The sequence below is a fragment of the Phocoena sinus genome, chromosome 2 (genome assembly GCF_008692025.1).
Source record: "Phocoena sinus isolate mPhoSin1 chromosome 2, mPhoSin1.pri, whole genome shotgun sequence".
NCBI classification, from domain to species: Eukaryota; Metazoa; Chordata; class Mammalia; order Artiodactyla; family Phocoenidae; genus Phocoena; species Phocoena sinus.
In genome coordinates, this window is record NC_045764.1 from 121,099,047 (window position 1) to 121,171,135 (window position 72,089).

The 72,089-nt window shown below is 35.0% G+C and overlaps 1 pseudogene; it reads left to right on the forward strand.

Moving 5' to 3' along the window:
* The first annotated feature begins 13,754 nt into the window (after positions 1-13,754).
* LOC116748617 lies at positions 13,755-22,815 on the forward strand (annotated as a pseudogene).
* Positions 22,816-72,089: the final 49,274 nt, after the last annotated feature.

Below are 72,089 nucleotides of genomic sequence, written 5' to 3' on the forward strand. Positions count from 1 at the left end.
TGCAAGGAATTTCAGGTCATACATATTATTAGGTTTTTAAAAGTGATCAATGATTATGAAAAACACAGGACTACTTACTAAAATAAAATGATACAGAATTTACTGACTGCCCACATGTTTCAGTTGCTTTGACTTATTATAGATATTTTATTAAAAATAAGATATTTTTATCCATCAGGAAATTGATATATTCTTAATCTTCTAAATAAAATAATATAATTTCTAATTAATTAAAAAAAATAATACAACTGTGGATGTAACATTATTCCAGTCTTAATCCACACTGGAGGTTACTGTCTCAATATTTTATATGTAGTTTCTACAGTTAGTCTAAATTTTTCAATAAGTGGCTTATTACATAGGATCATTCCCCTAATTTTATATAGCACACAATTTAGCATTTATTCTATTATTCTTTAATATTTTTCATTTAAGCAATCTATTAGATGTCTAATAAAATATATATAGCCAAAGGCTGTCATTATTTTTAAGATATAAGCAAATTTTCAAAAACAGAATTATAGTCAATATGTTAATCAAATAAATAATTCTCATAGGAGATGATAATCATCATTACCAACACAACCTACTAGAAAATATCATTAATTAAAACCAAAGCAGGAATTTCACTGTTAATTAATATTTAATTAATTGTACTATAGCTATTAATTATTAATTAATATACATTCCTTTTGGGCTACATTCCTTCTCATCATATACATTTAGACATCGCATATGTATTTGCTATAGGAAATTGGAAAATACCTACTGTTGAATATATGTATGAAAAGAATATGTGTAATTCTTGACATAATATTTCTCTCTCAAAGAGGAGTATTTTCTCTTCAGACTGGATTTCTCTTAAACTGCTAAAGCAATTTATTTTGTCCATTACGTTTTTTTCCCCTGTTTTCTGGGGTTTTTTTATGGAAGGAGATATATAGTTATTCTGCTTTAAGATTCATATAGAATTCTGACAGAAATTGTATGTGTCTCTGAGAAATCTAATTAAAATCCCCTAAAAAGAAAAAAAACATAAGTTTAGTTTTAACGTGATAATACTCTGTTAGATATTCCATTTTAGGGATAACTGGTATATAATCTATGTAGGTAACTTTATCATGTTATAGAATGTTTTATTTCTTGGGTGTTGTGGCTACTTTAAGCTCAGCTAAAATAGTGATTGTCTCATTAACATGGCTGTTTTCATTGAGAAACCTGGCTCACAATGTGCTCTACTTGATTTAGCACACTGTATGAATTGCTGTGCTCACCTGCTCTGTTATTACTTATCTGCAAAGCACCTAATATTTGTCCTTAGCAGAATTTTGCACTAAATATTTATTCTATTAATTACTCATAATTAACTATATAATATTGCTCTGATTTAATTCATTAAACACTTGATAAAAGCAGATGCTCTTTCTGTATTGGTGATGACTTGATAGTCAATGCCAGACACTATTTTAGCTAACTCTTAATTGACTGATTTTTGGCCAGCATAATTAGAGAATCATACATTTTAGAATACACCACTCCCCCAAATTCTCTATAGCCTACCACATAACCAAGCTCAACCCACTTGAGCCCGAGCATTAGGTGGGATTCCACTGTGAGAAGAGTCCAGTTACTTAGATGTGGGCTTTATCTTTTTTATTAAGGGAATCAGTAGATAGATTTACCTTCCTTTCTAACTCTTGTGTGTGCATTATACCAAAAGAAACCTTGAAGTTATTGGAATGAGGATAATTTCTTAATATCTCATTGTTATATTATTCCTTTCTTATTTATATTCTCTATTACATTTACTACACACATGAATAAAACACATCTGATTAGATAAACTTAATTTTCTAGAAGCCCATTTAACTAGTATTATATTACACTCTTCTTTAATAATAAAGAATAAAGACCCTTACTGTAGTTGAGCTAAGTATTAGCTGAAATAATAATCTCTGAAATCTGTGTCAATACAAAGCAGATTTTTTTTAGAGCATGAGTTTAGTTAATGGTGGTCATATAAATCAGAAGATACTGTTTCATCTAGTTATTCATGGATGAAGAAAATGGAGGCTCTTCAATTTTTGACAAGTGACTTCCAAGGTCACTTTGGAGATGTCCACACTCTGCCTACAGATGCAAGAAGAAATACACTGAATTCCTTCAGCCAGAATTCAATGTCATAAGCTTTCCTAGATGCATAGGAGATAGGGAATTCTGAGTGGTGTGACCTGAGCAAATCATTTGACTTCTGTATGTCTCAGTCTACAACCTGAATTCATATATTCCTACCAAATAAGATTGTTTGGATTATCAAATTCAATGAGGCAATTCACTCATTCTGGCTTCTGCTCTCTTCAAGGCTTTAACTCTGTTTCCTTCCTACCCTTGGGGAACATAACAGTTTCCCACAGTTGTTTTGCCTGATATTTAACTACCATATATTTTCCCTTTTATCCTGCTAACACCATTAGGAATATTTCCTTCATCACAGTTTCTGAAGTTAAAGCCTTTAAATTATGCTGTCAGTATCCCTCCTGATGATTAACAGACAATTCTTTAGCTTTTAAATGCTCCACTTGAGATAAATATATGTCTTGGGAAATATAAACTAATAAACCAATTTTGATTGGATATATTTTATGAGAAATCAATGATTTATTTCATAAGTACATTGATAATATGTACATCATAATTCCACTGAATACTACCTGATTTTTCTACCTAATATTCTCTTTTATTAAAGATGTATTTTTCCCTTAAGATGTTTGACTTTTTATATGTAACTACCAAAAAATGAAAGTGAGCACATTGTGTGTTTTTGATTAGAAATCCAGTATTTTTATCATAAAATATGAATGGAAAATTCAAACGAAAATACATCTTATGAATTTGTGTCTATAACAAGTAATATCAATATGCATTTTGTGAGAAAACTAATGCTTTAAGCAGTTATTCAAATAAAATATAACATCAAGGAGCTGCAACATATACTTACAAAGATATTGAGAGTTATAAAAGATTTTCATTGTACATATAAAAGCAGGAAGTACAAATTTTCCAACTGATACTAATTTTGAAGATCTTTATGTATATTTTAGAGTTTTTTTTAAAGGTTTGGCATTTTATAGTCACGTATTATATAATAAAGTGTTAATGTTTGCTTTATCAATGTGATGTCAAAAAACTATAATTATTGCCAGCTCAATTCATGAATGACTAATTATAAAAATAAATAATTAACAGTAAACCAGGATTAACAAGTTGTGATACAACACAACTGATAATCTTCTAGTTTGTCAAATAAATGAATGGGTTATGAGATAGAGACAATGATAATAAATGTCAATCTGTAGTGTCATTTATGAGTAAAGATATTCATCTTTTGACATTATAAAATGCATAGTGATTTTTGCATACAACTGTAATTCATTTCCTGTTTGTCCTATTGCAGCATCACATTTGTAACACTGCAGTTAAGACCCTGTTAACATTTCCCTTATAAAAATCCATATTTTCAACTATTTATAATTATGTGATTAAAATTCTTTTCAGAATGAAACTTGGATTACAAAATCTCTTTCTAGGAGATATTTTAAATAAAATTTTAAAAGCCGAGTCTTACAGGAAGGATATATCTCATTATGAGAAGTGTGTACTGACAAGTGATGATGGGCTATTGGTGGTTCTTAATTACTTCACGTGTTTCTGCTCCTTAATATTTCTGTTAGATGAGTAAAATAATAGATGGTGTTAAGTAATTCATTTTTCATTAAAGACAAACAGGTATTATATTAGTTCTATAAATACATATTTAAAGTAAGGCTGGGACTTCCCTGGTGGCGCAGTGGTTAAGAACCCGCCTGCCAATGCAGGGGACACGGGTTCAAGCCCTGGTCCGGGAAGATCTCACATGCTGCGGAGCAACTAAGCCCGTGCACCACAACTACTGAGCCTGCGCTCTACAGCCCATAAGCCACAACTACTGAAGTCCATGCCCCTAGAGCCCGTGCTCCACAACAAAAGACGCCACCGTAATGAGAAGCCCACGCACCGCAACGAAGAGGATCCCCTGCTCACCGCAACAAGAGAAAGCCCACCTGTAGCAACGAAGAGCCAACACAGACAAAAATTAAATAAATTTAATTAATTAATGTGTCATATTCATGAATCACATGACTCACTTAAAAATTTTTTTTAATTTTATTTATTTTTATATAGCAGGTTTTTTTAATTTGAATTTTATTTTTTTATACAGCAGGTTCTTATTAGTTATCTATTTTATACATGTTAGGGTATATCAATCCCAATCTCCCAATTCATCCCACCACCACCAGCCCCCAACCCCTCTTTCCCCCCTTGGTGTCCATACGTTTGTTCTCTACATCTGTGTCTCTATTTCTGCCTTGCAAACTGTTCACATGACCTACTTATAATGGGATACTTCATGCTCTCTTCTAATCCCATTAGTTTAGAGTGAATTTTCTAAATGTCTGCTCTCAAATCTGTTTGTTAGTTTTACTTGAGTTATTTACTTGATAGTTATTTCATTAAATATTATAAACTATGTCATGAAATATTACATAAATTAGGATTTGGAAAAGAAATAGGGTGTTTCTATAAAATCACTGTTGAGGGACTTCCTTGGTGGTGCAGTGGTTAAGACTCCATGCTCCCAATGCAGGGGGCCCAGGTTCAATCCCTGCTCAGGGAACTAGATCCCACATGCATGTCACAACTAAGGAGACCACATGCCGCAACTAAGGAGACTGCCTCCCGCAACTAAGGACCCTGCTTGCTGCAACTAAGAGACCCAGTGCAACCAAATAATTAAATAAATAAATAAATAAATTTAAAAGAGAGACCCCTAGTTCTCCTAAAAGCACAGTTGAAATATTTAGAAAATACTTGAAAAAGCCTTTCAAACTAGCAATGTATGCCAGGTATTTAATGGATGGACATAACTAAAAATGTAAGAATTCTATACACAGATTATTTCATAAATGTCTAATTTCTTGATCATTTCTAAAGAAAAAAGATGAAAATAGCAGAGGATACATTGTATATGTGTTTTCTGCAAAAATTTTGCCAGAGCTTTATTACTATTATTCATGTTAAAAGGAATTATTTGCCTATAAAAAGCTTGGTGGAAAATGTGCATTTATACATTTTTTAGTTAAAATATTATATTTAAGTTAAATATACATCTTTAAATCTGTTTATTAGCTTACCAACTTCAATGTCATCAGAATCCAAGATATTTATAAAATTGCAAAGAAATCCAGTTTGGTAGAGTTGTTTCCATTATTTATTGTGTTCATCATATAAGAAACTTTTGTGATTCTGTTTTACTGATATTATTATAAACTTGTTTATTGTAATTGTGCATATAATACTTATCTTCCTATCTGTCTTTATCCTATAAAAATGCAAGGGTTTTCATGTAATTTTTTGTTTGAATAAGATTTTGTATCACTCTTCTTAAGCTACATTACTGGAGAATGGATTTTTCAGCAACGTGAATTAGGCATTCATTTATGCAAATCCTCCATACTCCGTACTATCTTCATAAGTCAACCAAATAGAGTACTCAATACTAGGCCCTCAAAGAAGATAGGCTAGTGTGTAGGGGATATTATAGCCTAATAAGTAAATAAATATGCAAATGGAAACAAACAATCAAACAAGAGTATAGGAAAAAGGCATGACAATGTTAATACACTCCCTATTCTCCTAGACGAAGTCCCAGTGGAAGAAACTCTAAAGGCCTGTATATCATGCAAGACTGGATGGAACGGCTATGTATTTCTTTAGGACAAGAAATTTGACTACTTAAAAGCATTGATTTTTCAGGTAGTTTGCTTACTTTTCTTGCTGCAAATCAATGGTCTTAAAATGTTATGTGAACAAGCTAGACATATACTACAGAGATCCTACTGTTTGAAGTCATGCCACAAATTCTTGTTCTTGTTCATTAACACTGGCCTCCTCATACATCTGTCTAGACTAGTCTTCTACAACTTTCAGAAGAGAGCTCTACAAGTGCAGAGGTCTCTTTAGTATTTGCTCAAATATATTAACTTGATTAAGCTATGGAGTTTACTTATATTTAGAAAATAAAACACTCTCAGAAAATAATTGCACATACTAGTGAAAAGTTTTCTTTGATTCATTCTGTATTTTAAATATAGACATGGTTATTTATTATTTAGTGTTGTTTCACTTGAAGAACCGTTCCTCTTCTTAGGCACATGATCATATTTTCTCTGACCCTCTAATGGCTTGTATATTATTGACTCTACCTCTTCTGTCTTCAACCTCACCTTGGCATTTTATCCTTCACATAAAGAATTTAAATGAAGCAAGTTTTTATTAAATTTAAAAAAATCAAGCATGCCTCCATGTTCCTCATATTCTGTATCCGTTTCTTTATCTGACACTCACTTCTCGATTTACCTTGCCTGTATTTCCATCGATACACTGAAAGAGCTATCATTAAGGTCAGAAATTATGTCTATTGCTTGAAATTTAAAGATATATTTTATTTCTCATATAATTTGACTTTATAGTTTTATTCTACACATTTGATAATTCTTCCAGTTGAATCATTCTCAGCTGTAATTTCCTGAGCTTTTCCCACAACTATAGCCACTTTTTCTTAAACATACAGCTCTACTTTTAATCTCGGAAGTTCTAAAAATGTAGGCCTAGTTTCACTTCTGTGGATATTCTTGTCTTTAAGGAAGTCACACCTTTGTGACTGGCTACCCTTCCCAACAACTGCTATCAATACTTAGGACCCCCAAGCACTTAGGAACTCCTTTGTCACAGGTCTTACCTCTGACTCACATGCGACAGCACCTTGAACATCTCAAAACCATCCACAGACATCATGTCCAATGCTGAAACTTTTATCTCCTCTGCAAGATTAATTCTTCTTCCCCAACTCAGTGAGTATCACCAACCATACCTAGTTGCATAAATAAGAACCTAGGAGTTAATTCTACATTTCTCCCCACTCCACCACTCTGACCTTCCCCAAATCAATCTGTCACTAAGTCTGGCATACCACACCTCCTAGATAGCACTCAAGTAATTCTTTCTGTTTTCACTGGCAAGACACTGGCCCAAGATGCTTTAAGGGAGACAAAATTTCACGCTCTCTAAATTTACATTTGGTAAGTTACACAAAATCTTAGCTTCATTTTCCTCACCTATAAAAATGGAAGTAATGATGAGGGTGATTTGAGGACTAGATAGACGCATATTTAATAAATGCATAACAATGTCAGTAAAGTTTTGCTAAACTTAGCTATTATATAGTAGAGGAGAGAATAGATATAAATATATGCTGAATATTCCAGATCAGTTCTCCACACAGGAGCAAGGACAGTCCTTTTGAAATACCAATTTCACCATGCCATCCCTTGACCAAAACTTTATCAATTCTCTTCTGTTTTTCTTAGAAGGAAGCACAAAACAATTAACACTGCCTCTGAGGCCTTTAGTGATGTAATTTCAGGATTCTCTCCAAGTTCATTTCCAGACTCTGTTTAGTTACTCTTCCTTCTTCCTGACTTAGGACCTTCCCTGATTTCACAGCCTAGGGTGGGCTCCCTATATATACATGGTTTGTCAATTATGCATATTTCCCCTTCAGAACATTGTCAGGGTTTAGAATTACATGTATATCTTCTTATTTTACTTATGTTTATTTGCATCCCTAGTCTACTAAGTTTCATGAGGGAAAGACTATGCTTTATAACTCATTCTTATAAAGCATAACATGTCCAAGGTCTAACATGTTATCTGGCTTAAAATGTTATCTGGCTTAAAAATGTTCAATTAACATTTTTGAATAGATTTATGCATTAAGAGGTGGGTGAATGAACTTTAAACACATGTAATTTTACTTCTTTTTCAGGGGGAGATCATCAAGTGCATAATTCCACAGACTATTCCTCTACACAAGATGTTGTTTTGATATTCTTTTCCTTGCCCTCTAGTTCAGATAACTAGCAAGAAAAACAGAACAGAAAACTCAAACATACATTTAAGGGAAGATAATGCATTTGTGATGGCAAAATGCTAGTAGAGCACATAGAATCAGTAGAGAAATTTTGACAATAAAAATACCCGAAGATACAAGACTTATTTTTCATATAGTTTTCATTCGTAAATATTGATAGTAGAGTGATTATTTTTCAAGCAATATCTACTGAGTGCATATTATGTCTCAGACATTCATGCTGTGACTTAGGGCTAAAATAATGATACAAAATATTATGATGGTTAAGATCAAAGTCTCTGGTACCAGCTTTTCTGTGTAAGAATCCTGTCTTAATCGCTGCTCCGGGCAAATTCTCTAACCTCTATTTGTTTCCCTCTCTTTAATGATGAATAAAAGATAATAATATCACCTAACTTCCAGGGTCATTGTGAGGATTAAATGAATGTAAAGAATTTAAGACTATAATTTGTGTAAAGAACTGTGCTTGGCATAAAGGAAGTTTTATATATTATAAAACACATCACTACCATTATTTTATAGCCTTAGTGCTTAGCTTACAATTAAATGGGAGAAAAAGCAAGTTAATAGATATCAGCAATATACAATGATAAATGATATCACAGGTAAGTACAATGTTTTATGGAGTCATAAAGTGGGACGCGCTACCTGAATTTGTGGGTGCAGAGAAAGCTTAATGCACAGTGCAGCATCAAACAGGACCTGAAGGGTGAGACCAAGTTAGTCAGCAATGAATATGAACAGCCTTCTGAATGGTAGCATACACAGAATTAGCGTACGCAGTTTTCTTGACTTGTTAGTGTGGTGAAAGCCTAAAGCCCATCTTGTCAAACCATGTGGAGACAAAACGTTTACATAAAAAAGGAAAGATATCTCACAGTCTGCTGAAACCTGTGACTTACAATGGGAGCAATTCTTCACCTTTCCCTTAAACATCTGTTTACTTACAAGTATGTTTTGTCTCCAAGAGAAAGACTCTGGCTTAGGCAAACAGTCACTTAAACAACTCAAAGTATTTAAAAATATAAATTCTGTCTTTTTTTTTTTTTTTTTTTTTTTGCGGTACGCGGGCCTCTCACTGTTGTGGCCTCTCCCGTTGCAGAGCACAGGCTCCGAACGCACAGGCTCAGCGGCCATGGCTCACGGGCCCAGCCGCTCCGCGGCATGTGGGATCCTCCCGGACCGGGGCACGAACACGTGTCCCCTGCATCGGCAGGCGGACTCAACCACTGCGCCACCAGGGAAGCCCAAATTCTGTCTTTTGATAGGAATCATGATATCCTTTTTCTCCTTTTCTCTCTCCCACTTCCTTCCTATCTTCATTTTCTCTCTGCTTCCTTTCTTTCCTTTTTTCTTTCTAAGTTTAAATTTTTTTTTCTTCTTTATCATGCCTATGCTACTTTACTTCATTAAGTAAGGTTTTTTTTTGGGGTTTTGTTTTCCCCTAGCACTGTAGGAATTCTAGATTGTTGAACCCAGTCTGGGTCTTCTGGTTGAAGTAATTTTTTATTCCTCATTAAAGCATACAGACACATATACACATAAGATGTTAGCTATGAAACATAAATGAGCCAGAATATAAAAGTGATTTGAAGTATAAGGAAAGGAGATGAAGGAATAGAGGTCAATCCAGCCCTGCTTTAATACCAGTTCTTCAGAGTGTTAATACTAGGGTTTTACAATTTAAGAGAATCTGTTAGACCCAAACGGTCTACGAGGGATTCCAACTCGCCCAAGAACCGCCAAGAGTCGAGAGCCGCTGCAACACGCAAGAGGTTTATTAGGAGCCGATGCACCGGGGTTCCCTGAACCTCACGCAGGAGGCCGATGGGGAACCCCTAAAAGCGGAATCACATACTTTTTATAGGTTTATTTACTCATAGGGCGGGTATATTCTCACAATGATTGGGTAAATGTGGTGACTTTTGAATTCATTGGCTTAGGAACTTTTGTCCCACCTTCTGGCCGTTATAGTTGTCTGTTCATTGTGGCGGTTAGGGCGTATACCTGTTACGGGCAACTGGAAAATTACCCGCTGTCTGGCAAGTCCCCGTCAACTGAAAAACTCCAAGAATTGGTTTCGATAGGGAGAAGGAGTGGCGCACGATAGGGAGAAGAATTGGTTTCGATAGGGAGAAGGAGTGGCGCACGATAGGGAGAAGAATTGGTTTACGGGAACAAGTGAGGGGGTGGAAAGTCCCTAAAGGCCCCACAAATCCACTCATGAATGGTGGCATGGGTTTATTCAGAAGGTATTATTACATAAATATGTTAAATAGAAATTCATATGTGCAGATTATCTTGAAAATATATATATCTGAACTGCCTTAGTATTACTTGTGCAGTTCCATCAGAACAAGGAATTGGGGGGAATACTTTGTTGCTTTTTTTTTTTAATGGGTAAATAAATTGTTTTAACTTTAATAGATTAGATTATAGCAATAAAAATGACTGAACTACTTCGTGCAATATTACTGATCTCACAAATACAACGTTATGATTGAAGCCATACATAAGAGTATAGTTTGTATAACTGCATCTATGTAAACTTTAAAAAGAGGTGAAAGCAAATCTATGATGTTCAAAGTTAGGAAAATACAAGGGCAATATTAGGGTTTTCCTCCAAATCTATATGGTATCAAACAAAATAAACACTGTTGAGCAGTAATACAATGTAATATTTTTTCTTAAGTACACTCTCTGTCTTATTCCCTCAGGATCTTTGCTTTCAGGTCCACTTTACTTAAAAATAATGTAAGAACAAGGAATCTAACCAAAGATAATATCCATAGCAATATATAGGAAAAGGGCATGTAAAGAAACTGGAACTTTTTGTTGCTTTTATCTAACAGATTGTTTTTGCTTTAATTTGATAATATATATATTTTTTAATTGTAGATTTTGTTTGTTTTGGATCCTTGAGTACATTAAAGAAAATGTGTCTGTAACAATTTTATGAAGGCCATAGCTGTCCAAATCAAAATTCAACTTGATGTTTTAAGCCACATTCATATCTAAAATTATAAATCTCACAAATTGCTTACACAGAAATAGGTAAATGAAAGTGAAAAGTGTCAATGAGCTGGTCTGCTGAAGTGATTAATCTATTTGCCATATATACATATAAGTCTACTGTTCAACCAAATATTGCATGTTCATTATTATTTGATTAAATGTTTCTACAGGCCCTTAAATAGTAATACAATTCTTGTATCCTGATTTGAAATAATCATCAAGATCTGTCAACTATTTTTTTTTGTAGTACTGGGTTTGGAGTGAATCCAGAAGTCCTTTGTCATGTGTGTTGCTTAGAGATGTTTTATTCCTAGTGAGTGGAATGTGAGCTGACAAACTTGCTATTACACTTTGCCAGTATTGAAACTGTTGCAAAGGGATTATGAGATTTATCCAGGGCCAGAGTGCTAATCATTGACTAGTTGGCTGAAAATTATGCTGTAGATGCCTGATTCTTAACCCAATTGGCTGTGTAACATCCCTTGAGAATATTGGTGCTAAAAGATTCAGGCTGTTTCAATTTACTCTTTTAATTAAAACATAGAACTAGAGAAGAAACAAATAAAAGAGATGAGAGCAGGGCTTAAAATATCCTCTAGCTCGCCCTCAGTATTCTTTGTCACAATTCTGCTGTAAGGCTCCACCAACACATCTCTGAACAACTGCCACTTTTTCTTTTTCATTATGCAACATGCCACATTTATGGGCTCAAAATGATACTTTACATTCCATTTCCTCAACATAGCATCATTAGAAGGAACACATAATTCCAAGCACCGACACCTAGAAAATGCAATGCATTGTATTACTTCATTATACTTCCTTGTTTAGAGTTAAAAATGTAGATTAAAGAATCCATCAACAAATTTTACTGAGTGCAAACTGTTCAGAAACTATCAAATATAGACAGTAGTTTAATAGTAAAATAATAGAAATTCCTTCAAGAGAATGGTGTTAACATACCTTGTGAAGAGAGAAGAACTAAAAGTGTAGTGCAGTATAATGATTCATACATGTAAAAACAGATTTTTCTCCCCCAAAGAAAAATTTACTCCAGATTAAAGGTATGAATTATAAAAATAAAATTGGGGAGAATTATTTATTTTCCATTATGCATTTATTCATAAAACACAAGCAGGCACTGTGCTAAGCTTTAAAGAAGAATGAGATGGACATGACTCTTTCCACAAGCAGCTTATATTCTACAAAGTGAGGCAGAAAACACATACTTAGTTACACAAAAACCAAATACTGATAAGTGGTGGGTGGGTCTCAGGAAGGAAAATCCAGGACAGTAAGAATTTGTTAGTCAATTAGCTGAGTATGTGACTTGTGAAATTTGGATACACTGCATTTTTTTCCAGTTAGTTTTTAACTATAATGAAAATAAACATGTTACTGAGTCCAAGCTTGCTCTGCTCACCATACAACAGGCCAATAAATCGGAGATGGGGTGTTGAAGAAGGAATATTACTTTATTTGGAAAGCCGTCAAACTGAGAAGATGGCAGACTAACGTCTCAAAATAATCATCTTATCAGGGTTTGGATGCCAGCTTCTTTTATAGCACAGAGGGGGAGGAGACGAGGAAGTAAAAAGGCCATAAATTTGGAAATATCAGATGGAATGGCCAGCCTTGGGGAAGGGATGTGTTAATTTCTTCTTCTTCTTGCAACCATCCACAGATGGACAGGGTCCGGATGTTTCCCTGAACAAAGGCACTTTGGTTTAACATTCAGACAGAGGGGCAGGGTTCCCTGAGGCAGGCCATTATGTATAGATAGTATCCTTTTAGTGAACAAAAGCAGTGTAAAGCAAAGGTTAAAGTAAAAGAAACAGATCCAACGTGTAGTCAGATTTGGCTCTTCCCTGTTACAAACACAAATTTAAAAGGAAAAATAATTGAATTACACATAGTGTTGATACATAGACTCTGGAGCCAGACATACTGTATGTGATTCTCAGCTTTGTCACTTAACTGAGATACATAATCTTGAACAAAGTTATTTAACCTACCTACTATCAGTTAATCCATCTGTTAAAGAAAAGAAAACAATATTATCTTTCTTACATGTTTTTTGTAAAGATTAATTGACTTGATAACCATATGAATGTATTAAAACAGTGCAAGGTTCATGTTATATATGCAATACAAAATATGGTGATGATTATTAGGTTTACAACCATAATGATGCTAAAATATTGAGAGAGTCAAATTTAAACTTATGGTATAAGATCAGTAAATGGAATTGTGGACTCTGAATTTTGTATTGTCCTGCATACATACTTAGTTAATGTTCAATCAGGAGAGAGAAACAACACAATAATTTGAACAGGGAACTTTAATATCAAGAATTATTAATTATTATAGTATTAGAGTAAGGAGGGATTGACTATTAAGAAAGAGAACTCTAATTATAGAAAAAGCAGTCACTAACCCTAGGGCCGAGACAGAATGCCTATGGAAGACTCCTGCTTCCCCTAGACCAACATCCAGTTCTTGCAGAAAGCACCCCCGTGACTCACTGAATGGCAGAGAAGTACCTGTGTTGTTCCACTTGTGGTGGAACCTGCCAGAAATCTACCCTCTGGGGTGCCAGAGAAAGCTGTTCCCTGTTGGGTGCTGCTGGCTGTCATGCAGTGCAGAAGCAGGGCACTGGGGAAGCCGGATGTGACGCAAGGGTCCGAAGGACTCTGCTATAAACTGCCTGATGGTCCGGAAAAGTGGTGGGAGAGGGTGCCCGCAGCTGAGTGCTCACAGCTGTGCACTGCAGGAGCTGGGAACTGGAGAATTTACAAGCACCGAAGGAGCTGAGGGACTGCTACCAGAGAGCCTGGTGAAGGCCTACGCACTGGGAGAAGCTTCTGGCTGCTTAGTGCTGCTCTCCCGTGTCCCACAGGAAAGGGCAGTGAAGAGGGGAAGGTGCTTGTAGGAGTCGCTTGCTATGAGTGAGCAGACCTGTGCTAGGAAGAAAAAAACCCTTCTTCCTGGAATGTCTCTTCAGCCCCTTCTACTGACAGAGCTTCCTGCCACCTGGAATGGAAAAAAAAGTATTTAAAATGTCAAGTACCATTTTCACAGAGCAATCTGACAGGGTGAATTTGGAGCCGAAAGGCGATAAATCAGTAACTGGCACAATACAACAAAAAATTCAATATGAAAACATAATTCTGTTCCTTGTGCTAACTTATTGGATACGATTCATTCCAGTGTGGAGTCTAGAAATACTTATGAATTGGAAAATCCACAAATATCATTTGCATTTATAATATTTAAGACAAATATTGGTAACCAATCCTTAAAAAAATTAGGGTACCCTTGAGTTGAGCATCTGCAATATTGACCAGAGTGACACCAGATTTTAAAACTTTTATGGAGGTGTTTTACTATTTTAACATAAAACCAATCCCATCTTGTATTCGTTTTTATCTTACTTCACCTATCAGCAGCATACCCTCGTTGAAACATCTCAAATTTTGGTTTCCAAAATGCCAACTCTTTGACTTCCTACACTGCTGTCTTCTACTCTGTCCTTTCCACTTTCCAATTCGTATAGGTAACAGTTTCTTGGGGACCTCTTATCTGTGTTTACTTTCTAGGCTGCATCATCCAATTTCATGCCTTTTAATACCACTGAAGATTCCCATTGACAAAAATATAGTACAAACATTGTTGTTTTTTACTATAGTCAACAGACACACTGGACTGTAGAGTAAAAGGAAAAAAAAATCCATATATGGCATCTTCAACAACACTAGGTAAGAAGGAACTGCATCAACTCTTGAACATAGGCATATGTGACCAGGATCAGCAACTTCTCTGTAGAAGTGATAGAGGGAAAGTACGATACTGAAAGATCTAACAAGTCTCAGAATGAAGGTATGGCCAATAAAATTTATACCCCAAAAGAGAGGTACTTGGCTGAGTAGCTACCAGATGAACAAATCTGAGAAAACTGACAAGATTCAAAATCCATACCAGCTTCAAGCTGTTGAAAAGTGCAGATAAAACTACCTCCTTTCCAGCTGATAGAAATTTACCACAAACTGCAGGCAGAAGAAGTGGTGGGCACAAATGCTGGGCCTCCCAGATATACAGAAGTAATATGAAGGAAGAGAGGTTCAGAGGATGATAAATTCAGAATGTAGTATAGCAGCAAAATACATTCTTCAGAAACGAGAGACCCATTTAAAAGAAAGGTTTGTAGAGCTCTGGAAGATAAAAATGGTACAAGGAAAGTACCTTTGAATTGATTTATCTGTGAGGGATAGAGACGTGACTTCACAAAGAGACATTTTTTCAATGCCTCATGGTAAAAGTACAAAGGGAGGAATCTGTACATTAGTTATTAGACTGGGAAAGCTAATCTGTTTTATCACTTTAAGTACCTCCTGATAACCTAGGAAAACACAATTCATTTAAGCATGAAAAATCAGTAAGAATTATTACCCATTCATATATATATATATATATATAGTAACAAAAGGTGAAAATTAACCAAGTAACAGTACAAAAGTTGATTTTAAAACACAGAAAATTTTTGAAGAAAATCAAAAGTTAATTTTAGATGTCCATATCAATTGATTTATACGGGAAAAAGAATCAGTTCTTTAAAGCAACATTTTATTCCAAAACAGAATGGTGTAACATTTTTAGGATAGCTGGTTTTTCTATCAAGTAGTAGTGTCTTTCAAGAATAAATGAAAGAGGGCCTTCCCTGGTGGCGCAGTGGTTGAGAGTCCGCCTGCCGATGCAGGGGACACGGGTTCGTGCCCCAGTCTGGGAAGATCCCACATGCCACGGAGCGGCTGGACCCGTGAGTCATGGCCGCTGAGCCTGCGCGTTCGGAGCCTGTGCTCTGCAACGGGAGAGGCCACAACAGTGAGAGGCCCGCTGTACCACAAAAAAAAAAAAAAAAAGAAGAAATGAAACAAACAGACAATAAAAATGCAAAAACTCAGGGAATACCGATCTTGTACATCCTTTTATAGAATAAGATATAGATAAATAAGAAAAATTTGAAGACGATTTATTATGTGCTCTGGAAGTGAGCATTTAATGTTTTTAAGAATCTAGGAATGAGTGATGGCAAGGGATGCAAATATTACAGTCTCCAATAGATAAAAATAAAACTAGGAAAAACAAATAATTGCTAGAGTAAATAAATAGTAGAATTGGCTGCCTTACAGATATTAACTTGGAATGAAAAAAAATTTAAATCAGATATTTAGGAAAAAAATAAGGTAGAAGAAGATATTTCTATGTAAATATGTTAATGTCCATTAAGCCAATATACAATACCTTATACAACAAGGAAGTATGTGTATTTATAAGACATTAATATAAATGTAGTTACTAGACCAAAGAATTTTGCATACCAAAAGCAGAGACTATAAAGTAAATATATGCAATATTATAAAATTATATATCATATATAACATGTAAAACAAATATTTTAATAAGTGAGATAGTCTATTTCTATTTTTTGATATTGCAAACATATTTGATCTAGTTCTGTAATTGCATGTGTGTGTGTGTTGTAATACATATTGCATATAATTATACAATATATATTATTAATTCCACATTAACCTCCTGACTTCATCACCTTCCATTCTCCCCCTTGCTCACATGGAGTTGTTTTTCTTAAGTACCTCAAGTATTTCCATTGTGTCTGTTATATAAAGAGGTAAAAAATAAAAGGAAGGGAGTACAAAACACAATCCTAAACAGAAATTGAGAAAACATATTTTGAAGGGAATAGTCCTTGTTTTTTTTCATTAGTCAGGGTAGTATCAGACAAACAGAACTGTTCTTGTTCTAAGTAACTCAGATTTCCCCATAGATAGTTTCTATATTACTGTCAGAGTCAAATATCTTCAAAATCAATGTGATTTTGTCACATCTTACTTATAAGTGCCCAAATAATAAAGTCTAACACAATAATAGCATGCAATGTCAGTTCTCCAATAACTGGACCCATCCTAAACTAATACCCAGAGAACCACGCCAATTTCTCACCTATCACATAACCTGTATTCCAAACACACCCAACTTATGATTTCAATAAAACACACCCTGTTCTTAAACTACTCTCTTTTTCTCCCTTCTGCTTCCTCTGTCTTGAATTTATTTCCTGTTTTATCTATTAGCTATATCTTATTATTTTCAAGTACAAGCTTATTCATCACCTTTTTGTGCTCCTTTGCACATGGCTAACAATCTACTTTAAGTCATTAAACGAAAAGAAACTAATGAGTTGAAATACCGATGTTCACTTCTAAATCTCAAGTTCATGGAGAGGATGGGTTGGTGTCTTATTTAATCTGCCTTTTAAGTACATTGTAGAGTGTTTGGCACATAGTTGATGTGTAACAAATATTGGTTAAATGAAAAAAAATGAATGAATGAAAGATGGAAGATTATTATAAAAGTTCATATGGGCTAGGTTTGCATTAAGATAATCAAGGAGAATTTTTGCTGAGTTGTTTTGTGAACTGAATCATGAAGGTGGAGGATAATTCAAGTAAAAGAAACAGGGTATGCCAAATTGTCAAAAAAAAAAAAGGTGAAGTGATATCAGAAAACATTAAGCTCACTTGTATTTTTTTGCAATATTAGTGCTAAGGACAAGTTAGAGATTTAAAAATTATATATAGAGAGAGCCTGCAACTAAATCCAGAAAGAGCACAAAGATATTCAGAAGAACAAAAACTTAAATATAAGGCCCAATTAGATATAAATTTATTTTCCAAGAAATCAGATGAAAAAGGAAAATAACCTTTAAAATTGTTCTGAGGAGACAGTAATAAAATAAATGTTAGAATCATCTGCTCTTATTTCACTAAATTGCTAGAATAAAGCAATGATATACAGCATAGTAAAGTTTTAGAATGAGTATTCGGTATAACGGTAAGTCTAAGTTAAATGGTTTAAAAAAATAAAGCAATGACATTATCTCATTGTAATTTCTGTTCAATCTCCAAAATACCATAGTACAAAATATAGTTTTTGTGTCTTTGTGAAATATGAAATACTTGTTTTTTCAGGCTAAATTAAAATATCATTCAATATTTTCTTAAAAATATATAAATTATATTTCTCTTTACCTATATAGCATAGAAAGTTGTGAATCTTCTTAATAAAAATACAGTACTTTCTATATATCTTTACCATATGTAAAAAGATAAAAATAACTTTTGGTGACTGTTTCTCTCATCCAATAACCATCATCTTCCTAGGAACAAGGATTGTGTCTTATATATCTTGGCATTTTCAATGTTTGCTTCAGTGACTTGCATACTGAATTCACTCATACAATAAAGAAGAAATAACAATAAGTAGCATTTATTTTGTTCTACACTATATACATTACGTGAACTACCACTTATAATTTTAGCAACAGCTGGTGTATGAGTACTGGTATCTTCTCTCTTTTACAGAAAAAACTGAAGTTGAACAATGAATAGCTAAAGAAAGAAAACTCTTCTAATGTCATATCACTGTTAAGTAGCTAACCCAGAATCTGAATCCAGACAGGCTAGCTCCCAATTCTGATTCTGTAAACGCCACAGGATATTCTTTTTCTAGAAGTGGAAAAAAGGCAGGTAATTAAAAGCACAATTACTTGTGTTTTAAAATTTGGGGCATTTATTTATTTTATATAGGTTTTATATATCTTGGTCCTGATGATAAAATCAGTACATGTCAGTCAAATGTGATTTCAAATTGTTTCAGCATTTATTTAGCAATAATTAAATTCAAGTTTATGTTTCATGTAATCTATCTATATGCAGTACCTGTTGGGAAACAATTCTTCCTGTGTCTCTTATATGTTTTGTATATTTGTAAGCAAAGAACTGACTGCCTTTTCTTCCAGATTTCTTTTTTAAAGGACATTTTTATAGCAAACAGGATTGAAAATAGAGATATTGTCACCCTCTAGATCAAAGGGCAGGCATACTAATTCCCCATTAGAAGAGATTTGAATTCTCTAAACTCAGCATTCCTTTCCTACAATACAATCTACCCCACCTGTGCAGTTATCCTCTGACTCTTTGGGTCTCCCTGTAGGAATTGGAACTCAGAAATCTAACACAAATAAAACTGATTCTCTGGCTACTGCTATTGCTTTAGCAATAAACTGCCCATCTTAGATTAAGGAATCTCATGTCATCTACCAGCATACATAAAACCAAGGCAAGTTAATTAATTAGCTTGTAAATAATATAAAATTGTAGATGATTTAAAGTTCCTAACTTATATATTATGTGTTTTCCTTACTACATATTATTAAAAGACTTGTTTATAGGAAATAAAATTTGCTTATTTATCTAATATTTTAAAATATTTTAAAGACCGAAGATTTGAATGACTGGAAGAGTCCATGAAAATTCATCAAAGATGTATGTGGATTTTTCAAATAGTTCAAATGCTTAAATATTTAATCTATTGCTGATAATCTTTAATATATATTTGGCTGGTATGGAATATTTTTAAAACATTAGACCAGCTTTTCACAACAGGGGCCAATTTGTCTCCAAGGAAACATTTGGCAATATCTGGAGACATCTTTGGTATACACTGCTTGAATTATATACGTTCATTGCTTCTTGAAATTGGGAGTGGTGGGGGATCCACTGATAGCATCCACTAATGCTACTGGCATTTACCGAATAGAGACCAGGGATGCAGTTAGACATCCTAGGGTGCATAGGACAGCCTCCCCTAATAAAGGGGACAAATTTACTTGGTCCCAAATGTCAATTATGGACAGCCTCCCCTAATAAAGGGGACCAATTTACTTGGTCCCAAATGTCAATTATGTTAATGTTTAGAACATATCTATATCTATATTTATATCTATATATATACATCTGAAATTGAGATATATAGTTCTATTCTCTCAATGATAAGAATTAACCTGCATACAAAATTACAAAAATATAAATCTCTATATCTATCATGTGTCTATATAACAGTTATTCATGAAAATCAAACCATAACATAAACAAGAGCAAATAATCAGCAGAAAACCAAAGTCTCAATTTTTAAAAAGTTTTTAGAATGTTCTTATATATAAATATATCAGAGAAGTACAAACAAACCTTATTTTTTAAATCATTGATAATAATGTATAGTCAGTAATGTATATACAAGAAAAAATTATCATGTATGTGGATTGAGGTGAATGGGTACGATCATTTAAAAAAAATCCTGTATTTGGTTCCCTAAGCCTATCCTGTTGCTATAGCAACAGCTGTCCTATATATCCATTTGGTATTATAGCAATCTGTCAAGGAAATTCTGACATGCAATAATTTGTATACATTAATTTTCAAAATTGTAAGAATATGTTTGAATATTATCTGCTTGTTAGAACAACCCTCAACCACCTATGACTTTACAAATTATACTTATAAAATTATAGGTGTGATCACCTTGTGTGTGTGCATATATATATGGGTGTGTAAATATGCATATACAAACATATACACATATATATAATCATATATACACTCATATATAGTCATATATACACTCATGTATAACCAGCCAACATAAACTGAACTTCTATGTCATAGTATCAAATGAAATTTGTCAGAATTTATCTAATTGGTATAGTATTATCTGATTCACAAATATGGACTAAAAGTGTCATCCTTCACATCATCCAGTGTTAGTAAGATCCATCTATATAGAAATTACAAATTTTATTTTTCAGGAGAAAATTAATGTTGTTTCAAAGACACTAAAAGCAATAAAAAAAAGACAACAGATAGTTTTACTACTTGGTTGGATAGTAACTGAAGTTGATAGAACAGTGGGATAATATAAATATTTGTAAATAAATTGAGTATAGCTTTGTAAATTGAACTGACACGAGATTCCAAAGAAGAAAAATGAATTAATTACTATATTCACAATTTAGAAATACCATTCATATTTAACTCATTTAGACAAAAATTTCATCCTGAATCAAAATTTTAGCCTTCCTTTTACTCAGTCTATTAATTGTTGAATATATTTTAAATAGCAACATCTTGTCTACTGAGATACTTATTTAAAATAATTTATTTTCAAAATTCTGAGTAGTTTAAATAGATACATATATATTTACATTCTTTTCAGTTGTTATTTTAAAATGCAGCTCAAAAAATTTTCTATCATGAGAATGTATTTGTGTGCCTGTGTGGTTGTGCAGGTTCAGTTGTATAAAATGTAGTCGAAGAATCAACTGAAAGAAATAATGAGAAAGAGACAAGATGGTGGCAGAGATAGTAGTGGGGCTGACAGTGGTCCTGAACACAAGTCCCACTAAAACTGAGTTCCTCTGCTGAGTTTATGATTAACTTTTCTATCCAAAATGTTATTCCTTTTCTTGTTCTCCTCAAGATTGAGAAATATCAAATAAAACTGGGAATTGAAACCGAGCAGGACACTGTTGGCCCCTCCCAAGTACAAAAGCCTTTCTGTGTCCCCCATTTCTTTTCCTTTTTTTTTGGCTGTGCAGTACAACATGTGGGATCTTAGTTCCCCAACCAGGGATCAAACCCAGGCCCCCAGCATTGGGAACACGGAATCTTAACCACTGGACGGTCGGGGAAGTCCCTCCACCCCCACCCCCGCCAACTTCCTGTTTTTAGGGAAAACGTTTCAGCCTCCTAGACCTTCTCTGAGCTCCAAAGGGCAGATTCAAACAGTTACTAATTAGGGGAGTAAGGCAATGCAGAAAGAAACAATAGTGCAGGGTGGGGCCTCATTCTGGATCCTCCTCAGGGGATGTGCATAACAATTTGGTACATGTCTCTAAGTTCTTCTACAGGAACTAAGGCCCCCACCCAGGTGGAGGATGGTAACTTTAGGCTGAGCACAACCTGTGGACCCCAGACTGGTTCGAACTAGAAGGCTGATGACTGAGATTCCTGGAACACCACCGTGTTACCTCACCACCAACCAATCTGGAAGGCCACACACTCTGCAGACCTCCCCCCAAATTTTGTCTATAAAATCTCTTCCCCAAAATCTATTAGGGAGATTAGGTCTTTAGAGCACGAGCCACCCTATTCTCCTTGCTTGACCCTGCAATAGACCTTTCTCCCCTTCAGACTCCAATGTTTTGGTTTGTTGGGCCTCACCGTGTGTCAGGCACACGGACTGGGATTCGATAACAGCCCCAGCTATGGGACAGGTAGTAGCCATAGTGGCTTGTTGGACAAGTGGAAGATTGATGATAAGCCTGTAAAAACTGACAAATGGGATGTGTCAGCTGTGAAAAATTCTTTGAATGATTCTGCCAAAATGTACAAGTATGTGGAGAATTTTGGTCTAACTGATGGTTGCCTCACCATCTGTACAATTTCTCATTTCTTTGCCACAGTGGCTTTGATTTGGACTCAGAGTCCAAGCCTGTTTTGGCTTTGTGCATCATATCCTATTTTGTGATGATGCAGATCCTGACCATTTATACCTCATATAAGGAGAAAAGCATCTTTCTTGTGGCCCCAGGAAAGATTCTACAGGGATGTATCCTGATGATATTTGGTATATTCTCAAAAGGTTCGGTGACAAATACACTCTAAAGCTGACCTTCATCAGTGGAAGAACAAAGCAGCAATGGGAAGCCGAGCTCACCAAGTTCATTGTTAAGATTTTGACCACAGCAGAACACTGTTATGGATGCATACAAGCCTGAAATATCCAGGCCCAATGTCAGTCTCACCACAGAGAAAAAAAATAGCCAATTCTATAACCAGCCATCTTTCTGCTGAATCATGATGAATTAAGGGGTATGGGAGAAAGAAACAGAACTTAAAATGGATAAAGTAAGAAATGTTAAAAAAAAAAAAAGTCCCTAATTTGTCCTGAAAATTTGGTCTATTCTGGATAAATAGGACTTTCTAGGTCAGATATGAGTAGTGGTAGCTCTCATATCTAGCTATAGCTTCTTTAGTTTGCTGATTGTGTTGTTTTGATTCGCTTCTCTGGAAAAGCATTTTTGCTAAAAGTGGTACAGACTCCTTCCTTCATACCTAGCAGTACTTTATATGGTATAGCTTTGTGTCATGCAGTATTTGAGGACTCAGTTTTGAAAACTGTTAACCTGTTGCTGACTTTATTGTGTTAATTCCTGCTTCAATGGCTGTTTCCCTTAATTCAGGTTACAACTTCTTGTGTATGTCAGCTTTCCTTCACCCACTATTTTTGTGGGTGTGTATATATCTGACTTGGGGAGAATTGGGGAAAAAAAAACACAGCTTTTTAATTTAAAAGAAATTTTCTGCCTGTTACATTTTGTGCTTTTAACCAATTAAAGAAGCTAATGGCATTTTTTAGTTTTATCTTGCCTAGGTTGTCCACTAATATATCTCTGTTGATTTGTGTGTGCCCTTTAACTGCCATTTTCTAAAATTTTTTTCAATAAAAGGAAAGGTGAAAAAATATGAGAGAAAAGTCAAGAATTATGAATTAAAATAGTATTTAAATAGAGCATTTAAATTTACAGAACAAAGATGTTCTACCTAGTTGTTATATTTAAAGAAAAAAGACGTCTTTTATTTTAATTGAGATGTAATTGGTATATAACATTATATTAGTTTCAGGTGTGCAACATAATGATTTAATGTTTGTATATATTGCAAACTAATCACCACAATAAGTCTTGTTAACATCCATCACCACACATAGTTACAATTCTTTTTTATGATGAGAATTTTTAAGATCTACTCTCTTAGCAAGTTTTATACATACAATGCAGCATTATTAACTATAGTCAACGTGCTATGCATTACATCTCCATGACTTACTTTATAACTAAAGAATCAGATTTCTATGCCAGAAAACATGAACAAGTGAAAACTGAGAATTTTAAAATAACAGAATTTTCAAAGTAATAAGAAACTTGAGATATCATTTAAATATTCAATCTTGGATTTTAGAAATAATGCTCAGAAAGTCAGAGTAACTTGGTAAACTTCACACAGGTAGTTAATGAAAAAGACAGAATCCACTTGTTCCAATATCATTATGTCTTAATATCTTTTAAGACAACTCTGCTCCACACAGCCATACATACACCTCCTCTCAGGGCTCTTGGTGTCCTCCCTTCCATATTGACATAATTATCTAAAAGTATCAGGCAATAGCAAAGTTGCTTGACACCACTCCCTTTTTCTTCACACCATGTAATATTTGATAACCATCAAGATACTCTGAAAGGTTAGCTTTATCTCCTATCTTTCTTGGGGATTCTTCAGCACCAGCCTTCTCTACATGGGTGCTCAGATCTATATTGCTCTATGCAAGCAGTAACTCTGCATCCAAAATATACAGCTCAAACTTTTCAGAAGCATGAAAGAATTTAATGCCGTGTTAGTTTGTGTCCTGGTGAAATCTGAGTTTTCTACTAAAGAGTAAAAATATTAAAAGTAATCAATGAGGGCTTCCCTGGTGGCACAGTGGTTGGGAGTCCGCCTGCCGATGCAGGGGACATGGGTTCATGCCTCGGTCTGGGAAGATCCCACATGCCGCGGAGCGGCTGGGCCCGTGAGCCATGGCCGCTGAGCCTGCGCGTCCGGAGCCTGTGCTCCGCAACGGGAGAGGCCACAACAGTGAGAGGCCCGCGTACCGCAAAAAAAAAAAAAAAAAAAAAGTAATCAATGAGCCAAATATGAAAGTCTATTTGACATTATTAAATATTTCCTGGAAAATCTCACTATATCTTCTGGGTTCTTTTATTTTTCCATGATCAAAATTATTTCTCATCTATTTCGGGTGGTCACATGCACCCAGCACATAGAAAAACACACTCATTGCTGAGCTCACTTCATTCAATAGATGTTCTGCTTTTCCAATGTATTAGGCTACCTCCCAGTTAAACGTTGTAATTATGCATTTAAATCATTCCCAACTCATGAGAAGAAGTAGCAGTGCATTACCCTCATTTAAAGCCTTTTCTTTTAGGGTGCTGCAGACAATTCAAAACTATTTTTGACAAGCAATCCTGAATAAAACTTTCTTTTTACTTTATTAATGTAGCAGTTAGGAAGAATCTTTACTGCTGACAGAATTTCAGAGATTCTCCATGACGATCTTCAGAGAAACTACTGGCCATGCTACCATAAGTGTCCACAGTGCCTGATGTTGATTTTTTGATGGTTCTTTTGAAACCGAGCAAAATCCTGTGGGGTTCCTGGGCATGGAAGACTTTCTGTCCCCCATTTCTTGTAGGGAACAGACCTCCAGCCTCCATGACCTTCCCAGAGTTCCAGAGGGCAGATTCAGACAGTTGTTAATCTGGGAAGGGAAGGGATGCTGACAAGGGAGGGGCAGCCAAGAAACAATGGTGCAGCCTTGGGGAAGGGTCCTGGTCCCACCTCAAGGAATACACATAACAATTCCTTTAAACTATTATTCTTTATTGTAACACATGAAAGAGTTGCTACAGTATAAAATTATGGTTGTTTTCTATTATGACTAAAAATAGCTAGTGGGGATGTAATTCAGAGAAATATAATGCAAACCTTATTTTGTCTTTAAAATTTCTAAATATGACAGATGTTGCTTCAGTCCATATAATAAATAATTAAACAGTTCCATGAATAAACTCAATAGAAATAAAACTACAGGAACATTTTCTAGCAACATTATCATCTCAGGTAATTTAATAAGTTAGGGCAAACCTGTGAAGAACTAAGAAAAAAAATAAATGTTTTCTTCACAATAAAAGAGTTTTACCAGGGAAGTAAGTTGAAAGTGGTACAAATTAAGAGAAGCAAAATAGTTTTGATAATTACAAGTGATTGAATAAGTGAATATATGTGATATAAGCTGTAAAATAATAAAACACTAATTTCTAATTTACATCACTAGATATATAAGTCAATATGCATACAGATAAAAGTAAAAACCTATAAACATAAAAATGTTTACACTTAAAGTGAATGAGTTACTAAGTCCTCCCAAAGAGAATTTTTTAAGAAAAAATGAAATGCTAGTGTTTTACAAATTTTAAATGAAAGAAAATTAGTCTAAATTTAGGTTTGATAGTAAATATTCTAAATTTTAAAGAAAAAATTAAGCATCATTATCATGTTTTCCTTAGCTGAGGGAAAATTACTTTCTCTAAATTACTACTGTATTTGATTATTTATATAATTTCTTCCCATATGACTCGTCTCATTAATGATTTTGTTTTGTTTCTCCCTGGTTTCAGAAGAAATCTAAATATGAACTTCCTCCTTCTGATATTTTTGTGTACATGAAAAGTATATTTAGGTTGGTAAAATGTATACATATATACACATATTGACTACATTTCTTACAGATAGGACTGTTCATACATATTTATATATATATGCACATATTTATCTATATGTACTCAAGTTCCTCCCCCTCAAGACTACTGCCTATATTTGAGTCCACTCATAGTTCCTTGATTTTAGGCTTAGGGGAAGTTGTAGTTCTCTTGTTAAAAGTCAGTATTTCTAAGTAAGATCTTGTATCCCACACATTCTACCTTTCTGAAAACAAAATGTTATTGTTTTCTTCATTTTCAAATTATAACACGCCTTAAGCATATATACCTGCCCCATATGGTGCTGGTAAAAATGATTTCTGCTTGATGTTACATAATCCTTAAAAATAGTTTTCTATTTCCTTTCAGTATATTCCCAATTGATTTAATGTATATACGCTCATATTTTATGTTCATATAAATTCATTAATTTATTTCCCACCTGAAATTATTTTGTTTTTTTTATCTGTGTCAGACAAGGAAAATAAAAGCATTTTTATAATTTTAAGGTGAAAGGAATGAGAATTAAAAATTACTATAGCTCCCAGTAGCAGCTGTTCCTGGATGTCAGAGATTCCCTTCTGACATTTCTCACACATAACGATCACAGTTTCTAGGAGTTCGATGTCATATAACTTTGTATTTTCATTGTTTACCCATTGGGCAGTGTTTTCTCTAGAGTCAGCACTGGTCGGACTCCTAGCAAGTGAAATAAAAACAGGCTCAACATCCTGGACCTGGTCTCTCTTGCTCTGGTGTTTCAGCTTTTCTCTAGTGACTGCAGCTGCTGCTGTCTATGGCCTTTGCCTCTGTGCCTATCCTGAGCTTCGGAATATTCTCCCTCTCTGGCTCCAGAGGACTGATATCTTAAACTTAGAGGGAACTTCTGCTCTCTAGCGATCCTGATAAGGATTAAGAAAAAACATGGACCCCTAGGGTTGCCTTTTAAGTCAACCCTAGAAGATCTTGGAAGATCTTACAGTGCACTTTAGATATGTCATATCATAAATGGTAGTCTCCTTCTCCTCTGAATAGCAAAGATTGATGCCATGTCCTGCCCACTATCTGCTGCACACAGTAAGTAGGGTGTAGCTCTAGGACCTTGATTCAGATTTTTCTTGCTCCAATGATGTGCTGAAACATTTCTGCTGGACTCCTAGACTCCCACAAGGCTTTTTAGCTCAGCTTGGTTTAAGAAAAGGAAAACAGAGGAGAGCAGCCAGGATGGCAAAGTAGAAGGATGCTAAGCTCACCTCCTCTCATAGGCATACCCAAATCAAAACTAACTGCAGAACAACCATTGATGAAAAAGACTGAAACCTCCCAGAAAAGATCATCTATACCTAAAGACATAAAGAAGGAACTGTAACAAGACAGGTAGGAGGGGCAGACTCACAATATAAACAAATCTCATACACTTCGGGTGGGTGACCCACAAACTGGAGAATAACTACATAGCAGAGACTCTCCCACAGGAGTGAGAGATTCTCCCATAGTAGTGAGATTCTCCCATGTCAAGCCCCCCAGCCTGAAGGTCTGGCACTGGGAAGAGGAGTCCCCGGAGCATTTGGCTTTGAAGGTCAGTGAGGCTTGATTGCAGGAGCTGCACAGGATAGGGGGAAATAGAGACTTCAATCTTAAAGGGCACACATTAAATCTCAAGTGCACTGGGAGCAAGTACAAAAGGAGTAATTTGATAGAAGCTTGGGCCAGACCTATCTCTGATCTTGGAGGGTCTCCTGGGGAGGTGGGGGAGCAGCTTTGGCTCACCCTGGGGACATAGACACTGGTGGTGGACATATAAGGAAGGATTTATCTGCATGAGTGCTACTGGAGGTTGACATCTTGGCACCAAGTTCTGGCCCCATCCAACAGCCTATAGGCTCTACTGCTGGGATGCCTCAGGCCAAATAACTAACTGAGCAGGGAACACAGCCCCACGCATCAGCAGATAGGCTATCTAAAGACTTCCTGAACCCACAGTTGCCTCTAGACATGCCCCCAGACACAGCTTAGCCAGAGGGCCAAGACCCAGCTCCACCAACCAGTGGGCAGGCAAGAGCCCCTCCTGATAAGAAGCCTGCACAAAGCTTTACCAGCTTCATCCACCGGCGGGGAGACACCATAAGAAAGAAAACCACAACCCCACAGCCTGTAGACCATGTCTGCAAACACAGGCCAGATACTACTTTGGGACTAGCTGGCCCCTGGCCCTTGGGTGATGAGAGGGAGAGTACTGCTGGGGTGCATAGGATGTCTCCTACAGAGGGCCACTTGTCCAAGGTTGAGAAATGTAATTAACCTACCATCTACATAAAAATAAAATTGGAATTTAGCCAAAATGAGGTAGCAGAGGAATATGTTTCAGAAAAAGGAACAAGATAAAACCCCAGGAGAAGAAATAAGTGATGTGGAGATAAGCAATCTATCTGAGAAAGAGTTCAGAGTAATGATCATAAAGATGATCAAAGAACTCAGGAGAAGAATGGATGCACAGAGTGAGAAATTAGAAGTTTCTAAGAAAGAATTAGAAAATATAAAGAACAACCAAGCAGAAATGAAAAGTATGATAACCTAAATGAGAAATACACTAAAAGGAATCTATAGTAGACTAAATGAGGCAGAAGAAAGGAACAGTGAGCTGGAAGACTGAGTAGTGGAAATCATTGTCACCAAACAGAAAAAAGAAAAAAAGAATGAAAAGAAATGAGGACAGTGGATGAATTTTATAGTGTGTAAACTATATCTCAATAAAGTCATTTTAAAAGGAGAAACAGGAGGAGGAGGAGAAGAAAACACCAAAGGAAGATATACGAAAGTTTGTGTGGAGGAAAATTTAAATTTAATTTGTGCTGTTGTAGTGGGAAGAACTAGAACTAATGAAACAAAGTGGAAAAAGGTAGATTTTCATATAAGAAAAACTTTGTTCATCACCCTCTTCAAAAGAAACAGCCTGCATTATAAGATTGTTTTTCATCCCTGGAAGCTTAGTACTCTCCATAAAGAATATTATAAAATCAAGTTAGGAAGAAAGTTGAAGTAAACTCTCACTATGATGCCTCCCAAATTTATGATTTTATGCATCCAAACCTTAATAAGTTATGTGCAAACAGTTTGTGATTTTGGTATCCAGAAACTGCTATATATTTAAATACAAACTGATTTTAAAGGGAAAGAAAAAGAAAGAAATGAGGACAGTTTAAGAGACCTCTGGGACAAAATCAAGTGTGGTAATATTTGCATTATAGGGGTCCCAGAAGGAAAAGAGAGAAAGAAAGGGCCTGAGTAAATATTTGAAGAGATAATAGTTGAAAACTTCCATAAAGGAAACAGTCACCTAAGTCCAGGAAGCACAGAGAGTCTCATATAGTATTAACCCACAGAGGAACACAGAGATGGAGGAACATAAACCAGAATTTCTATCTTTTATTATCATTCTAGAGCCATGACCCCCACTGCTGCCACCAAATCCTCATACACTATTTTAAAACAGTGCTTGTCACCCCAGAAGTTATCTGACTGTTTACTCCATAGCTTGATGTATTTTCTCTATAATTCCCTGGGGTAAATCATAAAAGATGGCATTCAATACTTCCAACATTTTTCTAAAAATATTAACAGGGGCTCATCTAAAATCCTATCATTGACATCTACTGTTGGTAATTCTCTTCCTTCTTTTCCTCTCTTTCTCTCTTTCTTTCTCTTTCTTTCTTTCTTTCTTTCTTTCTTTCTTTCTTTCTTTCTTTCTTTCTTTCCATTTTCTCTTTTCTGATGTTACTTTCAGCTGAAGGCATCAGTAACAGAAAAAATAACATGTACATTTTGTATTACCAAAGATAACCCTACAAAAGTTATGAATACATAAATCTCAATTAAAGTAATAAAATTCACTTACGACTACTCAGAGATAATCACTGACAGCATGCTGTATGTTAACTTTTAATATTCTATTCTGCTTAAATTACAGTTGCAATTGTGTATACATACACACTTATTATGTAAGCATAATAAGTAATTTATATTTTCACATATGAACACCAGTTAAAATTTATTTAGATCCTAAAGAAATAGGCTAAAATGTACAAGTCAAAAGTTTTATATTTTTCTTTACAATTTCAGTCCAAATTATATAACATATGTACATTCTGAAATTATATAACAAATGTACATTCTGAAAAAAAGTAAAATTTTTCTGATATTCCACATTTAACATGTTTTCCTCTATTAATGTTTTTTATTCATAACATTTCTCAGAATTTTTCGAGAAAAGAACTTCAGAGGAAATCTGACTGCAAATGTGACTAAAGTAGGAATGAACACTTGTTCTCTGTACAACTCAAAAGCACTCTCTTTCTAGTTCAGTTTAGAAAATGTCAGTATTTGTATGACATTTTGAATTTCATCAAGGACATGTACCCATTAAAGGTGTTTTAAAAAATAGAGGAATTGAGAAATCATATAATTAACCTTTATACAAAAATGTTAGGTTTTCCTGATGATTTAAAGTTAAATCTGTCGTATTATGTGAAGCAGAGAAAGTTAAAACTTTTATTTATATTTTTCTCTATTCTCTATAGAAAAAAACGATTCATGGTTAAGTCTGTACTTTCTATACAATCAAGCTATAAAACAAAAAATTAAGATTCTGTTTAATATAATAAAATTACATATACAAATTTAACTGATAAATTATACATATTTTCTGTCACTTGGCTTTTTTTAAACATATTTTCTGTCTCTTTTAATTTTCAGGAAAATACTATTTATGTAAGATATTTTATTCTATAAATTGTATAGTCATGTTGAAATTACCTTTTGACATATAGATGATATTGCTATATTTATTATATACTTTCATAAACATACCATTAAAAGTTACCCTGAGAAAACTGAGATATGATAAACCAATGACAGATTTAAAAAAACAAAAACAAATAAATAAACATGTATTTTTATATTCTTAGGTTCTTTATTATCTTAATAAAGAAACTAAGCCTGCCTAAACCATTCTGAAGTGATGGCTCTAACAGGTGGAGAACTAATTCTATACAATCCCCAGAGTAGGTTCTGCCAGCAATACCATGACTAGAACGTACTGCCACCACCACCTTTGTTGGGGCTCACTACATTTCAAACTCAAGTTTAATCATAACATCAACCTTATGCAGTAGATACTAGTCTATTACTAGACTATGGATAATCAATAGTCATCAAATGGGTAACTTTGTGCTACATGGACACCAAATAAGATAGATTAGGATGAAAGTCAGATTGCAATTACCTAGTAGGTAGATATAATACAATTAAATATTTTTGTGAGACCAGAGACCTCACTGTGTGACTATGTTCCCTGAGAAAAGCCAGAAGTCACTTCTGTTGGGAGACAGGTCTTTATGTTTCTGTATATCTTGTAAACAGAGGTGTTGGTTGTTTTTATTTCATACTACTTTTTCAAGTTTGTATTTATTTCAAAGTGCCTTAGCATATAGAACTTGTTTCTCTGGAGAAAAGGGAAGACTTATTTACTTGTATTCCATTATAATAAGTCTGGGTTTGCTAATAAAGTTGGAGCTCCTCAGCTGTGAAACAAACCACCATGTAAGCAGCATTTACCTTAGCCTCTTGTTTCACCACTACAGTATTGTAATTGTGGGGGAAGTATATTAGTTTCCTACTGCTGCAAAACAAATTATCACAAACTCAGTGGCTTAAGACTATACAAATGTATTGTCTCACAGTTTCTATAAGTCAGAAGTTTGGGCACATTGTGGTTGAATTCCCTATTCAGGTTCTTACTGGGCTAAAATCAAAGTGTGGAGCTGTGGTTCTCAGCAGAGACTTTTAGTTTTCTTCCAACATCATGAGATGTTGATAGAATTAATTTCTTTGCAGCTATAGGGACTGAGGTCCTTGTTTTGCTGCTACCTGTGTGCCAGGTTCTGCTCTTAGCTCCTAGAGGTCACCCAGAGTAGTGTAGATTATAGAAAGGCAAAGGTTAAATGGTAGCACTTTACCTTCAGAGAAAAGGCAGGTGCAATTATCATCAGCATTAATAGATAGAACATCTAGTAGAACCCTCACTTTGGATTTATGACAGTGAAATTAGAATAGAAATATAGCAGAAAGACAAAAATGGAAGACTCAGTATGTGTCTACTTGTTTCAGCCAAGATAGTGCATCAGATGCATTGCTAGATTCCATTAGGAAATGCAGAGACTGGCAACCCATCAAAAACTGTAATATGGGTTCTGAATCATATCCTCATTTAGACACTTGTCCGGATCCTGGAAAACTAGATGAAACATGGCAAATGATGGCAAACTACCAGAATCTTACACAAGCTGGCCCCAGAACCAGCTGTTATGTTGGAAAAGTGTCACTGCTACATTATAAATAGGAAAATGTGTTCTTTATTTTAATATGCCCATAAGTAGAGATCAAAACCAGTTATTCTTTTATGTAGGAAAGATAGAAGTAAACATTCTCTGTCTTATTCAAGATTATGTTAACATTTATTTTCTGTCAAAATAGTCTTCAGGGATTTTGGTAGTCTTGAACATTCCCAAGAACATCATGCTGATCCATTATATTGACAACATTATGCTATTATGGAATAGGATTTGATAAGGAGGAAGTGGTTAAGTACTCTGCTTGTCCTAAAAAGACACAGGCAGGCCAAAGGATTGGACAGAAACCCCTTGCAGATGCAAAGACCTGCCACTCCAATGCAAGTATCAAGGATCCAGTGATCTGTGTCCTCTCAGAATTTCTGCTTTAAGTTAAAAGTCATGTTGCTACACTTCTGTTACAGACTGAATATTTGTGTTCCCCTCAAATTCCTATGGTGACATCTAAAAGCCCAATATGATGGTGTTAAGATATGGGGACTTTGGGAGGTGATTCGTTCATGAGGAGGTAGTCCTCATGAATGATATTAGCACCCTCATAAAAGAGACCTCAAAGATCTCCCATACTTCCTCTACCATGTAAGGACACAATGAGAAAATTGCCATCTGTGAACCTGGAAACGGGCCCTCATCTAATGCAGAATCTGCCAGTGCTTTGATCTTGGGCCTTCCAGCCTCCAGAACTATGAGAAATCAATTTCTGTTCTTATAAACCATATAGTCTGTGGTACTCTATTACAGTAGCATAAATGGATTAAGATACTCAGCAAGTCAAGTGTCATAAGTGAAAGTAATAAGAAATAGCAAATAGCATAAGTGAAAGTAAGTGAAATAGCAATCTATCATACCCTAGAAATGGTACATTTGGGATGAAGCCCAAATAGTACAATTTTTTCATTTTAATTACCTCTCTTGCACCAATGCCTCCTTCTTAAATTGCACCTAGGGACTAAAGTGGGGGAAATATTCTTTCCTAGACCAACTATTAGCAGACAAAAAAGAGCTCAGTTGGTTAACAGATGGGTTGATCCAATATGATGTATTAAGTGAAAATTGAAGATGAACTGCCACAACACAGCGAACCAACTTAGGCATGGCTCAGAAGGATATTGGTAAAGGAAATTTTCCCAGTGGCAGAATCAATAGCTAATATATCATATTCTAATACATAGAATCAAAAGATAGAAGTATGTCTTGTCTTTCTAATAATTATTTCTAGTGAACCACTTAGAGAATTTTTGTCTCACATTCCTGAGTCCTTAGGCTTTGCTGGATCAGAGGTTTGGAGTCCTAGTACTAGTAGTGAGAACTGACGAAATTCTTCCACTAGGGAGCACAGGCAGATGTTACAGATATTATCACCTTGCAATCAGTTTGGGCTCCATACATGGAACAGCAGGCAAAGAGTTACTTGCAGGGGCTGTTGGTTCTGATCACCATTAAAAGCCAGGTTTGCTGCTCCGCTATGGGTGTGGGAAAATGTAAGCATAAAATGCCTGGGAACTACTGGGGTGTCACATAATTCTTCCATGCCTGGTGATAGTGTAAATGGGCAATTCCAACAATCATTTCCCACAAATGGTAAAGCAGGTAGGGGTTTTCATTTCTTCAGGGTAAAGTTTGTGATCAAACAACCTAGAATTTCTGAAATACTAGCAAAGCGTGTGAACAATCTATAATTGATACTGGAGGAGGCATATAATTCATGTTTGGAAAAAGTTGCAACAACAAGGAATGTAGCTAGTTCCAATAACACTCCTGAATTATGTATTTCGTAGAGAGTGCAGCCTATGTTCCTACACTACCCTAGGATTTATGGCAATTTTAGGTCCTTTCTGGTCTAAATAAATGTTTTTTGCTTTTGCTTTGATTGCTTGCACTCAAACTGAGGGCTAATAGAAAACTATATGTGTAAAAGAGATTGGTCCAGAAAAGTTTTGTCAAGTGAAAGAGCAAACAGTAACACTAGGGAATACCAATATGTAAGATTTGTATAGAATAAAAAGCTCTAAAAAGAATGAAATTGCTAAGCCAGAAGTCAGTAGGTAACTAATAATGTTGAAGGTCTTAAGCCAAAATAAGATTTCAAGTAGGAGGGAGTGGTCAATAATGTCAGTTATTGTACCGAACCAAGCAAGATAAAAGTAGAAATATTCTTTATTATTTTTAATATGGAAATTACTAGGTATTTTGTTATTAGACAAGCTTTCTCTAATTGTAAAACTCAATAATAAGTGGACTTTGGGGGAGGGGGATCAAGATGGTGTAGTGAAAGGTCATGGAGCTAACATCCTTCCACAAACACATCAAATATACATCTACATGTAGCACAAATAACATGGAAAATTAACTGAAAACTGGCAGAAGAAGTCCTATACAACCAAGGCTGCAAGAAAGATTGCACATAACTGGGTAGGATGGGGAAAAAGGCATCTGGTTGAGACCTATATACCTGGGAGTGGTCTAAGTAGAAAGGAAAGACTGCAGAGGCAAACTCTTGCCCTGGGATGTGAGCCACAGACTGGATATCCCAGTGTTGGGGCCCTATATGGAGGAGATAAGCCCCCTTGGTTTCTGGGAGAACTACTGGGACACATAGAATGGCTGGAAAGCCTAGACTCCACTTGCAAGGAATGCATGGGTGCTGGGAGGAGAGAGCTTTGCACTGGTGGCTGCTGCCCTACCACTCTCACTAACCCAAGCTGGACAAACACCCTGGCCCCACACCAGGGCTTGGCACAGGATCTAGGATAGCTGGGTCCTAGGAAAAGACTTTATCTGGTGATGCAGAGATGGCCAGGGGTCCTAGGGACTGGTCCAGTAGAGGTGGCAGTGGCCACTGTTAGCACATATTCAGATAGTACCAGGGCAGCAGCCCAGACCTCTGGTGACAACGCAGCCGCTCAAGCCCCCATGACTAGCACATCATGATTCCCACTCCCAAGCCAGCAAATGCTCTGACCCTGCCCACTCCATGCTACAGCTGGGTATTGGATCTGGGGCTGTCAGGTCCTGAGGAAAGACCCAATCTAGGGATACAGAGGAGAGATCCCAGTGCGGGGAGAAGAAATAACATAAACTTAAAGAGAACAGAGCCTACTTGAGCCCAACCCTCAGGGCTTCCACTCCATTAACTGGGGAAGCAGACCCTGCCCCTGACAGGGAAGCTACAGCTATGGAGCAGAAAGGAAGTCTCACCTCACACCCTGCTCAGGCTTTAGCTCTTCCAACACCAGGCATACTTTCTATTAAGGTGTTAGTGGCCAGCACCTCCTGAGGAAAGGCATGACTGGTGTCCACATCAAATCCATTCCTGGGCACACACAGTCTAAATACAGACACCCCCCCCCCACATAAAAATACCTTTTCAAGTTCACAATAGATAACTGTTTCATCAAAATTCACAGAGACAAAGAAAGATAAGTAAAATATAAAGGCAGAGGAACTACTGCCATTTGAAAGAGCAAGAGAAAACACCTGAAAAAATAATTAAACAGAGATAATTAGTCTACCAGACACTGGGTTCAAAAAGTTGGTGATAAAAATAATGCTAAATGAATAAAGAAAGAGTATCAATATAAATGTAGATCATTTGAACAAGGAAGTATAAATTATAAAGATGATCCAATCAAAAATATACAATTCAATTTCTGAGATAAAAAACACTCTAGAAACAATGAATAGCTGAATAAATGACACAGAAGAAAGCATTACTGATCTGGAAGATAGAATAATAGAAATCACCTATTTACAACAGTAGACAGAAAAACAAATAGAAATCACCTATTTACAACAGTAGACAGAAAAACAAACAAAAAATTAAAGTAGCATGTGAGATAGATCTATGAGATAATATAAAATGTGCCAACATGTGCATAAAAGAAGTTCCAGAAGGAGAAGAGAGAGAGAAGGGGATTAAAATGTATTTGAAGAAATTATGACTGAAAACCTCCCAAACGGAAAGAAGGATACAGATATCTAGGAATAGGAAGCACAGAGGGTCCCAAATAAGACACAAAGGGAACAACTGACAATAATACATAATAGTAGGAGACTTTAACACCCCACTGACATCAATGGACAGATCACCCAAACAGAAAATAAATAAGGCAACAGAGGTCCCAAATGACACAATAGATAATTATCTGCTGGACACTACATCTAAATAAAGCAGAAAACACATTCTTTTCAAGCATACATGGAACTTTCTCCAGATAGACCATCCGCTAGCTCACAAAATAAGCCTTAACAAATTTAAGATGATAGAAATTATATCAAGCATCTTTTCCTACCACAATGGTATGAAACTAGAAATCAACTACAGAAAGAAAAACAAGAAAAGAACAAACACTCAGAGACTAAACAACATGCTACTAAAAAAACAATGGGTCAAAAAAAAAAAAAAAAAACAATGGGTCAAAAATAAAATCAAAGAAGAAATTAGAAAATACCTCAATACAAATGTAAATGAAAACACTTTACAGAAAGGGATGAAGAAAAAAGCAGTTCAAAGAGGAAATTTCACAACCATATAGGCCTTCCTTATGAAACAAGAAAAACCTCAAATAAACAACCTAAACTACCACCTAAAGGAATTAGAAAAAGAAGAACAAACAAAGCCTAAAGTCAGAAGGAAGGATATAATAAAGATCAGAGAAAAAATGAACAAAATTTAAATTAAAAAAACAATAGAAAAGATAAATAAAATGAGCTGATTTTCTGAGAACATAAACAAAACTGATAAAGCTTTAGCTAGGCTCACCAAGCAGAAAAAAGGATCTAACTAAACAAAATAAGAAATGAAAAAGGAGAAATAATATCTGATACCATAGAGATATGAAAAAAAAATCATAAGAGAATACTAGAAACAGTTATATGTCCACAAATTGAACAAACTGGAAGAAACAGACAAATTTCTAGAAACGTATAACCTGCCAAGACTGAATCAAGAAAAAACAGACAATTTCAACACAACAAACACTTGTAGTGAAATTTAATTTGTAATGAAAATAATCCCAGCAAACAAAAGTCAAGGAATGGATAAACTTTACAGGGAAATTCAATTAAACATATAAAAATTTAAAGAAGAACTTATACATATCCTTCTCAAATTACTCCAAAATATTGAAGAGGAGGGAACACCCCCAAATTCATTCTATGAAGCCACCATCACCTGATACTAAAAGCAGAAAAAGACACTAAAAAAATAAAATTATGTCCAAAATATTTGATGAATATAGATGCAAAAGTCATCAACAAAATATTAGCAAACCAAATCCAATGATACATGAAAAAGGATTATACACCATGATCAATTTGGAATTATTCCAGGCTCACATGGATGGCTCAACATATGCAAATCAATCAATGTGATACACCACATTAACAAAAGAAGAGACAAAAACCAAATGATCATCCCAATAGATGCAGAAAAAGTATTTGACAAAATTCAACATCCATTCATGATAAAAATTCTCATCAAGGTGGGCAGAAAGGGAACATATCTCAACATAATAAAGCCCATTCATGACAAACCCATAGCCAACATTATACTCAACTGTGAAAAGCTGAAAGTCTTCTCACTAAATTCAGAAACAAGATAAGGATGCCCATTCTTGTTGCTTCTATTTAATATAGCATTGGAAGTCCAAGCCACAACAATCAGACAAGAAAAATAAATAAAAGGTATCTAAATTGGAAGGGAGGAGGTAAAACTGTCACTATTTGCAGATGACATGACACTCTATAGAGAACTGTAAATTCTCCACCCCAAAATCATTAGAACTAATACGTGAATTCAGCAAGGTTTCAGGATACAAGATTAATATACAGAGATCTGTTGTGTTTCTGTACACTAAACATTACATATCAGAATGAGAAAGTAAAAAAAAAAAAAATCCTGTTTAAAATCACATCAAAAAAATAAGAAAAGTGGAAATAGACTTAACCAGGGAGGTGAAAACTATACACTGAAAACTACAAAACACTGATGAAGAAAACTAAAGATGATTCAAAAAAATGAAAAGATATCCTATGTTCCTGTATTGGAAGAATTAATATTATTAAAAATGGCCAAGAACCCAAAGTAATCTACAGATTTAACACAGTTGCTATCAAAATAACCAGGATATTTTTCACAGAACTCTAACAATCATAAAATTTACATGGGACCACAAAAGACCCCAAATTACAAAAGCAATCTTGAGACAAAAAGAACAAAGGTGGAGGTTTAACACTCCTAGACGTCAGACTGTACAACAAAGCTACAATAATCAAAACGGTATGGTAGTGGCACAAAAACAGACACATAGATCAATGGAATAGAATAAAGAGCCCAGAAATAAACCCACACACTGTGGTCAATTACTCTACAACAAAGTAGGCAAGAATATACAGTGGAAAAAAGAAAGTCTCTTCAAAAGTGGTGCTGGGAAAACTAGACAGCCACATGTAAAACAATGTAATTAGAACATTGCCTCATACCATTTACAAAAATAAACTCAAAATGTCTTAAAGAACTAAATGTAAGACAGGAAAACATAAAACTCTTAGAAGAGAACATAGGCATAAAACTCTTCCACATAAATTGAACCAATATTTTCTTGAATCAGTCCCTCAAGGGGAAATGAGAGGAAATCAAAGCAAAAATAAGCAAATGGGACCTCATTAAACTTAAAAGATTTTACACAGCAAAGGAAACCATCAACAAAATGAAAAGACAACCTATGGAACAGGAGAAAATATTTGCAAATGATGTGATCAACAAGGGGTTAATATCCAAACAGTTCATCAACTGCAATATCAAAAACAAACAAACAAACAATCCAATCAAAAATGGGCATACAACTTGAATAGACATTTTTTTCTTTCCAAAGAAGACACACAGATGGCTAACGGGCACATGAAAAGATGCTCAACATTGCTAATTATTAGGGAAATACAAATCAAAAGCACAATGAGATATTACCTCACAACTGTCAGACTGGCTATCATGAAAAAGTCTATAAAAAACAAATGTTGGAGAGGATGTGGAGAAAAGGAAACCCCTGTACACTCTTGGTGGGAATGTATTAGTGCAGCCACTAGGGAAAGGGTCCTTAAAAAAATTAAGGAGATTCCTTTAAAAAATTAAAAATAGAATTACCATATGATCTAGTGATTACACTCCTAGGTATATATTGAGAAAACACTAATTCAAAAAGATACATTCACCCCAATGTTCACAGCAGCACTGTTTACAGTAGTCAAGACATGGAAGCAACCCAAGTGTCCATCAACAGATGACTGGCTTAAGAAGATGTGGTATATATATACAGTGGAATATTACTCAGCCATAAAAATGAATGAAATACTGCCATTTGCAGTAACATGTATGGACCTAGAGAATATTATGTTTAGTGAAATAACATAGAGAGAAAGACAAATACTATATCACTTATATCTGGAATCTAAAAAACAATACAAATAAATTTACATACAAAATTGAAATAAACTCATAGACACAGGAGAAAAAACTTATGGTTGCTGAAGGAAAGAGAGAAGGGGGGAAGGACTAACTAGGGGTCCGGGTTTAACAGATATACAAGCTACTATATATGAAATAGATAAGCAACAGGAATTTACTGTATAGCAAAAGGAACTCTACCCATTACCTTGGAATAATATATAATGAAATATAATTTACAAAAATACTGACTCACGGGGCTTCCCTGGTGGCGCTGTGGTTGAGAGTCCGCCTGCCGATGCAGGGGACACGGGTTCGTGCCCCGGTCCGGGAGGATCCCACATGCCGCTGAGCGGCTGGGCTCATGAGCCATGGCTGCTGAGCCTGCGCGTCCAGAGCCTGTGCTCTGCAACGGGAGAGGCCACAACAGTGAGAGGCCCACGCACCACAAAAAAAAAAAAAAAAAAAAAAAAAAAAATACTGACTCACTGCTGTTCACTTGAAACTAACACAATATTGTGAAGTAACTATACTTTAATTAAAAAAAAAGTATGTGCTTCCCTTGTGTCCATTTTGTTGTACTCCAGTGACTGCATTTTCATATTAGTAATATTAATTTTTACATTCACTATTTTCAAGTGGTTCACATTTCCAAAATATTTTCATATCTTTTTTTGGGAAATGCTTATGCTTATTTAAAATTTTTGATTTTGATGTTTCATTCATCCATCTGAAAAAAAAGAAATAGAAAATATAAAGGAAAAAAGATGTGAGCATACAAGAAGATGTATTAATATCCCTATAATAAGAATCCAAAATTAAGGGAAATAGAAGTAATAAGGGAGGAAAATATTTGAAGAAATAATGATTAAGAATTTTCTCATATTCAAGAAAGAGAAGAGACCTTCAACTTATTGTGTTCGTATAATGAAAAACGTCAATGTTGAAAAAAATATCCTTAACCAGACAAAGAGTAGTGAAATTTAAGAACACAATTCAACTAAAGTATGCACATTCTTTTCAACTGTACACAAAAAAAGGCAATATACAGAAATAAAGGATTTTTGTACACCAGCAATTAACAACAAAAATAGTTGGAACTAATAGTTTAAAATTGAATCCAAACAAGTGAATTATCTGGGGATACATTTAACAGTATATGTGAGAGATCAGGCTCCAGGTCAAAAAACTAAGTGTGGTTTTTCAGACCCAACCTTAGGCAATTACAAAGGCGTTACCTGGCTGGTCCCATGAGGAAGACCTGTCTTCACACTAGATTTGGTGCACTGTTAGCACATTGCAGTCTCTGAAGGTAGTTACAGCAAGAACTCTTGCCCCTCTGGCTGGCCACATTCTCATGCATCTCTGCATTCCTTGCCCAAGCACCTCCACTTGGAGGTCTCCTTGTAAGGGAAACTTGAAGATACTTTTCTCCACTCTCAGTAAGTATTCAGTACTTTTCCACTCCTACTACTTTCCCCTTCCTTGACCACTCTACACAGCTTCGTAAAATGGTAGGAGTCTTTTATTCAGGACACTCTCAACAGTGTAATTATCCCTTGCAATGGCCTCTTATGTGCTGATCCACCTGAGCACAGTTCCTTGAGGGAAAACGGAACAGGAGGCAATGAGCACCTTTTCTGCTTTTAGACTCTTGCTTGTACTATGGCAGTAAGTGATTAAAGGCTTGACTGTCATTTTCACCTTTGGCTTGTTGCTTTAAATGCCTATTCTGACACCTGGAAATGCAGCTCTCGCTTCAGCTCAGCTGAGTCCTTGACAATGTCTTTAAAACTGGTACACTGAAAACTACACACAATCTTGAGAGAAATTAAAGAAAGAGACATGTTATATTCAGGAACTGGAAGAATCAACAGTTTGAAGATACCATTTCTCAATAAGTAATCTATAAATTCAGAGTGATCTCAGAATCCCAGTAAGACGTTTTTGGAAACAAAAACAAATTTGAAAAGCCTATTAGTCAAATGATTTGAAATTAAAAAAAACAAAGTTGAAAGATTTGTATCTGACTTAGATATAGTATTCAAGAGAGTGTGGTTTTTAAATAAGAACAGGCATATACATTAATGGAACAGAAGATAGATTCTAGATAGACCCACATACAAACGGTCAAGTGATCGTTTTATTCTTTCCCAGATTTTTTCTAACATTTCACGCTGAAATGATTTTTAACTTCCAGAAGAGTCGAAAATAGAGCACTGACATTTCCCAAAACCCTTCACCCAGCTTTCCATAATGTTAACGTTTTAAATAATCATGGCAAATTTGCCAAAATCAAGAAGTTAATATTGGTAAAATACTAGTAACTAAACTATTGACTTTACTTGGATTTCATCAGTTTTTCTACATTTTTTTTGTTCCAGATGTTGTTTACATTTGTTCCAGATGCAAACCAGCATACTACACGAATTTAGTTTTCTTAGTCTCTTGCAATCTGTGACAGTGTCTCTGTCTTTCCTTGTTTTTCACGATCTTGACACTTTTGAAGAGTGCCTTAGATCTCTCCCTGCTTACCTGAGAAATCATAGGAAAACTCAATCCTTTAATCTATTTAAGTCAAGTTTGTTCTACCACTGAATGCTATATATTTTGAGATTTTTCATTATAATTATTGATAAAAAAATATTGGAAGTCATTTCGTTAAGTTAAAAATATTTTACCAAATATTTTATCTCATGTCTTTGTGAGATTTCCTTTATCTCTTGCCAGGAAGTTATCATTTTTGCATCTCAAGCCAAAGTACAGAATATTAAATCATTTTCATCTTCACCATCTAATTAACCAACTGTTCAACTGCACATTGCCATTTCTCTTCCAACATCTCAAGTTTTAACTAGAATAAAAATTAAAACAATCTATATTCTCAAATTTTTCCAATATCTTTTGCTCAAGTTCTTTACTTCCAAAACGTTTTGCTTATAGAGATGTTGTATAGCTACATAATTAATACCTTGTTAATTTGTATAAAGTCATTGTTGAATTACTTTCTCTTCTATTGTAGTAACATTACTCTATTGTCATATATTTTGAGTAGATAAGCACTTTGTTTTCCTTAGTTAGTGGAGTTTTGTTGGGCATAGAAAACAATGTAAATATTTATCTTAGTGGCATATGTAAAGAGAGATGAACTTTTTTACAATAGGTCAAACTACCTTGATTGGGAAGGTATAATGGGAACTTATACATATCTACAGAAGATTTAAGTTATTTTTAATACTCCATTTTATTCTGATTTTATTTCTAATTTTTTAACTTTATGAAAAGTGTGTTCACAAGGTTGACAAAATGAGATTAAAAACAGAAGGTTAAAAAAATATACTCAATTAAACAAATATTCTACATTTTCTACAGAGATTACCTTTTCTCAGTGCTGAAATCTATAAATAAAGCTGTTGAAATGCTTCACTTATGTTTCTGGCATTAAAACCAGTACAGAATTCAAATTAAATGCCCCAATAAACAAGGCTCTAATTATTTTACCTGACTGCATATTCAAGTAATACTTCTTGTATTATTAAAGTTTCACTATCCATTTTCTTTTATAATTCATTTTGTAACTCATATAGGTATTGACATAAAAGCAAATCAATAGATTAAGAAAATATATATTTTATTCATGCTAACTATAATATTTTTTAGTTTAAATATGAATCTCATAATGCAGCCATCACCACATCACCACTCTGTAATTCCAGAATATTTTCATCACCACAGTTAGAAAATGTACCTATTAGCAGCCACTGCCTCTTTCTTCTTCCCCTCTGCCCTTGGAAACCATTAACATATGCTCTGTTTTTAGGGAAATGCCGATTCTGACTTTACATATAAATGGAATAACACAATAAGCATTTGTGTCTGGCTTCTTTCCAATGTTTAAATGTTTAAAGATTCAACCATGATGTGGCATATATTCACACTCCAGTTTTAAGTCTGAATACTATTCCAATGTATAGATATACTATATTTTATTTATCTTTTAATCAGTTAATGGACATTTTGGGTTGTTTCCATTTTTTGGTTATCATGAATAATGCTGCCATAAACATTCATGTACAAGTTTTTATGTGAACATGTTTTCAATTTTGAGGGGTATATACCTAGGAGTTGAATTATTGAATCATATGCTAATGGTATGTCTAACTTATTGAGGGACTGCTAAAAATGTTTTCCTAAGTGGTTGCAATCTTTTATATTCCCACCAGCTATGTATGACTGCTTCAATTGGTATATATCCTCACCAATACTTGTTATTGTCTTTTGCTTAATTAAAGTCATTCTAGAGAAAGTGAATTTTATCTCCTTGCCATTTTGATTTACATTGCACAGATAACTAAAGATGCTGAGAGTCTTTTCATGTGCTTATTTGCCATTTGTGTATCTTCTTTGGGGGAAATTCTATTCAAATCCTTGGCCCATTTTTAAATTGAATTTTTTTGTCTTTTAAATGTTGAGCTTTTAATAAGAATTCTTTATATAATGCAAAAACCTTAGGTGATACGTGATGTTTTCCATGAAATTTGGGATTTTTCAGCAATTTTTTCTTCAAATAGTCATTCTGCCTTTTATCTCCTCTCCTTCTGGAAATCCTATTATGTGTCTGTTACTATCTTTTATGATGTCCCACAGGTCTCTGAGTTCATCTTTCTTCATTCCTTTTTCTTCTCTTCTAACAGACTGAATAATTTCCATTAACCAATCTACAAGTTCATTGATTTTTCTCTTCTGTCTGCTTAAATCTGCTGTTGAGTTCCTTTGGTAAATTTTTTCATTTCAGTAATTAAACTTTACAACATCCAGAATTTCTATTTGATTCTTTGTCATCTCTTGGTTGATGTTCTCTATTTGTTGAGACAGCATTCTCATTTTTTAATTCTTTAGACATGTTTTCTTTAGTTCTTTTAGCATATTCTAAAAAACTGATTTAAAACATTTGTCTAGTAATTCCTATGCCTGGACATCCTCAAGGACAATTTCAATTGACTGTCTTTTTTGCTCCTATGTATGAGCCATGCTTTTTTTTTTGTTGTTTGTTTGTTTATTTGTTTTGGTATATTTCTTAATTTTTGATTGAAAACTATAAGTGCTATGTAATATAAATTGGCAACTCTGGAAATTATATTCTTTCTCTTCCCTAGAGTTTGTTTTTGTTGCTCTTTGCTGTTTGTTTCCTGATATGATTCTGTAAGTTCTGTGTTGTCATTCATGGACACTGATGTGTTTGATTGGTTAGCTTAGGGGTCAGCTCATGTTTCCACAGATATTTCCTTAAATGTCTGAAACCAATAATTCAACCAATCTTTGCTGAGAGGTTTTGTATGAGTATTGATGTATGTCTTTACACTTCACCAGGCATTTTACTTTACCTTAGCCTTTACTTCTTGATTGAGCAGAGCCTCAAGATTTTATCTAGAGATAAAAGCTTAAAGCTTTCCTAGGTCTTTCCTAAACTTATGCTCAGTCATGATATGCACATGGTCCTATGACACAAGTGACCTTCCAGATTCTCAGGAGTATTTCACAGCATTTCTAAGCCTTTATGAACATCTCTTTCTCCAGCTCTTTCTTTCAAGTTTATCTGTAATTTGCTACAGCTGTTATCCACTGCGCCAGGAAGCCACAGATTTAAAACAACTGATTTCAATGGTTTTTGATAGTGATCCCATGGAAACATATTTTTGAACTGGGTAAGTTCTGAGTCAGGTCAAATAAGTCAACTTTGCAAGTGGGTTTTCCCAGGAAATTTAAAATAATGACAATTATCTGAGAATGAGGCTTTGAAAAAGCTTCAGTCACATTTTGACCCCTTAGGTGGCTGCCAGGCTGCTGGCTTTTATCTTGATTGTGGGACTGTTAGTTTTTAAAGCTACTGCACAACCTGGGGGAAATAAGAATAGAGTCAGTTAAAATGCTACAAACCTTGCTGTTCTTACAGAGATTCAGCCATTTTTCTTGGACTAAATGCTTCTCATTTGCTGCACACCTTTGGTCAATTTTCAGAAGTCTGAAAAAGTTAATTCTAAAAATTCTTTACAGTGTTGTCATTGATTTTATGGAGGAGAGAATTTCCAGTGGTCCTCTCTCTGCCATTTCTCAGATGTCACTTTGTTGTTACTTTTAAGTGTCAATATAACTTACATGTCAGCTTTCAGTAGGTATACAATATACTACCACAACGACATGATAAGAAAATTCAAGTTGTAGTAGGGCATCTTATAAAAAATATGCCTGTAATGTTTATCTAAACTGTTGATTTTCCAGTTTTATAAACCTTTATTACAAAATAAAATATAACTGTGCAAGCGTTAAAATCACACCTACTTAATGTATATAGAATCCAATACTAGTAAGAAAATTGGATAATTTTACATTCTACTGATATGGAAAATGATTAGTGGTAGGTAATTCAGAGTTAAAGTGTTAGATATATAGGCACACAAAATATATTGTCTATTTTGGAAATCATGTTAGGTCTGGAAACAGCAGACTGGAAAGAGGCCTAGAGATTTTGAGTTTGTTCAAGAAACACTTTATTATTAGGACTCACTATAATGTCTGAAGTCCCTAAATTACAACTCTTCATTCTTGCTTGTTGAAGAGGAGACAACACCAGTAATTCTCTAATGCCTATGTCTTTCACAGCTAAACTCATATCAGTAACCTGTTAGGAAGCAATTAATTCTTTCTCATGTATGTCCCCTAAATTACAGAGTTGTTTATCAAGCCCTTTAACATGACATTGCTTAGAACTCTCAATCTTGCCATTATTACATGTAATATTCAATATTCTGGCTTGTCTTCTCACTGATGTCAGAGTGAGACTCTTCAATCATCTTCATTAAGTAGCAATTATCTATCTGCATAGATAGATGACCTGCAGATTTTGCATAGTCATATTATTTTTCAAAAATAATTCCTCCAGACTACCTCAGGCAGGTCATGAGGAAGTTCTTTTAGATATTAACATAATGTTTATGTTATCTTGTGTCAAATTACATGACAGGGTCTACCAGCCCCCTTAAGACACACTTTGAGACTAGAGAATGCTGTATATAATACAGTACCAACACAGTAATATATCATTTAGTTCTAGGGCATCTCCTGATGATTTTTCATGAGAAAGCATGTCAATAACAAATACAATAGTATTTTCTTTTTCTTCCTTTCCTTCTCTAGCCCCTATGTCCAAAGACCTCTGCTGTGATTCTGTTTGAGGGTGTCAGGGGAGAAAAAATTTTCCTCTACCCTTCTTGGTTCTTCTGTCTGGTCTAAGCATATATTGACATGAGGCAGATTAACTAGAAAATCAAACGAAAGTTTGATAACATGAATTCAAATGTCTATGTTGAGGCAGTGCTATTTATGTCCCAGTTATTGACCATGGCTTTAACAAAATAGCTTCTTTGGAACCAATATGAAAACCAACCCTCTTTGAACTCTGTGGTAGGCAGAATAAATGCTTATAAAAAGATGTCCGTTTCCTAATTCACAGAACTTTTGAATATGTTAAAGTTATATGTCAAAAAGGAATTAAAGTTGAAGAGGAAATTAAGGTTGTTATATTAGCTGATCTTAATAGCTGAGGATTATAGCCTGGGAGAAAGCCTCTCAGATAGCTCAGAGGAACTGTTCCAAAGAGGTAAGGGAGGAGCCAGAATATATAGGAACTTTTGCTGAAAAATAAAACATGTAGTTGAATGTCAAAAGATTACTACTAATCACAAAAAACCCCAGATATCTCAGGTTAATGATTTTACTGCTTTTCTACATATGGGAAAATGCTAGAGTGTGGGGTCATTGAAATTATTCCTTTGATATGCATCTTAACCACTATGGCCAGTATCCTGTTTACATACTTACACCATGGGGTCAGCTGCCTGCCCCGGCTGATGGCTTGAAAACAGGCAACATTCCTTGTTTACTGGAATGGCAGGTAACATTCTTTGTTTACTAAAATGGTAGACAACATTCTTTGTCCACAAACTATTTTAATCACGTGAGTTCTTGGAAACAGAGGAGGGAAACAGAAGAGTGAGTCAGAGAGACATGATATAAGAAGAATCGTCATTTATGACCTTGAAGATGAAGGAAGGAGTCTTGAGGCAAAGAATGTAGGAAATTCTAAAAGCTAGGAATGGCCTTCAGCTGACAACCAGAAACTAGACAGGGACATAGGTACTACATTTTCAAGCAACTGAATTCTGACAACAACATTAATAAACAGAAAACAGATGTTTCCCTAAGCCTGTAGAAAAAAAATGCATCCCTCTCCATACCTTACTTTTAGCCCATTGAGACTCATGTAAGACTTTTGACATATAGAACTGCAAGACAATACATTTGTTGTTTTAAGCCACTAAATTTGTATTAATTTCTTTTCATAGCAATAGAAATCTAACTCAAACCCAGACATAAAACACTAGTCTGAACTGGAAGATAAAGTAGATCTGTTGATTTTGTCCCATTTCTCTCTTCTCTACCAATGTAAAAACCCTTTTACTTAACCTGGGTCAACAAGTTCATAGATGTGTCTAGGAGTGGACATAGTTTAGAATCCCACTATGTTCTTTCCTATGTAACAACATTCTAATATGAAGAGTGGAGCCTCAGCTTTGTCTACTCATTTCCTAATTATGACTTTTACACTTCATGGAAAAGTCTGTAAGTTTTACTTATTGGTAACTACAACAAAAGTCTTTATAGCTTTTATTGCTAAATGGCTTCTAGACTAACATTTTACTGATGACCATAATTTAGTTTTGCTCAGTACACGCATAGGTTGAAAAAATTTAGCATATTTTAACACACAGGCACTTACGGAAGATACAAGAGGCTTAGTGTGACTTAAATGTTAGTTTTTGAATCTATTTTCAAGAAGAGAAAATAAAATAGCTATATTCAGCATTGAGAATTACTTTCCTTCCTAATCCCAAAAGATACTTTATATGAATCTATTTATATATATTATATAAAATACATATTCTTACCCAACTGCACCCAATAACCATTATGTCATGTAAATATTCTAAATTGGTCTTGGTTCAGAGAAAAATGTGATTATTAGTTTCTAAGGACACTTCTGGTCTAAAAGAATTCATAAGGATGTTCTTAACATAATGGCATTTCTAAATAATATTGGCAATTCCTCAAATTTCATCATTCATAGAATCTGAGTTGTATTCAAATCATGCATAGAATTTAACTTGTTAAATGGTATGTATTAGTTAGTAAAACAGCTTGAATTTATATAGTATGAAAAACATAGGAAGCTGTGCCTCTTTTCCCCTGACTGATTATAGTAAAATGTGAGAGGAGAGAGATAAATTGAAGGAATTGTTAAACAACAAAACAAAACAAAACCAGAATTTGAAGTTTTGGAAAATTATCAGCCTATCCATATTGCAAAAAAGAGAAAAGTGTGCTCTAGAAAGAATATCAAGGGTATGGCAGAAAATCATTTGATAAAGAGGTCATGGGCACAACTCATGGCATCCAAGCCATCTCTGCAGAAGTTAGGATGCACAGGTCTAAAAATCAAGGGGTGGAAATGGAAGTGGCACCACCTACCATTACCCCTCATAATAGAAAAATTTTACTATTACTCACTAGCCTATTTCTTTCTGTCCCTGGCCCTTATGCTTTGCTGGTATAGCGTTCTAAGTTCCAAAGGGAGAACTGATTCCACCAGGAGACACAAGTCATTTCATTAAATTAGAAGTTAAGACTACAACCTCGCCACTTTGGGTTCCCAATTCTTCTAAATCAACAGGCAAAGAAGGGAGTTACAGTGCTGGCTGGGGAGACTGCTACTGTCTACAAGGAGCAATTGGACTGCTACTCCACAATGGAAGAAAGGAAGAGTATACAGGATATCCCCAAGGGCATCTCAAAGTATTACCATGTACTGTGATTAAAATCAACTCGAACCAGGTAGGACTACTAATGGCCCAGTTCCTTCAGGAATGAAGATTTAAGTCACCTAACCAGGTAAAGAACCATAATCAGAGGACGGCCTTGCTGAAACTAAAGATGATACAAATGAATAAAGGAAGATGATAGCCAGAAATAACAGCTATAACCATTTGACCAGTTATAAGGACTGATATTTTTTACAAGTATTTCCTCCTTATTTGGTTATAAATATGTTTCCATGCCTGTGTCTGTCTATCTATATCTATCTATCTATACATTTAGCAAATATATATATTTGTTTGAATACTATATATATAAATATATATATAAATTATATTAAGCAAATATCTTGTTTTTCTCCCTCTATTATATTCTTATCATGTAACATAAGGTGTACTGACTTTATATCATAGTATTATTTAAGTATTGTTAACTTTACATAATAGTATTTAAGTACAGGATATCAAGGAAAAGAGTAAACATCATCCAAGGTCTTTGCATCCTCTTCTGGGACAAGAGTACATTCTTTGGTTGTATGCAGGATAGTTATATCATGGTAGTCAAAAGTATGACCTTGTTATTCTCTTTATTTGGAGATTAAGTATGGTTTAAAGAGCTGCATATGGTTGCCAAGTTGACAAGGGGTGGAATTGTGTTGGTAAATTTTATGTGTCAACTTATCTGGACCACAGTGCCCAGATATTTGGTTAAATACACTTCTGGGGGTTTTTGTTAGGTTTATTTCAGATAAGATTTAAATTGGTAAACTTTGATTAAAGTAGATTGGTCTCTATAATTTGGGTGGACCTCATTCAGTGAGTGGAAGGCCTGAATAGAACAAAAGACTGATCTCCCACAAATGAGATGGAGTTCTCCATAGTCCACCTTTAGAATTTAACTGCAACATTGACTCTGCCTGGTTTTACAGCAGACCACTTTTGAACTCAAACTGACAACTTCCAGAGTTTCCAGCCTGCCAGACAGCCCCACCAAATTTTGGACTGGCCACGCCACCACAATCACATGAGCTAATTACCTATATATGCTATTGTATTTTTTTTCCTCCAAAGAACCCTGACTAACACACTAACAAAGAAGCTGAACTGAATTATGTAATAATAGATAAGACTATCAGATGCTCAAAATTTGACATATTGAGAAATGTATAACATAATTTAGAAAAAATGTCCAGTAATCAGCATTATCTAATGTACAAAACAATTATAAACTATTTTTAGGCAATACCTTTGACAAATTATTTTGTAACACAAATTTCATAAGTTTGTGTGTTTGTGTTAGTTTCTGCTTTATAACAAAGTGAATCAGCTATACATATACACATAACCCCATATCTCCTCCCACTTGCGTCTACCTCCCACCCTATCCCACCCCTCTAAGTGGTCGCAAAGCACCGAGCTGATCTCCCTGTACTATGTGGCTGCTTCCCACTGGCTATTTTACATTTGGTAGTGTATATATGTCCATGCCACTCTCTCACTTCGTCCCAGCTTACCCTTCCCCCTCCCTGTGTCCTCAAGTCCATTCTCTACGTCTGCATTTTTATTCTTGTCCTTCCCCTAGGTTCTTCAGAACCTTTTATTTTTTACTTTTTTTTGATTCCATATATATGTGTTTACAGTATATGTTTTTCTCTTTCTGACTTACTTCACTCTGTATGACAGACTCTAGGTCCATCCACCTCACTACAAATAACTCAATTTTGTTTCCTCCTATGGCTGAGTAATATTCCATTGTATATATGTGCCACATCTTCTTTATCCATTCATCTGTCAATGAATACTTAGGTTGCTTCCATGTCCTGGCTATTGTAAATAGAGCTGCAATGAACATAGTGATGCATGACTCTTTTTGAATTATGGTTTTCTCAGGGTATATGCACAGTAGTGGGATTGCTGGGTAATATGGTAGTTCTATTTTAATTATTTTAAGGAACCTCCATACTGTTCTCCATAGTGGCTGTATCAATTTACATTCCCAGTAACAGTGCAAGAGGGTTTCTTTTTCTCCACACCCTCTCCAGCATTTATTGTTTCTAGATTTTTTGATTATGGCCATTCCGACTGGTGTGAGGTGATATCTCATTGTAGTTTTAATTTGCATTTCTGTAATGATTAGTGATGCTGAGCATCCTTTCATGTGTTTGTTGGCCATCGCCATCTGTATGTCTTTTTAGGAGAAATGTCTATTTAGGTCTTCTGCCCATTTTTGGATTGGGTTGTTTGTTTTTATGATATTGAGCTGCATGAGCTGCTTGTATATTTTGGAGATTAATCCTTTTTCAGTTGCTTCATTTGCAAATATTTTCTCCCATTCCGAGGGTTGCCTTTTTGTCTTGTTTATGGTTTCCTTTGCTGTGCAAAAGCTTGTAAGTTTCATTAGGTCTCATTTATTTACTTTTGTTTTTATTTCCATTTCTCTAGGAGGTGGGTCAAAAAGGATCTTGCTGTGATTTATGTCATAGAGTGTTCTGCCTATGTTTTCCTCTAAGAGTTTTAGAGTGTCTGGCCTTACAATTAGGTCTTTAATCCATTTGGAGTTTATTTTGGTGTATGGTGTTAGGGAGTGTTCTAATTTCATTTCTTTATATGTAGCTGTCCAGTTTTCAAAGCAGCATTTATTGAAGAGGCTGTCTTTTCTCCATTGTATATTCTTGCTTCCTTGATCAAAAATAAGGTGACCATAAGTGCATGGGTTTATCTCCGGGTTTTCTATCCTATTCCATTGATCTATATTTCTGTTTTTGTGCCAGTACCATGATGTCTTGAATACTGTAGCCAAGTAGTATAGTCTGGTGTCAGGGAGCCTGATTCCTCAGGCTCCGTTTTTCTTTCTCAAGATTGTTTTGGTTATTCAGGGTTTTTTGTGTTTCCATATAAATTGTGAAAAGTTTTGTTTTAGCTCTCTGAGAAATGCCATTGGTAGTTTGATAGGGATTACATGGATTCTGTAGATTGCTTTGGGTAGTAGAGTCATTTTCACAATGTTGATTATCCTAATCCAAGAATATGGTATATCTCTCCAATTGTTTGTATAAACTTTAATTTCTTTCATCAGTGTCTTATAGTTTTCTGCATGCAAGTCTTTTGTCTCCTTTGGTAGGTTTATCCCTAGGTATTTTATTCTTTTTGTTGCAATGGTAAATGGGAGTGTTTCCTTAATTTCTGTTTCAGATTTTTCATCGTTAGTGTATAGGAATGCAAGAGATTTCAGTGCATTAATTTTGTATCCTGCTACTTTACCAGATTCATTGATTAGCTCTAGTAGTTTTCTGATAGTACCTTTAGGATTCTCTATGTATAGTATCATAACATCGGCAGACAGTGACAGCTTAACTTCTTCTTTTACAATATGGTTTCCTTTTATTTCTTTTTCCTCTCTGATTGCTCTGGCTAAAACTTCCAAAACTATGTTGAATAATAGTGGTGAGGGTGGACAACTTTGTCTTGTTCCTGATCTTAGAGGAAATGGTAACAGTTTTTAACTATTGAGAATGATGTTGGCTGTGTGTTTTTCATATATGGCCTTTATTATGGTGAGGTAAGTTCCCTCTATGCCTATATTCTGGAGGGTTTTTATCATAAATGTGTGTTGAATTTTGTCAAAAGCTTTTCTGCATCAATTGAGATGATCATATGGTTTTTCTCCTTCAATTTGTTAATATGGTGTATCACATTGATTGATTTGCATATATGGAAGAATCCTTGCATTCCTGGGATAAACCCCACTTGATCATGGTGTATGATCCTTTTAATGTGCTGTTGGATTCCGTTTGCTAGTATTTTGTTGAGGATTTTTGCATCTATGTTCATCAGTGATATTGGCCTGTAGTTTTCTTTCTTTGTGACATCCTTGTCTGGTTTTGGTATCAGGGTGATGGTGGCCTCGTAGAACGAGTTTGGGAGTGCTCCTCCCTCTGCTATACTTTGAAGAGTTTGAGAAGGATAGGTTTATCTCTTCTTTAAATGTTTGATAGAATTCACCTGTGAAGCCATCTGGTCCTGGGCTTTTGTTTGTTGGAAGATTTTTAATCACAGTTTCAATTTCAGTGCTTGTCTTTGGTCTGTTTAAATTGTGTATTTCTTCCTGGTTCAGTCTCAGAAGGTTGTGCTTTTCTAAGAATTGTCCATTTCTTCCAGGTTGTCCATTTTATTGGCATATAGTTACTTCTAGTATTTATCTCATGATCCTTTGTATTTCTGCAGAGTCAGTTGTTACTTCTCCTTTTTCACTTCTAATTCTATTGATTTGAGTGTTCTCCCTTTTTTTCTTGATGAGTCTGGCTAATGGTTTATCAATGTTGTTTATCTTCTCAAAGAACCAGCTTTTAGATTTATTGATCTTTGCTATTGTTTCCTTCATTTCTTTTTCATTCATTTCTGACCTGATCTTTATGATTTCTTTCCCTCTGCTAACTTTGGGGTCCTTTTGTTCTTTCTCTAATTGATTTAGGTGTAAGTTTAGGTTTTTTATTTAAGATATTTCTTGTTTCTTGAGGTAGGATTGTATTGCTATAAACTTCCCTCTTAGAACTGCTTTTGCTACAGCTCATAGGTATTGGGTTGTCATGTTTTCATTTTCATTTTCTTCTAGGTATTTTTTGATTTCCTCTTTGATTTCTTCAGTGATCTCTTGGTTATTTAGTAGTGTATTGTTTAGCCTCCATGTGTTTGTATTTTTTTATAGATTTCGTCCTGTAAATGATATCTAGTCTCACAGCACTGTGGTTGGAAAAGATATTTGATATGATTTTAATTTTCTTAAATTTACAAAGGCTTGTTTTGTGACCCAAGATATGATCTATCCTGGAGAATGTTCCATGAGCACTTGAGAAGAAAGTGTATTCTGTTGTTTTTGGATGGAATGTCCTATAAATATCAATTAAGTCCATCTTGTTTAATGTGTTATTTAAACCTTGTGTTTCCTTATTTATTTTCATTTTGGATGATCTGTCCATTGGTGAAAGTGGGGTGTTAAAGTCGCCTAGTATGATTGTGTTACTGTCAGTTTCCTTTTTTATGGCTGTTAGCATTTGCCTTATGTATTGAAGTGCTCCTATGTTGGGTGCATAAATATTTACAATTGTTATGTCTTCTTCTTGGATCAATCCCTTGATCATTATGTAGTGTCCTTCTTTGTCTCTTGTAATAGTCTTTATTTTAAAGTCTATTTTGTCTGTTATGAAAATTGCTACTCCAGCTTTCTTTTGATTTCCATTTGCATGGAATATGTTTTTCCATCCCCTCACTTTCAGTCTGTATGTGTCCCTAGGTCTGAAGTGTGTCTCTTGTAGACAGCATATATACGGGTCTTGTTTTTGTATCCATTCAGCCAGTCTATGTCTTCTGGTTGAAGGATTTAATCCATTTACATTTAAGGTAGTTATTGATATGTATGTTCCTATTCCCATTTTCTTAATTGTTTTGGGTCTGTTATTGTTGGTCTTCTCCTTCTCTTGTGTTTGCTGCCTAGAGAAGTTCCTTTACCATTTGTTGTAAAGCTGGTTTGGGGGTACCAAATTCTCTTAGCTTTTGCTTGTCTGTAAAGGTTTTAATTTCTCCATCAAATCTGAATGAGATCCTTGATGGGTAGAGTAATCCTGTTTGTAGGTTTTTCCCTTTCATCACTTTGACTATGTCCTGCCTCTCCCTTCTGGCTTGCAGAGTTTCTGCTGAAAGAGCAGCTTATGGGGATTAACCTTATGGAGATTCCCTTGTATGTTATTTGTTGTTTTTCTCTTGCTGCTTGTAATATTTTTCTTTGTATTTAATTTTTGATAGTTTGATTAATATGCATCTTGGCATATTTCCCCTTGGATTTATCCTGTATGTGACTCTTCTCAATTCATGGACTTGATTGACTACTTCCTTTCCCATATTAGGGAAATTTTCAACTATAATCTCTTCATATATTTTCTCAGTCCCTTTCTTTTTCTCTTCTTCTTCTGGGACCCTTATAATTTGAATGTTGTTGTGTTTAATGTTGTCTCAGAAGTCTCAGAAGTTAGTAGTTCCCATTGTTTTTGGTGTCTGCGCCCAGAGACTGTCCTCAATTCTTTTCATTCTTTTTTGTTTATTCTGCTGTACAGTAGTTATTTCCACTATTTTATCTTCCAGGTTACTTATCCGTTCTTCTGCTTCAGTTCTTCTGCTATTGATTCCTTCTAGAGAATTTTATATTTCATTTATTGTGTTGTTCATCATTGTTTGTTTGGTCTTCCCTTTAGTTCTTCTAGGTCCTTGTTAATCGTTTCTTCTGTTTTCTGCATTCTATTTCCAAGATTTTAGATATGTTTACTACCATTACTCTGAATTCTTTTTCAGGTAGACTGCCTATTTCCTCTTCATTTGTTTCATCTGGTGGGTTTTTACCTTGCCCCTTCATCTGCTGTGTGTTTCTCTGTCTTCTCATTTTGCTTAACTTACTGTGTTTGTGGTCTCCGTTTCACAGACTGCAGGTTAGTAGTTCCCATTGTTTTTGGTGTCTGCCCTCAGTGGCTAAGGTTTGTTCAGTGGGCTGTGTAGCCTTCCTGGTGGAGGGGACTGGTGCCTGTGTTCTTGTGGACAGGGTGGATCTTATCTTTCTGGTGGGCAGGACCATGTCCGGTGTGTGTTTTGGGGTGTCTTTGACCTTATTTTGATTTTAGGCATCCTCTCTGCTAATGGGTGGGGTTGTGTTCCTCTCTTGCTAGTTGTTTGGCATAGGGTGTCCAACACTGTAGCTTGCTGGTCATTGAATGGAGCTGGGTCTTAGTGCTGAGATGGAGATCTCTGGGAGAGCTCTTGCTGATTGATATTATGTGGAGCCAGGAGGTCTCTGGTGGACCAATGTCCTGAATTCAACTCTCCCACCTCAGAGGCACAGGCCTGACACCAGGTCTGAGCACCAAGATCCTGTTGGCCACGCAGCTCAGAAGGAAAGGGAGAAAGAAAGAAAAGAAAGAAAAAGAAAGAAAGAAAGAAAGGAAGGAAGTTTGGAAGGAAGGAAGGAAGAAAGAGAAAGAATGAAAGAAAGAAAGAATAACATAAAATAAAATGACATAAAGTAAAATAAAGTTGTTAAAGTAAAATTTTTTTAAATTATTAAAAATAAAAAATTAATAAGTAATTAAAAACATAGAAAGAAAGAAAGAAGAGAGTAACCTAACTAAAAAACAAATCCACAAGTGATAACAAGCACTAAAATCTATACTAAGAAAAAACCAAAAACGGACAGACAGAACCCTAGTACCAATGGTAAAAGCAAAGCTATACAGACAAAATCACACAAAGATGCACACACATACACATTCACAAAAAGAGAAACAGGAAAAAAAAAAAAAATATATATATATATATATAAAGGAAGAGAGCAGCCAAATCAATAAAAAAAATCTATCAATGAAAATAAAGTCAAAACAGTAAACTAAGATAAACATAAAACCAGAAACAAATTAGATGCAGAAAGCAAACCCCAATCTACAGTTGTTCCCAAAGTCCACCGCCTCAATTTTGGGATGATTCATTGTCTATTCAGGTATTCCAGAGATATAGGGTACATCAAGTTTATTGTGGAGATTTAATCCACTGCTCCTGAGGATGCTGGGAGAAATTTCCCTTTCTCTTCTTTTTTCGTAAAACTCCTGGGCTTCAGCTTTGGATTTGGCCCCTCCTCTGCATGTAGGTCGCCTGAGGGCATCTGTAGCAGCTTATTAGGGGGCTCTGTCTCACTCAAGTTGCGGGGAGGGAGGGGTACGGAATGCGGGGTGATCCTGCAGTGGCAGAGGCTGGCATGATGTTGCACCAGATTGAGGCATGCCGTGTGTTCTCCTGGGAAGTTGTCCCTGGATCACAGGACCCTGGCAGTGCAGGGCTGCACAGGCTCCTGGGAAGGGAGGTATGGATAGTGACATGTGCTTGCACACAGGATTCTTGGTGGCTGTGTTAGCAGCGTTAACATTTCATGCCCATCTCTGGTGTCCGCACTGATAGCCGTGGCTTGTGCCTGTCTCTGGAGCTCATTTAGGCGGTGCTCTGAATCCCTTCTCCTTGCGCACCCCAAAACAATGGTCTCTTGCCTCTTAGGCAGTTCCAGACATTTTCCCAGATTTCCTCCCAGCTAGCTGTGGTGCATTAGCCCCCTTCATGCTGTGTTCACACAGCCAACCCCAGTCCTCTCCCTGGGATCTGAACTCAGGAGCTGGAGCCTCAGCTCCCAGCCCCCACCTGCCCCGGCAGGTAAGCAGACAAGCCTCTCTGGCTGGTGAGTGCTTGTCTGCACCGATCCTCTGTGTGAGAATGTCTCCACTTTGCCCTCTGAACCTCTATTGCTGCGCTCTCCTCCGTGGCTCCAAAGCTTCCCCCTCTGCCACCACCCATCCCTGACAGTGAAGCGGCTTCCTAGTGTGTGGAAACCTTTCCTCCTTCACAGCTCCCTCACAGAGGTGCAGGTCCCGTCCCTATTCTTTTGTCTCTGTTTATTCTTTTTTCTTTTGCCCTACCCAGGTACGTGGGGAGTTCCTTGCCTTTTGGGAGGTCTGAGGTCTTCTGCCAGTGTTCACTAGGTGTTCTGTAGGAGTTGTTCCGCATGTAGATGTATTTCTCATGTATTTCTGGGGAGGAAGGTGATCTCCATGTCTTACTCCTCTGCCTTGAAGGTCTCTTCACAAATTTCATAAGTTTTATGAAGTGAGCTAATCAGATAAGCAAATATTACTAGCTGTATAATATTATTTCAGATGCAGTAAAAAGTTGTTCATATAGATTAAGCCATGCTGAGATATATCATTTTCAAATTTTGAATTGCTACAACTTCAAAACACATTTCTATCTCCTTTGATTGTTTTAAAAATGACTACGTTGATTTAACTCATCATAGAAGGCAATATTCAATTATCTATGATTCTAGAATACTGTAGTTTATTAACTGATATGTTGAATGAATTGAGGAAGTAGAATGTCAGTTTACAGCCTCATATTTGTTTATTATGGTTTGATATTTATTTGAATAAATAATAGCAATCCTGTGTGTTTGCACTGATTGAATTTGTTCTAAAAATTTATAAATATCAGTGATAACTGTATGTAAAAGAAAACAATGACTCTTTTATTCCAGTTTAAATTTCAGCAATGGACTAATTTGAATTCAGGCTAGAACCAGTGGCAGTCTGCCAAAGCTATGAGGATATTTAAATATCTTTCTTGCTGTTGTTTCAATTTGTATAGAATACACTATATACTAGGAATAAGTGATCCCATGCACACATACAATCTTTCCATATGATATTTAATGATAATATTTTGAAGGCTGAAAAAAAGCAGAACATCTGAATCTCCTTTTTATTGATATAATAAAAAGTCTGTTAGATGCATATCAAACTACTCTACTAACTAATTATCTGTATAAAGTTATACATGTGTATATGTATTTCATACTTTTGAAAAATATATTTTATATATATTATAAATATTACATATATACATATATTCTTTCTTAACACATATAAATGTATATACATTTTTTAACACATAGAATTCCAGCATTTTAAATTGAAATAAATTATAGAACATAAATTTCATTGTATGGCATAATTCCCCTCAAAAAAGACAAGACAGGAGAACTCTTTTCTTGTTAAGATGGATGGCAATGAAAAGACATCAGAGGAGCCTTCATACTGAGAATTCAATTCAATATCCATCACTTCCCCTATTTCCCACATGAATTCTTAACACACACACACACACACACACACAGAAGTATCCTTGCAAATAAATTAAATGATGACAAGAATTACAGTTTCAGGGTTGACAATTTAGTTCCATAATTTTTACAAATGTAAACAATTTAAATCTCTGAACAAATTAAACATATATTAAAGGCATGTTTAGTGTAAAAGTGGCTGGGGTGCAGGAGTTACTGAGGAGATAAAAGGAAAACATACAATAATCTTTTAAAATTTACCTTATGTCAATGCAGATGTAGAGAATGGACTTGAGGACACGGGGAGGGGGAAGGGTAAGCTGGGACGCAGTGAGAGAGTAGCATGGACATATATACACTACCAAATGTAAAATAGATAGCTAGTGGGAAGCAGCCGCATAGCACAGGGAGATCAGCTCGGTGCTTTGTGACTACCTAGAGGGGTGGGATAATGAGGGTGTGAGGGAGATGCAAGAGGGAGGAGATATGGAGATATATGTATTGTATAGGTGATTCACTTTGTTATAAAGCAGAAACTAACACACCATTGTAAACAATTATACTCCAATAAAGATGTTAAAAAAATTACCTTATGTCTTAGAAACTGAATCATTCTATTTGTTACTATATTAATATCAACACAGTATCAATTAAATTGGTAGATATGTTATAATTAATTATTTATATCTCAGAATAAACATTTAAGGCTGACCTATTCTAAGTTTATCACACAAAATCAAAGATGCTCATGTCTTCTATATGTTATGCTGTTTGTTAAATATTAGTTATGAGGAACAAATGTCTTAACTAATGCTTAATTTTAACACTAAGGCTTTCAAAACCTAACAGTATAACACTTAGAATTATTTTAAGCAGGGCTAGTTCATGTTGAAGCTTTTGGGCACTAAAGTCTCAGATTAATTTGTAGCCTTTAATAAGTCTTTTCCATCAATTCCCATTGGCTTAGTGGATGAAGAATTCTACCTGCCATATCAGTAAACAAAGGATGTTGTAGCCATCAAGCCATCAGCCACTGTAGCCACCCCCAACTGTGCACCCTGAGGGGATTCAGGATGGAGAAAAACAGGATACTGGCCTTAGATACTCAAATACATATAAAAAAAATTATTTCAGTAAGCCCAGACTCTTGCATCTTCCCATACAAAGAAATGCACTAAATTCATTAACTTGAGATGTCTTGTTTTCTTTAATTAACAGTAATCTTTACCTGGTTTTTGTTGCAAAAACTCCTATACATCCTGGCTCCTCCCTTACCTCTTCAGAGCAGTCCCTTAGAGCTATCTGAGAAGCTGTCTCCTAGGCTTAAGTCCTCAACAAGGCCTACAAATAAAACATAATTTTCAATTTTTAGGTTGTGCATTTTTTTACAGTGGACAGTTTCAATATAGTACATTACTTTTATATGCCATGTGGTCTCCTGTAGCTTCACAACACATTTAAATATTCAAATGACTCTGACTGTTCAGATGCTGACTGTGTGTGGAGAAAAACAAAAAACAAAAACCCAAACAAACCTCATATTGCAAAGCTAAACTTCCTTTCTTCCCTCCCTCCCTCCCTTCCTTCCTTCTCACTTCTTTTTCCCTTCCCTCCCTCTCTCTTTCTGATTTTCTCTCTCTTTCATCCATGCTTTCTTTCTGGTGCTCTTTTTTTTCCTTCTTCATTTATTTTTTAATCCTTATTACTTCAGTATAAAGTATAAAATTCATCATCTGGAATTCATAAATCTAAATTATATTGAAGCAAACAATCTCAAGTCCAGATATTTGAAAATTATATTACCAAACTACATGGAATAAATTTAATGATTCTTATTTTCCATATTTTAAAACTCTGGGGCAATATATCTTACTGGTTAAGAATAAGTGATTAACATGCATTAAGCATCTATTATGCCAAGCATGGTTCAATATGTCAATATTAATAATTGAACACTCAAGCCCTTTACATGAATTACTGAACTTAACAATTTTAAAAAACACATACTAGGAAACTGAGCCTTAGAAAGGCAATTTCTTCTATCACACACAGATAAGTTCCTCCTTTAATCCTTCCAACAAACATCATTCATTATTTTCATTTTAGAGTTAAAAGATTTTGAAGAGTCTATAGAACGGTAACTTTTTAACATGATGCCTGCAAGGTCATAAATAAAGTAGAGCAGGTATTTGAATATATGTGTAATTCCAAACAACATGCCTGCCTTTTCCAACAATATATACAGAATGTAGTGTTTATATTTATTAACAACTATGTAAGCAATTAGCACTTTTTTGAAAAACACCAAGATTTATTTTTTCCAATTAAAATAATATCGACAATTGCCTCAGTGAACTCTTTTACTGCAGAGGACATATTTTCAGAAGATCTGGAAAAGTTTTATGATTTATGCAAAAATTTATATATGCAAAAGAGGTAAGCTCCTTTCCTGCTTGTATAATACATACCACCAGCTATTCATTACTCAAAAGATCTTTTTGCTCTTTTCATGTGGAAAATAATTGAAAAATCTTCGATTATTTATCACGACAACGTGTGTTAAGTTTGAGGTATCTCTCCCAAGACATTTTCATATTTTTCAAAATACACTCATGCAAATTACCGTTTGAGAATGAGACAACATGTGGCAGCAATCAGTTCCATTATTATCTCTGACTCAAGCAAAATGAGAGGTTGAGGTAATCAGAATAGTCCACAAGGATATGGACATCAGTGGTGCAGATATTTATGTAGACTTAGGACTTGAAATGCACATGTAATTTTAGATAGAAAATGATCTTTAAAATATCACTATTATCATTGAAAATTTATATCATGAATAAAATAATGGATGACATCTTGGTAAAAATTAATTTCCATAATTCTTATGGACTGAATGTTTATATCTCCCTACCCCAAATCTATATGTTGAAACCCTACTCCCCAATGTGAAGGTATTAAGAGGTGGGACCTCTGAGAGATAAAGATTAAATGAGTTCTTGAAGGTGAAGCTCTCATGAACGGGTTTAGAGCCCTTTTAAGAATCACAAGAGAGTTTGCTTCCTCTCTTTCTGCCATGTGAGAACACAGTGAGAAGTTGGCAGCCTGCAAAAAGATGGCTCTCATCAAAACCCAACCATGCTGGCACCTTGATTTCAGATTTCCAGCCTCCAGAACTATAAGAAATACATTTCTGTTGTTTATAAGTCATCCAGTCTATGGCATTTTGTTCTAGCAGCCCCAAATGTCTAAGACAATAATTGTATTTATTTTAGATTTTGCTTTATGGGATTCATTTCAATACGGATAATCAATGTAGGCTAAAATTCATGGTGTATTTCTGAATGCTTTTCCTCTTTTTTTTCTATCTTTTATATGTTATGGAATTGGATAAAACCTTATTTGTCTTTATTTTTCCATATTTCAAGACATTATTTATAAAGAATCTATGGAAGTTTCTTTTTAAGCTGATGTTATACACACACACACACACACACACACACACACACACACACACACCCCTATGTATAGGCCACCAGGTATTCTATCTCTAAATCTGTTGAAACAGTTGTGTTAGAAGACCTATGGAACTAGATATTTTATTTGTCCTAAAAGGAGCTTTGCTGCAAACATGTAAATGCCATTAACTTAAATAACCAGAGAGCATTGTTGTCATTTCTCAGAACTATAGTTGGAAAAACATTTAATTAATTCATTTTCAGAAAGGCATTTCTGAAATGTCACTACCAGAGCATTTGTTTCTTGAAAAGACTAAAAAGATATTGTTTCCCATAATACTTTTTTATAGTAGTGACTCCAGTTTCCAAGATAGCCTCAGAACTAATAACCTATTAAAGAAAATGTCTGCATTTATTCCAGGAAAGCTAAGAATAATTTTGAAACCCCAAACTCCCACTTCACACTCTTCAGTTTTTGGTGAATAAAGTGTTTTTTATTGTGTCCTAATAGGTACACGTATTTTTTTCTGAACAGCTTTTTGGAAATGTCTTGAGAAAATAAAAACTGCAAAGCTTTAAGGAACTGTTTATCATTAAAGATGTAGCTCATCTTGCCTAGATGTGCTATCATGATAGATACATCAAACGCATGTACTATATACAAGTAACACAGTTTTGTAAGGAAATAAATTGTTGTTTTACAATTACTGTAATGTAGGAATCTAGCTGTCGCTTTAAAATACAGAACATTTTACAATACTAAATTGGGGAAATAATCTTGAGAAATATGCCTAAGGACACCTTGTCCATCTGACTATTTTCCTTTAATGATGAAAAAAGAAGCATAATGTGTCATAAACAGATACTAAAAATTACAAAAATAGGGTTAAAACCCATTGTTCAGTAAGGAGTAGATGACAGTGAAGGAAAACTATAAAATATGTTATATTTTTATTATTCTTCCTAAATTTCTTCTTGTCTTTCATATGTTTTACTTCCTTTATTAATTCTTACTAAGGGCCAAGTAGGTAAAAAAAATGAAGTTATTCAAATTTATTTTTCCTACAGGTCATCATGTGATTCTAACTGAGCTCTATGTATAGAATTTCACTTGCTCTCCTGGAAGCATTATTTTTACCTCTATTTAATAAGAATTGTTTCCCAGTTTTGAATTTTCTCAGTACTCATTCATTCCTTCCTTTATCTCTTAAATATATATGAATTCATCCTTTACCATGTATGCTTTTCTTGTCTCAATTGCAGATTATGAATGAGTTGAAATTCATGGTCTTGTTATTCTAAAAGAACAATTATTGGGTATTTCATACCCTTGTAATTAGTAATTTTGTATTGTATAAAAGTAAGACAAAAAGAAACAAAAAAGATCTTACTAAGAAAATAATTCCTAAACAACCACACACCGCGACTATCACCACTGCTAACAACAACAAGGTACTTTTTATGTGGGATACCATTTGATTTTAAGGGCTGATTCTATTAATATTCTTCTCTCTTTATTTAAGCATAGAACACACTGCTTTGATGAGTGTATTGGTTGCTTCAGGTGGCACACAAATAACACATGCTGAGGTGAAAGTAAGTTTAAGGTATTAATGCCATCTGTTCTACAGAGATAAATTAACTGAAATTATGTTATTAGAAAGCCCTGTTTTATTATTTCTGTTAATTATTAGAAACATGAAGAATTATTATTAATATCAGATAATGTTAATTATCAGAAGAAGATTGTAATATGTCACAAAGTCCTAGTAGTGCTTCCTTCTCAAATATTATCAGTGTACTTTTTCCCATTCCCATCACCACCACAATTTACTAGCCCATTTTTAATTCATACTTAGAAGTACTACAATTATAGAAATATCCTCAAAACTTAATACATGGATTCCAAAGTTACTTTTTATTCAAAATTCCAGCAAGAAGATTCATCTCAAAAAATTTGCTTTGATCATGTCCTGTTACTCACAGTGGATATTTACAAACATAAAATTCAAACTTCTCAGGCTGATGTTTAAAACCCTCTATAAATGTGTTTGAGGCAAGAAATGGTGATTCAGGTTGTTTTCAATTAATTATTCCACAAAAATATTAGAATTAGAAAATTTTTAATAAACTTTTAATTTTTAACCAAATTTAGATTTACAAAAAGTATAAAAAATAGGACAGAGAGTTTCCATATAACCTTTGCCTTATTCCATTTGGGTGGCTATAACAAAATACCATAGACTGGATACCTTATAAATAACAAAAATTTATTACTTGTAGTTCTGGAGGCTGAGAAATCCAAGATCATGGTACTGCCAGATTAGGTGGGGCAGCTTGGTGAGGGCCTGCTTCCTGGCTCATAGATGACAACTTCTTACTATGTCTTCCCATGATAGAAGGTGATAGGGAGCTCTGTGAGGTCTCTTTTACAAAACATTAATTCCATTTATGAGGGCATTACCCTCCTGCCCTAAGATCCTCCCACAACTCCTAGTACACACAACTTTGGGGGTTAAGATTTCAAAATATGAATTTTAGGGAGACACATTCAGACCATATAGCACTCCTCCTTTTCTCCTGTTGTTACATCTTAAATCTATGATGCACTTGTCAAAGCTACGAAACTGACACAAGTTTCAATACTATAAACTTCAGACTTTATTTGAATTTCACCAGTTTTCTACCAATGTGCTTTTTTTCTGCTCCAGAAATCCAATACAAGATAGCAAATTTATTTAGTTTCACGTCTCCTTGGTTTCCTTTGGTTTGTAAATGTTTCTCAGTCTTTTTTTATTTTTCCCATGACTTTGGCAGTCTTGAGGAGTTCTGGCCATGTATTTTGAAGAATGTCTTTCAAGTTAGGTTTGTCTGATACTTTCTGTATGGGTAATTTCACAAAATGTCTTCAAATTCACCATACTTTTATCTGTTCTGTTCAGTCTACTAATGAGTCCATCAAAGGCATTCTTTATTTCTGTTACACTGTTTTTGATTTCTCTCAATTCCATTTGGTTTTTTTCTTACAATTTCCATAACTTTTCTGAAATTACCTATCTGCTCCTGTGTGTTCCATCAGGGTCTTTAACATATTAATCATAGTTATTTAAGATTCTCTACCTGGTAGTTCCTAGTCCTCAAACCTGTGTCACACCTGTGTCTGATTGTCATAATTGATTCATCTCTTCAGAGTATTTTTTCTTGATTTTGGCATGCTTGGTAATTGCTTGATGAAAGTTGGACATCCATCAAACAATGATACTGGGGGACTTATTTTTAATGTTTGGAGAACAGTCCATTTCCTTTTCATAGGCCTTTAGTATGAGGATTTGTGTGAATCTATTTAGGAGTCAGATTGTGTGTAAAGTTTGTTGTTACTGTGATTACCAGAGTTGGAATTTGTTGTTATTTTGCTCACCAGATACTTCAAATTCCTGTAGTAATACTTTTATTATTATTATTATTATTTTGTCTCCCTGATTGGGTTTTGGGCTCTCCTTTGTACTGCTTCCCTGAAAGTGTCTCTTTGCTGCAGCTTTCCTAACTTTTCCACAATTAATTTTTCCTTGGGGCTTGTTGGTATGGTGGTGGAGGGGAAGGGTCATGTGGAGCATTCTATGATGTTCTGGGGTTCTTGGAACATCTTGAGCCTCAGGCTATGAACCTGAGTTGAGGGTATAGCCTTCACGAGTTTTCTTCCCCTCCTCCAGGGATTGAGTTTATTTTTTTGGACTCTCTTTCCTTTCTCCAACTGCAGTGGATGTCCATCAGTGTCTTCAGACTACAGTTTAGGATTTGTTGCCCCTGCAGATTAAAGCCTTAGTTACCTGACGGATATAAGAAAAATTGGTTCAGGCAGAATGTGGCTTCCCTGGTCTTCCAACAGCTGCTGTGGAAATTTTCCCCAGCAGAATAAATTCTTTGTTCCATCAGTGAGATAGGGAACATGAGTTTACATGAATTTCAGCAGTAGCTGTTTTTCCTCTCCACCAAGTAGCACCACATAGGGGGAGGGAGGCTATCTCTAAATTCTCCTCAGTCCTTCTCTTAAGAGCCAGATGGATACCCTTAAAGAAAAACCTTCAAGTGGGTGGGAACTTCCCTATGTCTGTGGATAGCAAGAGCTTCACCACAGGTCACAGTTAAACTTTAGCAATTTCTAAAACTTTCTTGTAGGAACATTAGCATTTATGACTTTTGTATATCAGGTGGCATCTGCCACAAGTAAGCAAAAGCTCAGGTTTTCCCCTTTATTCACCATTCTCTGGGACCTAGGTTCTCTGATGGGTTCAACAAAAGTCATTAATATACAGTTCATCTTCTGTCTTGCTGTAAGTATGGGAGAGTGAAGTGTTTCTAGCTCTACATCCCTGAGATAAATCCTGGTATCACAATGCTGACAAATGTTTAATGTATACTTGAAGTCATTAGATTGCTAACAAGTTAGTAAAAACTTGTGAAGCTAAGATCCTGAAAAGTAGGGAAAACCAAAATTGTGAGTCCCATTTGGTATTACTTTTCCCTTCTGGTGAATGATGAATGTGAAATGTTTAAGCCTTAGGGAAGAGAAAATGGAGAAACATAAGTTGCATCTAAAGATAGTGGAAAGGAGGGTGTAACTGCCACTTTTTGGATGAAACCATGGTGGGCAAACATTAAGAGAAAGCATACGTCAGAAATAGACCACTCTTCATAGGGATCAAAGCCCAGTTATAATTAATTTAAATTAAGTTGATCTATGATTGCTTTTGCCTCCAGCCAAGCTGACAGCCTGAAGCAAAATTAAATCCTCAATGGGAAACCTAAGACAGAGCTTTGAGTTATCTACAGGATTTTTCATAAAGAAGATCCATCTCTCTATCTAAATGACCAGACCTATAAAAACACAGGACTGTCTCCAAAGATGTGAACACAAAGTTGAACAGCAGAAAGAGACCAAAGAAATATAATGTAATAAAATTATTAAATACAAATTTTAATATTATTATATATAATATGACCAGGAAAATGAAATACAAGATGGAGAAAATAAGCAGAGAACCAGCAACTATAAAAATAAAGCAAACGAATGTCCCAGAATTTAAAAGAATACAACTGAAATTAAGAATTCAGTGAATGAGTTTAAAAGGTGATTTGAGGGAAGCTAAGAGAGAATTAGTGAACTGAAATACAGTTCAGAACAATATAAACATGCTAAAGCACATAGGGATTAAAGGATGGGGCCTAAAATAAGAGACTAATAGACCTGCACAAACTGGCATGAAAGTGATGTTATTCATGCAGTAGAAAAATAATTCCTAGATGGCAGTTCAGACAAACAGGAGAGAAATAAAATTTTAAAAATTTGGCAGGGAAAGCATATGAGTGGTAAATGTAAATAAATATTGCCTGTATGAAATAACAATATTCACCTGTTGAGCTTAAATGGATGGGGAGTTAAAATATATACTCATAGCATAATAAGCAAGAGAGCAATTAAGGGCTTCCCTGGTGGCGCAGTGGTTGAGAGTCCGCCTGCCGATGCAGGGGACACGGGTTCGTGCCCCGGTGTGGGAGGATCCCACATGCCGCGGAGCGGCTGGGCCCGTGAGCCATGGCCACTGAGCCTGCGCGTCCGGAGCCTGTTGCTCCGCAACGGGAGAGGCCACAACAGTGAGAGGCCCGCGTACCGCAAAAAAAAAAAAAAAAAAAAAAAAAAAAAAAAAAAAAAAAGAGAGCAATTAAAAAAGGTTTATGAGCTCTGTTTAGTATCACTTTTTCCTGAAAACATATTGCTAAATTCAAAATGATGGGTAAAATGTCAATAAATTAAATAGAGCTTAATCTAGATTCACAGGGGGTGATGCCTCTTGAGATAATAGAAATGGATATTATACTCATCTTTATAATTAAAAAATTATAGTAAAATCTCTAGAGATGCCACTAAAAGAATGCCTAAACAAATGCTAATGAAGGGGAAATATTCACATGAAGAAGCCAAAAACAGAGAGAAAAGGGAACATAAATAGGTATACCATGAAAACAAATATGTGATAGGTCTAAACCAAATACATCAGCAATTGCATTAAATATACTATGCACATATAAAGATAAAAAGAGAGTTTGTGTTGTTTTACCAGTATCAGAAAATGAGAATTTAAGGCAAAATAATAAACCAGAAGAAACAATAACAAAACATGTCTTTCAACAATCTTTCTAGTAGCCAATCATAACCACTCAGAAAACATAGTCGGATTAAATAGAATGGCATTCACAATCATGTTGAAAAAATTCTAATATTCCTAACAAATCATGTGATAAATGTACAAGATCATTATGAATAAGTTTCCAAAATAGCAGTTCTCAAAATGTACAGTAGAGTTATTCAGAGGTTACATATTTGACACATGTTCTCCAAACAGACTGAACTTAGGAACAGGTATAGGAAGACATCAAACATCTGTAAAAATTCAAAACCATGTAGCTCTTCTCACTATGTTTTGTTTTGTTTCATTTTGTTTTGTTTTGGAAAATATTGTTACTGTTTTCATAAAACATGTTAAATATATTAAAATGCAATGGGTGTCTTAATACTATTTTAAATGACTTAATCCATTAGTATGTTTTAAATTCCACAGTTCTAATATCTAACAAAATGAATATCAATATATATAATGCAAAGGAGTCCTGAGCCTAAATACTTGTGAAGTACTGCTCTAAACAGCTGACAACAAACATAAAAGATTTCCTACTACTATTGCAATAGATACATGTTAAAAGTGTTACTTCTCTCAAAATCAACCTGTAAAGGCAAAGATGGGTTCCATTTCCTTTTTTTTAGAAACATTTTACTCCATCCACAAATTTACATGTAGGCATACAGATATATAATTAACTCAGTTTTTAATAGATGATTGAAACTGGGATTCTTGCCCATTAAAAATAAGAGAGAGAGGGAGAGAGAGGGAGAGAGAGAGAGAGAAAAGAAAAGCAAAGAAAGGAGATAAAAAGCTGGTCTCTGAAATCCAGCACTAAGAGAGGTACACTGGTACAAAAAGATTTTAAAATTCTATAGCCTTAAAACTGGCTTTCCGGGCTTCCCTGGTGGCGCAGTGGTTGAGAATCTGCCTGCCAATGCAGGGGACACGGGTTCGCGCCCTGGTCTGGGAAGATCCCACATGCCGCGGAGCAACTGGGCCCATGAGCCACACCTACTGAGCCTGCGCGTCTGGAGCCTGTGCTCCACAACAAGAGAGGCCACGATAGTGAGAGGCCCACGCAATGCGATGAAGAGTGGCCCCCACTCGCCGCAACTAGAGAAAGCCCTCACACAGAAACGAAGACCCAACACAGCCAAAAATAAAAATAAATTTATTTAAAAAAAAAAAAAAAAAAAAAAAAAAACTGGCTTTCCAATATGTTAGGAAAATGATAGTAGGGCAAAGCGTTGGGAAAGCTGAAGAAAGTTAGCTGCAGAAGACTTTTAAAAATCTTTCTTAATCTTAAAATTAACTAATTTACATATAGTCAACAAAGAATCTGGAATAATATGAAGAAAAAACAACAACAAAAAACAACTAAGAGCTATACATTTTAAAATTCCATTACTTTCCTTATTAAATAATTTAGATACTCTGTCTAGATGAGCACTTGTTGTAAAGGAGATTGAATCACAATTAAAATATCTGTATTACTTAACCTTTAAGAGTCTTTTCCATATAAAATATACTTGGAAATATTTTAAATAATCTCTAAAGAATTGAATATTAGAACTAAGAAATTCTCATTAACATGCTTTTATCAACAAAATGTCATATTTGGTACTGACTGCAAGCAAGTTAAATGAGAAACTGTCACACGCGACGTATCAGATCTAAAGAAAATGTCTGATGTTACTGTGAACTTTTTTAGAGTACATAGATATACTAAGAAACATTCTGACTTTTCCATTCAGATGAAAGTTAGAAGTATATCTGTCACTTATGGTATCCATTATCACCTTCTAATACATCTAGTTTCTAAGGCATCACATTTTAAGTTGCTTATACCCAAGTGTGCAAGAGTACCAAAATTAATCAATGATTAATATTTGCTTCCAATTTTTGGCACTTGTCACTACACAGTTTATAGATGGTTCATTGCTATCTGTTTTACTTTTTTTGTATTTTACCAATTTATCTTGTGGATTGTCTATCATATGCCCTAAAATATAAGTCTCATGAGGACATGTTTTTCTTCTACTTTGATCATAGCTTTATTCTCAATGTCTATAAATATGCCTGGCTAAGGTAGATTCTCAACAATTATTTGTTGAATGGAGTGAATTAATCATTCCTAGTTTGGAAGTTATACATTACACATCCAACCACCAAACTTTTTATTCAACAAATATTCATTCAGCATCTAATGTGATCTAGGTATCCTGATACAATATAGAAATACATGAATGAGCTTGTAGTCTTGTCCAAATGACATTAGTGAAATTTATGGAATTTTATCACTATGTACCATGCAAACCAAACCTTCAGATTTGCTGTATAATGAAAACTTTAAAAATAGGATTCTGTTCTGGATGCTTTCTATTTCAATGTAAGACATGTTGCCTGACCCTGACAAGGCTTATTAAACCATTCAGTTGTAAGATAGAGTCCTTCTGCCAACATTTGAGTGTTTTGCCTACAGAGTCAGCTGTTATGATCACAAAGCTATTTCTATCAATTTTAGGTGTTATACATAAAGTAGTTTTATATTCTATAGACCAATGATATACGGGTATAAAAATAATTCAAGTTGATCTTCCTATAGTTTGGATGGTTCTGAAAGTTTGATAAATGTG